The 62,312-nt window shown below is 32.2% G+C and overlaps 2 protein-coding genes and 1 long non-coding RNA gene across 11 annotated transcripts; 1 reads left to right on the forward strand and 2 right to left on the reverse strand.

The window, feature by feature from the left end:
• Positions 1–208: 208 nt before the first annotated feature.
• Positions 209–4,591, reverse strand: LOC148617481 (uncharacterized). 4 transcript variants are annotated; one of them, XM_088585194.1, is made up of 4 exons: positions 4,439–4,584; positions 3,608–3,787; positions 1,250–1,302; positions 209–1,040 (listed from the first exon to the last, which is right to left on the reverse strand). In XM_088585194.1, exons 2-4 carry the CDS (start codon positions 3,730–3,732, stop codon positions 433–435), a joined length of 786 nt encoding a protein of 261 aa, XP_088441320.1. In that variant the 5' UTR covers positions 3,733–3,787; positions 4,439–4,584; the 3' UTR covers positions 209–432. The 4 variants fall into 4 exon arrangements, 3 of the variants coding, with proteins under 3 accessions (XP_088441320.1, XP_088441318.1, XP_088441319.1); XM_088585192.1 differs by having other exon boundaries at positions 1,250–1,305; XM_088585193.1 differs by lacking the exon at positions 4,439–4,584 and having other exon boundaries at positions 1,250–1,305; positions 3,608–3,826.
• Positions 2,941–36,985, forward strand: LOC148617482 (sodium- and chloride-dependent glycine transporter 1-like). Of its 6 annotated transcripts, none has more exons than XM_088585187.1 (16): positions 8,609–8,717; positions 14,152–14,183; positions 19,713–19,945; positions 20,545–20,676; positions 21,459–21,599; positions 23,584–23,764; positions 24,373–24,505; positions 25,093–25,227; positions 26,707–26,810; positions 28,656–28,780; positions 30,441–30,553; positions 30,961–31,101; positions 32,229–32,328; positions 32,881–32,981; positions 33,446–33,625; positions 35,160–36,985. In XM_088585187.1, exons 3-16 carry the CDS (start codon positions 19,738–19,740, stop codon positions 35,313–35,315), a joined length of 1,950 nt encoding a protein of 649 aa, XP_088441313.1. In that variant the 5' UTR covers positions 8,609–8,717; positions 14,152–14,183; positions 19,713–19,737; the 3' UTR covers positions 35,316–36,985. The 6 variants fall into 6 exon arrangements, with proteins under 6 accessions (XP_088441312.1, XP_088441313.1, XP_088441314.1 ...); XM_088585188.1 differs by lacking the exon at positions 14,152–14,183 and adding an exon at positions 17,774–17,809 and having other exon boundaries at positions 8,630–8,717; XM_088585186.1 differs by lacking the exons at positions 8,609–8,717; positions 14,152–14,183 and adding an exon at positions 2,941–3,039.
• Positions 36,986–53,516: 16,531 nt separating this feature from the next.
• On the reverse strand, positions 53,517–55,602 carry LOC148617483 (uncharacterized). The gene is made up of 2 exons (XR_015921932.1): positions 55,377–55,602; positions 53,517–53,878 (listed from the first exon to the last, which is right to left on the reverse strand). It is a non-coding gene; the product is annotated as an uncharacterized LOC148617483 (long non-coding RNA).
• Positions 55,603–62,312: the final 6,710 nt, after the last annotated feature.

A 62,312-nucleotide genomic window follows, 5' to 3' on the forward strand; every position in this document is an offset into this window, starting at 1 on the left:
ATTTGTGGTCAAATTTTCGTAAAATTCTGTTGAGCCATGTCGGAGTTATTGCCATTCATGGAAGTTTGTGAATGCAAGGATATTTATCTAAGACAAATAAATATGGTTGCTGTTACAAAAAAATTAAATGTGGCTCATTAAACCACTCAGGTTCTTTAGAGTAGTTAGACATTAATTACAAGTTATTTTATTTCAAAATAATGCACTTTTTCAGTAATCATGATAAGTGAAGTTTAGCTTGTCATTATTTTTCATGATTTTTACTTATCTAATTTGGATAATTATCAAGAAGTGTGGTCAATTGTAGCTGTTATATACCCGGTCTGCTGTAATACTGTAGTAAGATAGAGTTCTGTGCGAGAACTCTATAGTATATTATTTAAATTTCTGGTGACGTCAACAAGTTTAATTTGAACATTTCCAATTTTACTCCTAAAAACGCACTTTTTTATCATCATCCCAAAAACTGTTTTCATCTCTGTCAGAAACATCATCGCTCCGTTTGAAGGTTTTCTTATTTTCACTGTCGCTTTCCCACGACTCGCTCCAACTGTCCGAGCTACTGCTTTCCGATTCATCTCCTGGAAAAATAGGACTGTCACTTTCGAAAGAATTTTCAAATGAACTTTCGGTATCAAAAAAATTATCAACGACTAACGCTTTACTCTTTTCTGATTTTTTCTTGCTTTTGCCTTTTTTGTTAAATTTATCCTTTGTTGATGACTCCCATGACTCACTAGAACTCCATGATTCCCAACTCTCTGTATCATCTTGTAAATCCCGGTGTCGTCTACTCAAATTGTTTCCCAATGTGGCGTCTAATTCATCACTGCCAAAGAGTGTGAATCGCTTCTCTGGGTGCCATTCGGAATTCTCGCTACTTTTCCAGTCAAGTTCAACATCTGAAATTTTGTATTTTTTTCCATTGAATTTCCAATTCAATTTGGAACTATCGCTTTCCCAAGACTCGCTTGACCAATCGTCAGAACTACTCCAGCTGTCTTCATATAAATCGTCTTGAGCAATTTTGGCAGTAGGTACTAGAAAAAATAGACATTTCAGTATAGTTTCGTTCTGTGGATTTGTTACATTCAAATATTAACCACATATCTTCCTTCGAGTAATAAAAATATTCTTTATATCGGCTATATCCGATCTCTATTGATACTACGCGAAAGAACCTATGCACAAAATAATACGTACAACCCAAGAATTCGAACATGATTATATAAGACAATAAACAACATACCCGAGTATCCCAGGGATAGGAGCTGGTACAGACATATTGTGATCAAAAGTATTCTACTAGAAAATATAACCATTTTAAATAATAGTTGAAAAAATATACACACAGTCTATTCTATCTGGACTAATATAAGAGTTCTTTAATTAATTATTCGGTTTTTGACAGTACAGAGGTCTATGACCACCGGTTTTTGTTCGCTAACCAAGAATCTTATTTCTACAGCAAAATGAGTTAACGTTTACATTCAGTTTGAAGAATTAGTGTTTGCATGGTTGTTATTATATAAACTCCGTAATATTAAATTATTGTTGTGCTTTTACCCATTTCCATACTGTTATTTTGGTTATCAAAATCGGCTCATCGATTTGCTTGATGTATATGGTGAAAGGTCGTGGTCGTTCATCCATGTTCAGTTGTCTTCTCAATAAATAACTATATTTATCATTGTACATATAAATATACGATGTAAGATAGGATAGGCCGTTCGGATCACATATGACCCCAATCTGTTCATCGTGTAGTTACCAAAAATATTATCTTTCCATTTACAATTTTTCCATATGCAATATGCGATTTGAAGAAACTTAAATTACCCGCCAAACATTTGGAATATTATGTTTTACTATTATAAATGTTACAATAATTCTTTTTCACACCATACCCAGTGTTTCAAAAACACATACGTACGAAAGAAAATGCAAATAAAATGACAAATGAAGGAATAAATATGCAGGAAAAATAGAACTAAGATAATACATATAGAAACCGATAATTTCATTTTTTATTCTATTTTATTTTTATTTATTTATTTATATATATTTTTTTTATTTCCTTTTTTTGTTCATCTGGTGTCTCTATTCCCTATATCCAATATTATATTTTCTGTGTGGATGCTAGATTGTGATTAATGTATTTGATAACTGAATTAATACAAACACTCGTAAATCCTTTTATACATCCATTTCCTACTGTTTGTGTTACATCTGACCTTTTCCGCCACAGCACATGTTCTTGGTATTGCAAATAAACATATATGCATTCAAAAGGCCAACTATTTGGACAAAGACACGGAAATTCCAAATTCCCCCTTTATGTTAAATTTTGCAGTGGCGGATCGAGGCGGTCCAGAGTTTGGACCCCCCTCCCCCTTTTTGTATATCCTTCTACTATTTTACAAAATTTTGGCAAAGACGAGCTAGGATCCGCATCTTTTCTCTCCGCCTTTCTTGTCAAAGATTATTCCTTGATAACTTTCTCATAAATCCCGTTCCTACTCATCCCGGGTTTCCCACAGCCTTGTTCACATTCTTGCATCGTAAGATACATGTACGTGTTAGACTAAATTTTAAAAACTTATAAAAGGTGCACGTGATGTAGAACTACAACCTAGGTAGATTTAAAATAAATTAATATGTATTAGTGTATGCATATGTATTTAACAGTAAATTTTCCTGAGAGTATAATATAATTGACAATCACTACTCATAGACACATCGGTAACCTCAGTACTACTTTTTAATCGATAATATACGATATATTCAGTTATCAAAACTCGGTCGTGAAAGTCGAGCAGAATGGTGCAATTTTAGGTGCATTTATATGTATACTGCTAGTTCGGTAATTTTCCATGATGTAAAGTGTATTTGTCGTCTAGCTCCCCTGTTACTAATTACCACTGAATGCGATTTTTTTTTGTCTCCTGCAAGTTATGTAAGATTGTAGAGTAGCTTTTTATGTTGAATTTTAAATTCTGATTCGGATTCATAGCTGTCTTGTAGGCTGATCGATTTGTGGTAAGTCTTCGGGTATAAATATGGGGGAACCAGTTACATGACTTCGCAAAAGCATTTTCTTTTTATTCAATATTTTTGAACTGTCATCACAAGCAAATATCGGTAATGGGTCATTCAGAGGTGTTTTCTATGATCTACCAGTGAAATGAGACTTTAAGGCATAGAAGGGCTATGTTACGTGAGGGAGGCTCTACCTGTCGTTTAAAGTCGAATTATACTAGGTACTTTCACGAGAATAATGTGCAAGGTTGTCCTTGTTTCGGTCATGTGACTAACGAGAATTCCTGTGAAATTCATAGATCAACGGCAACTGCCTATAATTCGAGCGAATTAGCTAGATAAAAAAAATCTCTCACGATTTTTTTATTGGTCAATATATACTTTAAAACAGTCAATATATGAATGATATGGAACAGGAGTAATCAAGAGTTGTAAGCCAGAGAATCCAAATTAAAAGCAATGGCGTTTAATCCTCTCACTTATTTAAATTAATACATTTTTTGTTTCAATGTCACGGGTCATTTTGTTCGATTTTTTAAATGCAAAAAAAATCTAACTAAATCCTTACCCCATTATACTTATTACCGCTTTTTTCATTGTCTGTAGTCTGAATTGCATCTGATCCTGCAAAATCTGGATATTGATGTGTAAAAAAGAGAATTGTTGCAGGATCTGAGGAAATTCGATCAACATTGTCTACTTCTTACTCTCGTTAGCTAAACACAAATTGCACGGTGTGATCAGTGACCTGCAGAATACCATTTTGAGCTGAAAGTTCACTATAATTATACAGTTATTTACAGTTATACATTTCATTGGTCGCAGAGTAACTCTTTAAAAGAAATGAAAAAACAACATGCGCATTATTACAAATACATTTATGTGGCTTATATAGAAGTCTACGTATGCGGGAATTTCAAAAATTTCGTGAATAGACGTCGTTTTGATATAATATCGGATATAGTAAAATTTCGGTCACCGCGTCATTTGACCACTATTGAGGTCAGTATTTTTAACTGTACGAGTTGTTTTCCATTTCGTTGACAGAGAATTTCTGAAAATCAAAATCAATAAATGTATATAATAAGTCAATGGTCACAGTAGCCTTTAATCCGGTTTCCCTGGCGAAAGACTCTTATTATCCTCTTACAATTAAAAAGAATACTAAAAGTAAGAAGAGGATCGATGCCACACGTTGAGCCAGGCCTTTTGTGTTCATTGTACAAAAAAGGAAGTATATATTAATTTAATCAACTTGAACACTATGACATCATTTTTTGTTGAATTATCATCAATGAATTTGGTACAAAGCTGACAAATTATAAAGATAACATATAGATTCTTTTCAATTGCTTTTCAATGTTTTTCATCATACTTTCTTTATTAACGTTCTACATACCATTTTAGTTGGCCTTGGCAGTTTGGAGAACTTATTTGTGCATATATACACGTGTAGGCTGGCTCTTAGTATATCATTAACCAACTTCTAGGGATTGTCATTTGGTATAGCATGCCAAACCTCGAACTATAATACCTCCCTCTTCACATTCTGGTGAATGAATATCTTGGCAAGTTAAGAACTATACGAATTAGTTTGATGATTATATAACTGGTGTATGTAATCTAAATACAGCTCTACACTAATTGCTGATTCTCGGCCGATATAGTACGGAGTATATAGCAAACGTGTAAATTTGCTCTCCATTTTTTTCTAGTTGTCAGTTTCTCCCTTTTTCATGTTTTGTATAGTATTTAGTTGAAAAGTAGATCATTTTTTTCCTAAGTGTGATATACAGTCACGTCCTCTTATGATATTAAAGCATTGTTAACTTGATTTTGAAATCAAAGGTTTATATTTCATCATATCAATGTAGTCAGACATGTAATCGAAGATTATTGCGGCATAAAAAACGTGAGGAGCAAAGAAAGCAGGGACGGAAACAAAAACAGCTGAATAAATGTTATGAAATTTTGCTATTGAATTATTAATAAGTAGACTTCCTTTCGGTCGATCCCCTGTAATACTTCTAGTGCTAAGTTGCTCAGTTGCTAGTCTACGATTTTTCACAGTAAATTAGTATTAGGTAGAGAAAAGGCTTATTTAAAATGTTGGAATTTCTGGTTGATAACATTTTTGTCGAATTTTGGGGACATGTGTTTCAGCAAACCATTGGAATACCTATGAGAACAAATGGTACGCGCGCCACTCTTGGTGGATCTGTTCCTACATTCGTATGAAGCCAGAATTTTACTAGGCGTAGTACAGAAAAAAAGAGAACTAAGCGAGTAGCCCATTCTTTCAATTTCAGTTTCCGTCATATAGATGATGCATTATCTCTGAATAATCTGAATAATAGTTTCAAGGATAACCTACATCTAATCTACCCAAATGAACTTGAAGTGAAAGAGACAACTGATATACATTATTCTGCCTCATACCTATACCTACTAACTTGTACATAAATGAAATAGGGCGATGATATAGAAATGATGATTTTGACTTCCCAATTGTAAACTTCAACATTTGGTTAACCGATGTGAAGTTGTTTTCTTTCTCACAAGATATATTCGGTTAGATTCCACGCCTTGTCGGATTGAACACCTAACTAACTTGACACTAACAGCAGCAATGGGGCTTCTATTACATTCTGTATCATGGCAATTCAAAGGAGCTAGAGTATATGACTCGCTATATATGGTATTTTCTTAATTCCAGTTTTTAATCACACTACCATTATGTGAGAGAGTAATCAAGGGAACCAAGGTTATAGCGGTAATCAAAAGAATGTAATCCAGGGACAAAGACGAGACATGGAAAACAGACATACACAACAAAGAACATAAAATAACTAAAATCATACATACAAAGTAACAAAAGTAAATGAGCAACTCGGACTCCACTAAGAACTGGGAGCATGGACCAGGTGCACCGGTAGGGTAAGCGTCCTCTGCTTTTCTAGAAACACCCGCCGAGTTGCTCATAAAAAGTCAATTCCGGGGTAGACAAACGAGGAAAGGAAAACTATGACCCGTTGAATAAATCAATTTTCATGGTGCTGATGGATACACCATAACGATCCACGAGTTCATGATGACGACCATAAAACTTCTGTAGTGATGACTTCAATCTTGTAGCAACATAACCCTGTTCCAGAAGCCTATTTGGTAGAGTTCTAGCGCGATACAAAAAGTCTGCGTAGTTTCGGCAAGCTCTGGCATAACGTATGAGTTGTGATGAGAACGTTGAAATGACACAGAGATAAATTTCATTTCATTTGAAATCTTCAAGTGAATTCTTGACACGGTGTCAGTTTTCGCATGATTTATTGTTCAAGGTCAAGTGCTCTAGCGTTTGTACAAATAAAGTTGTTGTTGTCCATGTGTAATGGGGATTTTCAAAGTATTATCTGACGGGTGCCACTGACGGAGAAGAACATTTTTACCCCTCTGGAGCACCTTATGTCGATCCTGGTTTTTGTGGGAGAGCTTTGGGTTTTTTTTGTGTTACTTCTTGTTTTCCTTATCTTCAGTTGTCATGTTCGGCCATGTATATATGGAATTGATGTATTTGCATTGTTTCATTTTTTATGCTTCGATATTTCTTTTTTTTTATCACAAGAGGAAAAATTTTGCATGTTAAGCGAAAATCGAGTTTGGACGGAATGGAATTTGATTTTAAATGCAATACTAGAGTTTATACATGTAGTATGCTTTTGAAAAGATCTAATCGTCATGATGGTACATGTAACTATCCGCGTATAAATACTTACTAAAATTAACTAAACATTAAAATTATGATTATGTTAATCTCAATAATCAGGAAAAAAATGTATGTAAAATATATGCAACATTTGGTTTATTTTGTACTACCTGTTTCGATGTACCAAATTGACATTGTTGGCACATATTTGATCCAGTGTTAGACCAACGTTGATTTTTGTATTTTAAAAAAATAAAGAACATAAATCATAATTGATCACGAGATTACAATATTTTGATATTGAAAGTGCAGATAAAATATAGATTATTATATATATAAGTTGTTTTCAAGTAAAAAAAATGATTAAACTGAAAATGATAGGAATTTCGATCAAACAAGCAGGGGCGTAGCTCCTTATAGGCAAAAACGCACCTGCGTACACATCGAAAAAATCAGCAAAAAATAAAAAGAACGTCTTTTGGTGTAAAATACCAGTCTAAGGTGGAAACTTTTGATTTTAAATACTAATTCATCTAGGTTGGGTTGTTATTTCTTTGACATAATGATATTTTCTATGCCAGTAATTTCCATTCATGTTATATTACAAAAACTCTCATAAGTTCAAAATGGCAAAAGAAAAAAAAAGGTTTTTCTCCACCATATCCTACTATATATATAAGTCTGAATTTTTTTAGTGAATGTGAAAAAGTACAGTGTAATGGCAGTAAAATGGGGAAAAGTTCACAATCATAATTAACCTACCATGCATGGATCAATCTAATAAAAATGTAATGCACGTTTACCCCATTCCATTGATTCATGCATTAATTTGCTTGTGAGACCGATAATCGCAAAACAATGGATCATTGTCCAATACAGATATAATCAGTGAGATAAAGATATTTATTACATGAAAAATGTATGTTTGGTTCATATGACCTTCGAGTCACGTTCTCGGTTTCTCTGGCGTATGTCCATCTGCCTGTTGCTTTTAATTTTTTACGCATGTCCCAAGTCAGGATTGTCTGGTCCCTCTGTTATTCTTTTTTCTACTTCAGTCTTCTTTCGTGTTGCCAATACAGTCTGAAAATGCATGTACTAGTATTTCGCTGGGCCTGCGTGCAATGTTATACTTTGTCGTGAGGTTTGCCTTGGCGGAGCTGCCGTTCATTGAAGACACGTTATGATTCTTGCCGTGGATTATTATTTTTCAACCTGGTTTTGTTTGCAGCTACAGGCTACCAATCGGATCGATAAAAATGGAAAAAACGCTCATTGGAGCCTTGTGATAAAGGTAGACAAAGTTATTGAAAGTATGCGTATCGACAAGACAATATTTAGTTCAGTCAGAGCCTTGATATACTCATATATCAGTCAAAATTCAAACTGAATCTCATGAAATATGTTTTTTTTCTAACAGCATTTGAAGAAAGTGGTAAGAAAGTGAGATTTTACGACTTTTTTCAGAGCTTCCCCCTGTCGTAATGCCACCTCTCGGAGATGGGCGTAACCCTAATGATTTTGGCCTAGCTACGCCCCTGACAACAATCGGAACACCTCAGCCTTTCTAGTTACACGAAAGAAAAATATTTTCAGTGTATTGGAAGTGGCCGAGTAGTTGCGATTATCCATTACAAGTATCTGTATGTGAAGGGTAATAACAAAATATCGAATTGATAAACTTAATGCAATTAATATTTAAAAGGAACTGTCCAAATGGAAAGTTTTCTTTTACCCAAGTTTTTATTAAAAACTGATGCAGAAATATTGAAGACAAACTTTGATCGTGTAAACAGACCTTATCATTGGAAACCGGGCATTTCATTATCATTAGTGGTACGAAAGATTAATGTTCCAAAATGTCCCAGCGTTACTCAATACTGGTTTCTCATTTTAAATGGTTACCAGATAGTTGCTTGTGGAAATGTCATCTGCTACTTCTTCTTGCAGGAATAAGTGAAATACGCTTTATTTACAGGTAAAATGCCACTTATAAGGTCGATGTCTGTAATACAAATTATGGTATTAATATTTCTAGCTTAATTGAACTATCATCATTGTTCTATAAGACAAGATGTCGAATGATGAAATCTTATGCTTCTGCAAAAAAAAAGCTTAGCGCGTCAGATCGTGAGAAAAATTTCCCTTACAGTTATTATATTCAGATTAAAAAAGAATATCATTCTTAGTATTCATTTTTGAAAATTTCATTTTTATTATATTTGTGTGTTCTTCTTGAAATTCTTGAGTTTTAACTTCTTTGTGAAAATAAAAAGGGGTTATATATATGGTCTGCATTTTAACTAAGCAGTAATCCTGGTTGGGATTCAATGTCTAAACCACCTGAACTAATTTTTGCAATGTTATTTGCTATTTGTCATCAACCAGTCAAAGTCTCAAATCGGTCAATTACTCATTGATCTATAGACAATTGTTTGGGAAAAATTCTTCAATTATATCGAAGTCAACATGGATCAACATGCATAAGATGGGGAGACATTGCGATGGGAGCCAAGGGAACAGAAACATGACTCGATTACTGTAATTAATTTTTAAAGGGTACATATAATATACTATAGAAACATTTCAGATATTTTTATGTTCAAGAGTAATCAAGGGAACCAAGGTTATAGCGGTAATCAAAAGAATGTAATCCAGGGACTAAGACCAGATATGGAAAACAGACATACACAACAAAGAACATAAAGTAACTAAAATCATACATACAAAGTAACAAAAGCAAATGCAAAAAACAAATCAAAACATATTTCCATATTATACTGGGGTACCTACATTCTGTTGGTCAAAATGATATTCTTCCAATCAAGTGACTGATCTGACCAGACAACACTAATGTTATTTATAAAAATAAAATTTGGACATTGCATGAGCCCAGGGCTCCAGTGATCAAATTTAAGGGGAAATACTTGCTAAATTTAGTAGAAATCATTTCCACTTGCTAATATTTGTTAGTGAAATTCTTTTTGTCAAATAGATAGGTAAAGTCCAGAAATAACCCAAAAAGCATGAATTTTCAGTACTTGCTATATTTAGCTGGTGAATCAAATTCTGATATTCAATTACTGGGCTCCTTAAGAAAACACAGGAAACTAAGTGATTTTACCATGTATTGTCAGATAAATTGTACATCTGGTCAACTCCATAAAAATTCTGCATTTACTATAAGATTAACTTGGGTCAAATGACCTAAGGTCAGATTGCTATATGTGAATCAAGGGAACAGAAATTTCAACTGAATATTATTGAGAAGTTCTGAATGAGATATTGTAATGTATCAAAATATGCCAGTAGTGTGAGAGATGGGCAGAGTTTGTCTTGCATGCTACATGTGCATTTATGTCAAAGTCTGTATTTTATATCTTTAGTTATAGATTAGATTTGATAGCCAAAACAATGTGTTTAGTACCCAGGCCATAAAATAACACCAATACAATATGACAGACATCAAAATACTAAAGTTGTCTTTCAAGTTTTGGAGATGTACTTTTAATATACTTTAAATCTTGAATTTTAAATTCCTCCTTTTGTACAAAACTGTAAACCAGCTTCCAGTAAATTCAGGGTAGTTAGCTATTAAAAATTAAAAACTTTTATATCACTGACTACACATGACATAGTAGTATTGGATTTTCATTTTCCCATTTTCTATATCACTATATGTAACACATTTTAAAAAAAAATCTAAAATCATTGTAAATTAAAGTAGTACAGTCTTCCTGAACTACACAGAATCACTTGACAAAATTTTCGTCAGACAGGAATTTTTTTTCTTTTCATCTGCCCAAACGGCAGATTAATTATATTTTAGGCATTTCAGATCAGTAGTCATTTTTAATGTGCCTGAGCATGCATAGACTAAAAGTCAAATGTTTTTGATTGTTGAAATATCTCCTAAAAGTCTTACTTGCATTGTAATTTCTTTAATAATTTCATACGAAACCAACATTTTTTCTTTTTTTTTTGTGTGATGCAACTAATGGTTTGACAGTCGATCAACCTTAATGACTATAAATTCTTGAACCCTCACAAGAATAAACAATATATATTGTAAAATTTTTCTTTGTGTTGACCACTCATGATTGGATAAAACCATTCATCCAAATAGTTGAAGCAGCAATGTGCATATGAAGAAAAATCCATCCTCCATTGATGAAAATATTTGAATGAACAATTTGCATAAGACAATAAAAGGAAAATCCATCTACCAATGATAACAATCGTTGCAGAATGACGTTGAGACTAATATAGATCTATCAATGAAACAATGCATGTTAAGTGCACACTTTAAACAATTTTACCTAAACAGTTCATTCATGCCACTGGTCAAAATGACCTGGACACCGAGACAAAAATAGATTTCCCCTAGTAACCACTGAATGATATCCAAAAAAAAAAGAAAATTGAAGAAATAAAGTTTGATACAAAGATTATTTTTTTCTCCATAATATTGATAAGCAAAATCATTAAAAAAAATGTTATAAGCTCTTGTAACCTGTAATGGATCAACCTCTTACGGAATCTACTGACTGTCTAAATAATCATAGATGGTCACCTCATAGCTTGTACCGTATAAACAGCAATAAAATGTTCTTTTAAGTACCAGTCCATATAAAATTCAGACATTGCTTATGGTAAGGTGATTCATGGTGTAGAAAAACCCATGGATCAGACGATGCTATATTTTTAAGAAACAATAGTCCTTTCTGTATTTAGATCTGTACTTTAAACTCCCACTAAAATCAACCAAATTAAACCAAATTAAGAATGATAACTCTTGCAAAGTGTTAATTTCTTGTACATTGTACAATCTATGTAAATCTTATCTCAAAAGTGCAAACCCTGGATGAAAAACTAAGACTGGTTATTTGATTTATAATGGTTTTTGAACCAAAAATAAAACTGAATTCAGTGGGTTTTTGACATGCATGAATCACCTCCTGTCTGATTTTTATAAAGACAGCTACTTAAAATCTGAAAATTTACTTCAGTATATGATTGTAGTAGGAAGTAACCTGTCTTTGAAATTTTAATCAAATTCACTGCTAGTAAGAATCTACCTTTTCTATCAGCAGTACATTCAACTGTCATTGTGAGTTAGTAATGGCAGACACTTGTAAAATTGTGAAAAAAAAACATAAAACAGACCTTCATGACATTAAATGTCAAGGTTACATTTTCATTACCAAATAAAGAAATGAAAAAAAAACACATTTCTCATTATTTGTACTGGCTATTAGAATGATGTTGAAAATATTATTAATAGTATCATAACTTTCTTTAAAAAGCTAAAAAAAATGGTCTTAGAATTAACTAAGAAATTTACTTTGAATGGGTCAAGACAGACATCATGCCAGAACCCATTTGCATTATACTTTTCATTTATCTATATGCAGAACTCTAGTTTTTTAAGAAACATGTGATTATAGATTATGCCTATTTCTGGTTTAAGTATTCATATTCTATAGAATGGGGAATTATGGGAGTCCAAAGAGGAAACCACCTTAAAACTGTGAAAAAAGAAGCTTTTCATTTTTGGTGGCCCCGTGCGGGTCCGGGTGTCAAAAGAATTGGCCAACAGCAGCACTAAGCTTGTCGTAAAAGGCAACTAAATAGTGCTCAGAACCATGGCTGGGGGCTTTGGCACTCTACCCACAGAGCAACTGGGTTGTGTGCCCCAGGTGGTGGAATAGGGTACCCCTAGCATGTTACATGCTGGGGTCGTCAGGCTAAAATATGGAAAATCTGACTGCAAACCATAGTGTTGCTCCATGTTGGGAAAGACACCACATTCCTCACACGTTAAAGAACTCTGCTGTGGTATTTGACAGAGTAGGAACCTTCGCACTCTGCCACAGGAGACTTAATTGCCTGACCCTACCCATCCCTCCCTATTTCTAGAGGCAATCAAAATTTGTTGACCCTATTATCCTTTTGCCCCATTTTTTCATTTCATCATCATCATCATTATTTCATCTTCATTTTATCACCCATTTCATGTTCATCGCCTGAATATAGCTGAAATATTGCTGCTTAGACGTTAAATCCCAACAATCAATCAATCAATCATGTTTGGTGAGGATATTCCTACTCTTGAAGTCTACCAACATATAAAACTGAACTCAAATAACAAATACAGCAAAACCTGTCTAAACTGAACCCTGAATAATCCAATAACCTGTATAAACTGAACCCTGAATTAATCCAAAACCTGTCTGAACTGAACCCTGAATTAACCCAAAACCTGTCTAAACTGAACCCTGAATTAACACAAAGCCTGTTTAATCTGAACACTGAATTAACCCAAAACCTGTCTAAACTGAACCCTGAATTAACACAAAACCTGTATAAACTGAACCTAGAATTAACACATAACCTGTCTAAACTGAATCCTGAATTAACCCATAACCTATCTAAACTGAACTTTGAATTAACCCATAACCTGTCTAAACTGAACCCTGAATTAACCTAAAATCTGTCTAAACTGAACCCTGAATTTACACAAAACCTGTCTAATCTGAACCCTGAATTAACCCAAAACCTGTCTAAACTGAATCCAGAATTCACACATAACCTGTCTAAACTGAACCCTGAATTAACCCATAACCTGTCTAAACTGAACCTTGAATTAACCCATAATCTGTCTAAACTGAACCCTGAATTTACCCAAAACCTGTCAAAACTGAGCCCTGATTAATCCAAAACCTGTCTAAACTGGACCCTGAATAATCCAGAAACATGTTTTAACCAGACAATTTTGGAAGTCCCTAAATATGTCAATTTAAATGTATGTGTACCCTTGGTAAACCAAACTCTTGTCTAAACCAAACAGATCTGAAAGTTGAAAAGGGTTTCAGTTTAGACAGGTTTCACTGTATATGGGCATTATACTAGACATAGGAAAGATGAAAAAAAGGTAGAGTTTCTTGATTGGAATAAAAAGATGGGGAATTGTTGACCTACAATTTTGATGGGCCCAATAACCCCTATTTTTAGCACTTAATGCTGAAAACAAAAGATGCAGTTATATACAAATAAACTCAATATTCAACAGAAGTCTGAGGCAAATTCTAAAAAAATAGGGAAGATAAAAAGATCTGAGTTGTTTAAACTTGAACGATTTTCAGGATGTATATTGTGTTTATACTACAGTTAGACTAACATAATCAAACACTTCTCAGATTATATTCTGTAAATAAACGAAATTAAATGGAATTTAATTTGAAAAAATAAACATGAATGGAAGTTTTCACAGCTAGATTAGTTATGTGATGTTGTTAGAGTATTGGGTTATATATTATCCTTGCCCTGTGTTAATGTTTTTTTCCATTTGAAGCTGATATTTGTTTGTACATGAAATGTTTAACATGGAACCAATGTTCTCTTATTTTTAGGCTTGTAGACTTTTATCAAAGCTTTAATTTTGGTAAGGTCATTTTTTTTTTCATTTTACGATAAGTTCTTCTTTTACATGTTATAGCAACTAACTGATTTTAAGAGAATACTTGCTTAACCAAATCACCAGTCAATTTTGTTTAAGTTTGTTGAACTATAGTTGCTGTCAGCTTTTTTTCTTAGATTTAACCGCTGTTTAACAGATTATTTTTGCAGATACCTATTTCTCCTGTTTAGTATGTCAATCCAAGTTCTAACACTCTCTATGCATTCTAGTGTAAAGTCTATTCTTACTAATGCAGTCATTGATTTTTTTTTTTTTTCTTGCTCCCAAAATTATTGAAAATTATTCATTTGAGAAAATTAGTTGGTCTACAGTATTAAGGTTTGTAAGGATCATGCAAAGTTTTAATTGAGTGACTCATTAAAAAAAATGCTACATTTTATCACAGATTTAAATATAATTTTACAGATAATGCTATCTTGAATCAAGTACATCTGACATTTTTTAATCTGTGATGACTAGTTAATATTTGTGAAATTTATCTCCATTGGAAATTTTTTTCTTTAATTTATCTGGTAAGAGCTCTCAAATAAACAAGCTCTCAATGCATTCTGTTGATTTTTTTTAGCCACATGAAGATTATAGAAAAAAAACTTTTCTGAATTGTAATACTCTGAAACATTCTATACAGTGTATCAAAATTTGCTTATTTACCTGTTATTCTTTCGCTGCATTTCTCTTAAATGGACAGTTACTTAATTATACTCCCACCTAACATGTGGCCTTCTTCTGTCCATTATTCTGTTCATCAGAGTTTTGTAACAGTTATCTGGCCTCCCAATGAAAGGATTGACTTCAAATTTGGTGTGTGGCTTCATATTGCTGGGACATATCTTGTAAATGGTTTTTGATGTGTCTGATTTCAATTCGTTGTTTTGTGAGGCTGCCATTTTTCACTATATGAAATGATGGAAAACATTTTTTGTCACAAAGTTCTCAGCTCCTAAAGAATGAATTGGTCACAAATTTGGTGTGTAATAGCCAGTGTAAAAAAAAAACCTGAATATTTGGCAACGCTGATGAATGTTGTTTAACATGAAACTGGATATATGAAACAGTTTCCGAGCTTTGTTAAAGTCCATCATTAAAATTGAAGTGTACTAATTTGGTATCAGATAACATTTTTATTGAATTCAAAAGTCATTGAACTTATTCTTTAGAATAGTTTATAATTATGTCTGTTGAACTGCATTTTAAATCACTCTAATTAAAATTTTTTGTGATTTGTAAATCTTTGGGATTTTATCAGGTCATCCACACAAACTTAACTTGGTCAAAGGTTTAGATGTCTATTTTGATAGACCCTAAAGCATAGATTTAGTGTACAGATTAGGCCAAAATTAAGATATTTTTTTTGTTTCCAACACCCAGCCAACTCATTTAAAACACAACCCCATCTAGTATTTTTCACCATGCTTTAAGAAGTTAGTAATATAAGGTTATATCATATATTTAGCTTAAATATACCTTTATAGCTCACTTATCGTCATTGTAAACAATTTTTCAAAACTCTTTTCCTCTTACACTACTTGACCAATTAAAACCAAACTTGGTATAATTGTTCATTAGGGTATCCAGCATAGACCTTTTATTGGGATTTTTGATCCGTCGAAAAACAGAGCTGCCGTTACTAAAACTAGTACATAGGGGTCAGACAGTATTTTTTTGCATATATCTCCAAAATCATTGGGTTAAGCCAAATTCTAGATAATTTAAGGTGTTCAGCATGATTAGATCTATCTGTGGTCAAATATTTGTTTTAATCCATTAAACCATGTTGGTGTTATGGCCCTTTTTCAATGTTTTTTTGCTATTTTTGATGTAATTTATTGAAAAATCTTCTCCTCTGACTCTACTTGACCAATTGGAACCAAACTTGATATGAATGTACCTTGGGATATCCTGCATAGAAGAATTGATTTGGGGTTTTTTGATCCATCGAAAAACAGGGCAGCTGTAACTAAAAATAGAACATAAGGCTCAGACAGTAGTTCTTCACATATATCTTCAAAACCATTAGGTTTAGATAAATTCTTTCAGTTGCTGAAATGATCCTTATTATAAGGCCTACAAAAGTCTCTGGGGATAAAAGTTGTCAGACGACTCCTGGCAAGGGTTATTACCCTTGAAAGGGAAGAATTACTTCTTTTTTTTTTACAGTTTTTAGCCAATATCTTCAAAACCATGATAGATAGATAGAAACTTTCAATTACTGAAATGATCCTTATGATAAGTCCTACCAAAGTCTTCTTGAGTCAAAATTGTTGGACAATTTCTTGTTATATTTATTGCCCTTGAAATGCAAAATTCAACCAGATGAGCAATTCAGGCTCCTGGGAGCCTCTTGTTTACTGTAAAGGTTGGTGCAGGAAGCAAGAATATTTTTAAGTTTGGCCTTATTTTGAACTCATTAAGCTTATAGATTAAAGAGACTGTTTTAAACAGGTAAACTTCAAGTTGTAAATTTTCAGAAGGGAGTCAATCATTCATTAAGTTGACATTACAATATTGAAAGGGTAAGAACTTTTGTCTGTTTTATATATTTACATTTCATTATAATGAGGATTTTTCTAATTTTCACATCGTAATAGTTGCCTGAATGGATTGAGTATATCTGAAATCATGTCAAGGGAAGAAATTTGTGTTGTTTATATACCTCGCCACATGAAGTGGCGACATATTATGTGATATCTGCCAAAAAGTATGACATGCTCTGTAGGTATAATTAACTTTAGAAGATGTTGAAAGATTTTTTTTTAAATCTTAGTATATTTATTTAGTATTATGAAATGCAGTTCAAGTTCCAATTCCAGTTCGATCAGATTATTGATACGAAAGTTACCGCCATTTATTTTAAGTTTTTTTAACCACTAAAACTTTTTTTGCAACAGGGTTGGGTATCATTAAATGTCCAGTAAGATGCTCTACTTTCTTTCTTGATTGGTCTTTTTTAAATCTTAAAAGCTGAAAAAAAATTCTTGTCATTTTTTTTTTTTTTTCTGCAGCAGGGTATCATTAAATGTCTTCTAAGTATTCTTAAAACTATCACCTATCAAAAAATTTTTAAGAGAATTGTGTCCATTTTTTATTTTAAAGGTCATATTCATATATTGTAATTTGCAGTGTGCTACAATTGACCCTGTCTAATTTTTGGGGTACACATATTTAATTTTAATTTTGGCTAAAATAGGGTCAGCGGTCCCATAAAACAGATTTTTAAAAAATGTTGGCCTTATTATTATAAGTAAAGAAAAAAAAAGAGTTTGATGACATGATTTAGGGGTTGCATCTTTGAATATAATTTTGCTATTCAGGTATTGGATTTGTTAACATTCACACAAGTTCTTGAGTTTTTCCCTATTATTGTCTGATATAATAAACATTGTCTATTTGTGAAAAAGCAAACAGTGTAGGAAGGTAAATGAATAGTACCAATCAAAATATATACAAAAAAACGTGTGTTACTGTAGATGCCTAGAGACAGATACTTCAAGACAAGAATTTAAATTACAGTCATTTTTCATTTTAAAAATAACTTCATGTTGTCTCTTTTGAAGTTCACCGTAATGGTTATCTTCAGAACAGTTGGCTGGGTAACAATTTACACTGTAATGTGTTTTGTTTTTATTGAATGTGGAAAATTTGTTGTCTTTTGTTTTGTTTGTTTGTTTTGAACTAATCGTTACACTTCATTTTCGTGTTTAAACAACACTTTTTATATCCTTGTGTTTGAGGAAGAGTATTACGTTTGTTCCATTGTCTTTCTGTCTATCCTTCACAATTATTTTTGTTACAGGTTGTTTCTACTTGTTACAATCACATGATGTTTTGACACAAGCTTTGTAAAGGTGTGTGGTATCGACAGATTTGATATTAGACTTGTGCTACCACAACTTCCTATTAGCAGAGTTTTAATACCCTGTCACACAATGTGGCAAGGTATTATATGATACCTCCAAACTGTTGTGTGTCCATTTGTCTGTCCCCCAAGGATTTTTTGATAATAACTTGAGAATGGTTCAATGAATAATTTTTTTATCCTTGGACATTTGTTTAGTCCCATAAATTACTATTAAAGTTCAGTGTTCAGCAAAATCAAGAATGTAATGTTCAAGTTTAGCCATTTTGAACTTTTTTCCATTCCCCTTTTTTACCATTACATGGCAAGGTATCACTTAATGTTCCATCAATGCCCTGTTGTTGTTTTTTTTTTTACCATTATACGTTTAAGTTTAAGTGGGCTCTAAGATATCTTGTTCAGTGCTGTTAAGTTGAATTATTTGAAGTAGATACCTTTTTTTCATATCACAGCTTAATTTATTATTCAGTTCACCTGGCAAGGTAAATTTTGCTGGTTATTAAAATCACTGTGGTTCAAAAGTGGCAATTATGCATGCACTCAGTTAAATGGGTGAATATTGTTAGTTGTTATAGAAATATTATTGCTAATGTGTTTTCTTTCCATTTATGGAATGTGAATTCGATTTTAGAAATTTTTTTTTTTTTAAATCAACAATTTGAAATCTCAATCCATGTGAATGGAATATTTTGAAAACTTGATCAGGCAATGAAATATTACTTAATGATGAAAAAATTATCTCTATGAATAAGAGTTTGTATGTAGTACCTGTCTTATAAAGGAGTTATATCTTAAAGTTTTCCCATTGATGTGTTAACTGAAAACCTAAATCTACGAATTCAAGAATCCACAAACTTGTGTATCTTCCATAATCCACGAAAATTGTTATCCACGAATCAAAGTACCATTACATTAAGCTGTTAAATTTGTACATGTATTAGTCAATATTTTCTTCAAAAAATATGAATAGAATTTGTTCACATAATTAAGCCTTTGCATGATACCAGGACTTGCTATTAAGAAATGATAACTGAAGAATAGATGTGTTTTCCAACCATTATGTTGGGACCAAATTTCTGCAGCATTTCCAAAGAGAAAATTTTCCAAATAGAAAATTTTCCAAATTTCATCTGTAAAATTGAGACTTGAAACTTTATTTTAACATTATTACCTGACCCAAAATATATGGATTGTAAGCTTGTGTTATTATCAAAAAGTAATCAAAAAGAGGCTGATAAATGTAAAGTAATTTAAATCATACTTGTCATTCATGCAGAATGTATGAATATTATTTATATGCCTAATACTAAATGTAAAAATGTGGATTTCAGTAAAATTTATTCCAGTCAATTTTGTGAAAATTTCTTCAATCAGTGTAATATCATACATTGATTTAAAAAGATGTGATGTTAAAATCTGTCAACTCTATTTGTTATTTTAACTAGCACTGCCTACTTAATATATGTCTTACTGTAGATTAGAACTTCAGAATTATATCTTAGATCTAAATGGTTCAAATGGTTCAAGTTTGAATGCTGTGTCTGTAATTGTTCCAACTTTTTGTGGTTTGAACTTGGTTGTTGTATTAAGCTGCTTTTAGCACATCAATTGATTGTTTACCACTTTATTTATTGTAGAAGGGTACTAGCCAAGATAAGAAGTATGTCTGATACAGTGAAAGCTTTTTTGAAACAAGCTGATGCTGCTGATTTAGAAAAGATGTCGAACAGTTCATCAGATACAGAAGAAGAGAATCCTGACCGAGGAAATTGGGGTAACAAGATGGAATTTCTTCTCTCTTGTCTGAGTTACGCGGTGGGTCTTGGAAATGTTTGGCGTTTTCCCTATGTTTGTTACAGAAACGGTGCTGGTAAGTGTTGAATTAACAAACACCTTTTAGACAAGTTTTGTTTTGTTTAGACTTTTGTTTGTTTTACAGCCCTGAGCTCCAAAATGAAATAAAACTGACATTTCAGGACTTAATAAGATGTCTGTTTTTTTCCAGAGTTTTGTTTAGACAAATTTCACTGTACATCTAACAGAGGTGTTAGTTCTGTTGCTACATGTATGTATGAAGCTTAAAAAGATATGCAATGTTACTTCAAAACTAGCTCTGTTGAAGTTAAGAAACTATTCACAGTAAAATCTGTCTTTACCAAACCACTTTGACTTTGAGACTAAATGAATTGTTCTGTCTATACAGGTTCATATACATTTGTTAAAAGGGACTTTAAAAGAACTCTAGTTTTAATTGACAGGTCATCAGTTTATTTGGGGTTTGGTTTAGACAGGTTTTGGTGTATTTTCAAAATTATTATATAAATTTTATTTGATGATACTAAATCTCTTGGTAAGATCTAAAACTATATAGATCGGAAAACTTTAATCAGAAATATCATGAAAACTTGTATATATATACTGCCATGATGATTAATGATACAAATGTATTGTCATGATTTTATTGTTTAGGTGCATTTTTGATTCCCTTTATTATAATGTTGTTTGTAACTGGTATACCACTTGTATTCATGGAGCTATCAATGGGCCAGTACTGCAGTTCTGGTATAGTAACACTGTGGAAAGCCTCACCTATATTTCAAGGTAAAGTCAATTTTTTAGTTCCTTGTATGTTAATTGTACATCTATCCTGCAATTAAAATGCCTTGTGTGACCTAATGTTGACACAAAGGTTATGAAATACTATGACCAAAAAATATTACAAAGTGAATTGTTGCATTATTGTCATCTAAAATCTTGCAGTTTATAAGAAATAAAGAAAATTAGACATTTGAGTCTATTACAGCAAGTAATGTAGTTGTCTTCAGGAAAATAGAGTTGGTCTCTCCTTGATTGAATGATCATTACATGATGACTTACATTGACAGTTAACTAGACAATTGACAAGGAGGTTTTAACTCTCAATTATTTCAAAGGTAAGTTTGATAGTAAGTTTATATCTTTTTTTCAATTGTCAAATATTTCATCAGATAATGATCATTCAATCAGGAGATGGCCAACTCTGCTTCCTGAAGTTAACTATATTACTTTCTATAAAATGTGAAAGAACTTTAAATAATAACCAAGGAACCAAGTAAAAAGAATGCAATAAAATGGACAAGAAATATCCATGTATTCCAGTGTTGAAGAATTCAAAATACCCAAAACAAAACATTATGTTCTTGTTTCTTTGTCTGCTCATAGTATTAAAAAAAATTCTGATATTTTTGAAGATATTTATATTTCTGCTAGACATTTTGATATATATGTAAGTTAGCAGTTAAACAGTTTATTTTATACAAAAGACTACATGTACCTTCCTGTTGCTTTCAAGTAATGTATAGTTTAATACATGTAACAGAACCAGTTTTCAAATTTATTTCCAGGTGTTGGTTGGGCCATGTTTGTAGTTTCTGTTTTGATATCTGTCTACTATAATATGATCATTGCCTACACCCTGTACTTCCTGTTTGCATCATTTTCCTCAATGTTACCGTGGAATGATTGTGGAGGTTGGTCAACAGAAGGTAAATACATGTATTATTTTGATGCAACTTAAATAAGGATGAAATGATTCAACAGGATATTGATGTATCACAATACGATACATCTAACTAAGGTTTTTATACGATACGATACAGGTTAAAATACAGCTTTTTTTTTCAAACAGTTGATGAAATTTCTATGCAAATAGTTATATGGGACATGCCTTGTGAGGAAAAATTCATTAATCTTTGTTAAGATCAAAGTAATAGACTCAAAAATGGGAACCTGACTTCAAAAATATTCATCAACTTTAAATCTGTTGAATACTCAGGGTTTGACACTAACTTCATTTGTTTGGTGGTCAACAGGACTACTTCAGAGGGAAAACAGGTAGTTCTTTCATGGTTATGACAGTTCTGTTCTGAGATCTTATGAAAAATAAGATAAAATTTAGATAGCCCAATGGACTACCATGAAATTTTTTCAAGTGGTCCTCTCCAAAATTGGGATGGCACAGGAATACCGGACTACTGTTAATGTAGATCCCTGAATACTTATTTTCCAAATAGAAGAAAATATATAGGACAACATGCTGTTGCATATCATATCATAATGTATCCTATTGTCACCCTTGTACCCTTGTATCATGATATTTATTGTATCTTGAATTAGATGTATCGTTACGGCCCTTAACATAAGATAGTTGGTTTTAGTTGGTGTAGGGGACATCAAGTTTTTTTGGAGTTCATTCACTTTACATGATTTATAACTTCCCCCCATTGCACTTCTGGGCACTTAAGTTCTTACTTTAATAAAATACAGTTAAAGTGTGGAATTCAATGTGGTTAAAAGAATCAGTTTTATTTGTATGTTGAATGATATTAAACTTCATGCATACACGTTAACCTTCCCACATTTACATTATGAGAGAGACTCCAAAATTTGAGCTCTATCTCCCTTAAAAGTTTTATCTACTGCATGGGCTAAAACTCCCACTGTGAAAGATTTCTAATGCATTACATAGCTACCATGAAAATTTTTTACAATCCCCCACCAAAAGACCACTTAATGATAAACAAATGCACATACGTTCCCTTAAATGTGCATCTCTTTGAATAAAATTATTGTAACAATTTTTCACTTCTTTCTTTGCATGTTTTTTTTTAATATCTTATAGCTTTAGCACAAATCTCCCACATGCAATAGTTGAAAGAGTAATCAAGGGAACCAAGGTAATAGCGGCAATCAAAGAATGTAATCCAGGGACAAAGACCAGACATGGAAAACAGACATACACAACAAAGAACATGAAGTAACTAATATCATATATACAAAGTAAGAAAAGTGAATGAGCAACTCAGACTCCATTAAAAAGTGGGAGCATTGACCAGGTGCACTGGTAGGGTAAGCATCCTCTGCTTTTCTAGAAACACCCTCCGAGTTGCTCATAAAAAGTCAACTTCGGGGTAGATGAAAGAGGAAAGGAAAACTATGACACGTTGAACAAATCAGTTTTCATGGCGCAGATGGATACACAGCAATCCATGAGTTTATGATGACGACCATAAAACTTCTGTAGTGATGACTTCAATCTTATAGCAACATAACCCTCTTCCAGGAGCCTGTTTGTTAGAATTCTAGAGCGATACAAAAAGTCAGCGTAGTTTTGGCAAGCTCTGGCATAATGTATAAGCTGTGATATGAACACTCCATATGCAGGTGCTGGAGGGATGTTGCTACAAATGAAAGGAAAGTTGACAATTCTGAATGAAAAGTCATCACGTTTGTTGTAAAGTTTGGTCAATAGTTTTCCTTTACCATTGATTTCTAAGTATAGACCAAGGTACAAGGGAGATCTTTCACATTCCTGCTCTTTGAGGTTAACTGGTATATGTTAAGGAATTACCCATCCATTGTTCCCCATTTCACCTTACTTTATTAAAAGAGAAGGTTAACAAGGAGAATTGAATGATTGTTCTAATGCCCCTCCACATGATAACATACATTAAGTTATTCTATTTACAGCATGCAATGATGGAGAATTACGACACCAGATTAAAGCCTGTACCAAGGAAGATGGACAATGGTGTGGAGGTTCTTGTGTTATGAACATGTCAGCCTTAAATGAGACATACAGAGCAGCCATTGCCCCGAATTGTTCAAATTTTACTGGTGATATCAAGTCTCCTAGTGATGAATACTTTCAGTAAGTATATTCATATCAGTCCAAAAGAGTAGCCATTGCTTCTAATTGTTCTGATTCTACCAGTAATGGATGCTTTCATTAAGTATACTCATATCTGTCCAAAAGAACTTTCATTGCCCCAACTTGTTCAGTTTTTACCAGTGATATCAAGTTTTCTAGTGATGAACACTTTTAGTGAGTATATTTGTTTCACCAAAATAGTAGCCGCTGTCCTCATTTTGTTTTATGAAAGGACAATCAACATTGTATTTTATTTCAATACATCTAGATAACAGTTCACCTTTCATTTTAAGTTAATGAATATCAATTTTTGCAAGGAAGATAAAGCTGAACAGTTGCACAAAAAATAAATATCATTCCCTATTTGGTTGGCTCTATTTAAGCTTATTTTCTTTTATGCTGTTTTATACCATTCCATATGCCTTGAAGTGCTTAGCAGGACATCTGAGAACACATTTTTATTTAAATTTTTGAAGATGATTTCACATACTTTAAGAAGAATACCCCTCAATATGTGCAGTTATTAAAAAACAATCTCAAATATAATAGATAAAAAATCACCAAGTCCACCCTTGAATTTATTTATATATTTTTAAATCTTATTTTAGTGAGTATGTACTTGGAATAACTGATGGAGTCCATGAAATGGGAAGTATAAGATGGGAACTGGTGGGTTGTCTAGCTTTAGCCTGGGTTCTTGTTGGAATCTGTCTTGCTAAAGGCATAAAAACATCAGGAAAGGTGAGTGATCTTTAAAATTAGAACTTGTGATCAGACTTAATCTTAAAATATGATGTCAAAATCCATAGATATGGCGGTGCTGAAAAAATTTCTTATGGTACTTATTACAGTGATTAATTGTACAACCATAAATGCATAGAGATCCTGGGAATTCTTTTTTTTTTTTTAATTTTGCTAATTTTTAATTTGTTGATCTCTCCACACTTGGTCTATAATTTGCTTGCATTGAATTTATAGTCTTCCTCATTATACAACTCTACTTTGGTTGTTGATCATGGTTGGACATTTGGCACGTAACAATTTTAATTTTCTTTTTTAACCATATTAAAATTGTCATAAGCTTATTGTGGCTTATAATACCAGTTTGTTTTAGTATAGTCTTATGTTAGGTCCTATTTATCTCTGAGACATGAAACTCATCATAGGAAATATAATGAAAAGTTACGGCTTGAATTCTTAAGTACAGTATAAGCTTAAATATGGCATATTTTCTCTAGGTTTTTTGAAGAGTTATGTCCCTTGAAATAAGTAAATGGATGTGGACAATAAATGTTTTGTGGATACATTTCTTCCACTCTTACTTTCAGGCTGTGTATTTTACTGCCTTTTTCCCATACATTGTATTGTTGGTCTTACTGATACGAGGCCTAACTTTAGATGGATCTGTAGATGGCATACTTTACTTTTTAACCCCACAGTGGGACCAGCTGACTAAAGCACAGGTAGGCTATTTTTAGTAAAAAGTTATGTCGTTTATTTTTACTCTTCTTGAAATTCTTATATTACAAACTTTTAATGTCCTGCTAAAATGTTTTAAAATTAAGGGATTGTTTGATGTAAGTACATTTTTGTAGATCGTAACCTTTTTCTTTCAACATTTGAAATATTTGCATACATATGGAAAATTGATATTATTCAGCAGAAGAACAATTTATGTATGCAATTTTCTTTGTCTCTTTTTAATGTAACTAATGTAAAAAGTTTTATGTACATAGTGATTAAAGTTTTCATTATCATTTTTTGTGAAGAGAATTGAGCATTGTATAGTAAATTGGAAGATTTTACTGTAGCATACCTGTAAATAATTGGAACATTTAATGTGGGAGATTTTTAAAAGGAATTTTTTATATGTAAATATTCACTTTTTTAGTATTTTTCACAGAGAACATAGTAATTTTAACCAAAAACTTCTTCATTTTTATGTGGAGATTTTTATCTTTTTATTGATTTTTTGGAGTCTCCTTTCAGCCCCACCCCACCCGCAATGTGGAAGGTGGTTAACAGGTATGCTGTAGAACCACACTGATCTGCATATATACTGTTACTCAGGAAATTATTGCTTACATTTTCAGATAAGATCTTTGAGCTTTTAATGTGGTTTAAATTACAATGTCAGAACAATACACTTCTAAATATTCTACTTCTATAGTAATTGCAGTAGTTTTACATATACAGTATATGACAGAATGCATGCATGCCAATCACAGTTTAGGTTTTTCATCAAGGCCAAGAAAAAATATAAATATCTCTTGCATTCCAAACCATAACTTTATGTCAGTGTTCTAGGATTTTTCAGAAATTGAGGTTTCTCCTCTGGAAGAATCCTTATAAAATCAACTTTCCCACAGTCAGTGACTGCTTTCCTAACAAAACGAGTCCTTAAAGCATATGAAGTTTACAACTTGCCACGAGAAAGTATAACTAAGTACCTAACTTTCCCTGACCCAAATTTTACTTGCCCCGGGTAACGGGAAATAGGAATCCTAGAACACTGTTATGCTTCATGTAAAATTGAAATTTGGACAAGTATTTAAAGGACTTGAAAGCATACCAGTCAAACTTCATAATAAGTAAATATTTTTCATACCAACTGATGTGTTATTTTAGAAATTACGCTGTGTATTTTTCTTGGCCTGATGTATATGTTGTAGTACTTTAGACCCTGGTTTTAGAAACATCTTCTTTTTAATTGTCTAGAGTCTAGGTGAAGTATATAAGCTACAACAACCTGTGTATCCATGTGTACTTCTCTACCCCCTACCTTTCTATTTTTTACACAATGAGTAAACATTTTAAACAAAATACATGCTATGATCATGCTGAAATAAAAGAGGTAGTACAGGATAAAAAAATAAATTTAAAAATGCTTTCATTGGCTGGGAAATTTTTAAAGGTTTGATTTGATTGGTCATCATTGACAGGTTTGGGCAGATGCTGCAGTACAGATATTTTTCTCTCTTTCTCCTTGTTGGGGAGGTCTGATTACTTTAGCCAGCTATAACAAGTTCCATAATAACTGTTTCCTGTAAGTATTGTGCTTTTGGATGGTTTCAACCAGTTTGTATTTTGTCAGATCTGCATTTTCATACCTTGCATATATATTCTTGAACAGTACATGTTCATATTTATTAAGATAGCATTATTTTCTTCTTGCCAATAAGTTATGATGGTATGTGCCATTTAATGTGGTAAGGCTGACATTCATATGTCGATATGTTACAATCTTGTGAACCTTCTACAACCAAAATACTTTCAATTGATTTTGTCAAAATTGAGTTGTACAGAAGAAGATGCCATATTTGGTATTGTTCTATATTTATATATATTACTTATGCAATCCTTTTCTAACATCATTTCCATTAAAAAAGTCTCACCATGCATTTTCTAATTCATTTGGTGTCCTGTCTGTTTTTCAGTGCAAAGATTTTATTTATCATTTCACTGAATTGAATGATGAAAATCAATAAACCCCTTTAGTGGTTTACACTGCTCACCTCATGTACAAGAGTTTCTCGTTTTCATTATCTGAATTTACATAGGAAAAAAGATGCTTCTTCAAAGACAGCCCAGTCTCATAAAGAAATTTAATTGAAAATCCTCAAATCCATCCTCATCACAAATTTCGACAATCAAATCACTAGCAATTGAAGGTTTGAGGAAATTAACTCTATATTTGAGATTTGTTTATGATATCCTGACCATCATAGCAGTAGATAGCATTAATAGGTCCAAATGGGATATGGTATTTGGCCGGCAGGTATGAATTGTATGTGGGAGAACTGTAGACTGTTAGGCATACAAATCATTGTGGTGTTCTAGGTTGGGTCATATTAACTAAATTTAAAACTCCATACAATGTTAAACTGTTATACAGAACTACTGTAACATATTAATTTTAGTGGTTACTACTTTTTGCAGATTCTGTCAAGTGACCGTATTCGCAGGTATCAGTTTTCGCCATTACACAGTTTTAAAAATCAATTTCCCTGGTACCATTTTTCACACATTTCAGTCCGCCGTTAAAATAGCGCAAAAAATTACATTAACATTATATGAAATTTTGACAAACAAGTACAAACCTTACACATAAATGGAAGTTTTCTTACACTATATAAAGAGTAATCAAGGGAACCAAGGTTATACAGTAAATAAAAGAATATAATCCAGGGACAAAGACCAGACAGGGAAAACAGACATACACAACATGGAACATAAAGTAACTAAAATCATACATACTAAGTATCAAAAACAAATGAGCAACTCCGACTCCACTAAAAACTGGGAGCATGGACATTTAACAAGTAAATGCATGTTATTTAGTATTTTCTATACTTGGATCATCATTTGTTCGCATTTAAAACCATTCATATTGTATTCTTTTCTGTGAAAAATGTAGCCCATGCAAGAGTATTACAGTTTTAAAATTTTAATTTACCTTTTCAGTAATCATAGTACTTTACATATTTATACCGATAACTTAATCATATTTTATACATTGACCAAACTTTTATGTATAGTTAGAAGACTTTTGATTCTTATATAAATCAAAGTTTATCACATCAATACATTCTAAACAGAAGTGTAAGGTGTGCATTAATACTTAGCTGATTAACATTGAAGTATATAGTACTACATATATTAAAGTCATAAAGTAATTGTCTTGGAGAAAACATATTTTAGATTCCCCCTGCATAGAACAATGGCTAATAACAATAAAAAGTAATATTGTAAATTAAGGTGAATTGTCAACTTACATGTATTTTTTTTTTGGCAAACCAATGTGCAATTTTGCTTGAGAATTGGTATTTTTCTCTTTTATGGTAGATGTACTTTAGGAGTTATTATAATCTTCCGTTTTTTTTTATTGTAGTGATGCTGTTGTAGTCTCCATCATGGATTGTGTTACAAGTGTGTTTGCAGGAATGGTAATTTTTGCAATCATTGGGTACATGGCACATGAACTAGATGTTAAGTTTGATGAGGTGGCAAGTGAAGGTAAAGTGTATTGTTATTAATGCTTAAATCTTAAGCAATAACAATGTAGTGCTGTCTTCACAATAAACATCAGTAATCCAAACCAAACTAGCTAGAGCTGGTAAAAAACTGGTGGGCCTGTAATACGTCCACTTAAAAGTCTCAACAAATTTCTCTAACTAAAATTTGGTTTGAGCTTGTATGTCAGCAGCGAAAGAGATGATTTATGGAGGCATATCATCAATGTCAACCCTATCCACTTTAGTGTATTCTTTAATCTTTCTTTGCTTTACTTTGCATGCACAATATTTTCATGTATCACCTCATTTAAACTCAGAAGTGATGACCTGAACTTTTTTTCAAAATTATGTGTACTGCACGTCTTAAAAGTATGGGAGAGTTTCAAAAGTTAGAATTTGGACAGATCTGTGAACACTTTATCTGTATAATCAAGCTCTTGTAACTTTCCCTTCATTTCACTCTTATTTATTTATTTTTTCAACAACACTGCATTTATTTTATTTTGCTTTGTACATTTTGACTTTTATTTGTTACTAAGAGGAAATAAATATGTATATATATACGTATCCTACATAATAACACCTAGATGAGCTATCCAGTACTACCATACATTGTGTACTAAGTTACAGCCCTAGATTAATCCTACGAGGAGGAATGACTCAGCTAGCAATAGCTATATTTTTATAAAGCTTAGTTGGCTGAGTGGTCTAGGGTGCTGGACATAGTGCAGGCGGTGTTGCCATAGATGTCACAGTGGTATGAGTTAGTTTGTTTGTTTTGTTTGTTGGGGTTTAACGTCCAAGCAGCAATATTTCAGCTATATTCAGATGATGAACATGAAATTGATGATAAAATGAACATGAAATGATGATGAAATGAAAAAGGGATGGGACACAAGGACAATGGGGTCGACACATTTTGATTTCCACTGGAAATAGGGAGAGATGGGTAGGGTCAGGCAATTTAGCCTCCTGTGGCGGAGCCCTATGGTTCCTACTGCGGAAGAATACCACATTAGGGTTCTTTAACGTGCGAGGAATGTGGCATCTTTCCCAACACGGTGCACCAGTATGGTTTGCGGTCAAGTTTTCTGTATTATAGCCTGACAACTCCAGCATGTAACACGCCAGGGGTACCACATTCTCCCACCTGGGGGCACACATCCCAGTTGCTCTGTGGGCAGAGCGCCCTAGCAAGGGTTCTGAGCACTATTTAGTCGCCTTTTACGACAAGCTTAGCACTGCTGCAGGCCTATTCTTTTAACACCCGGACCTGCACGGGGCAGTATGAGTTAGAGTCCCACGGAGGGAACGACCAAAAATTTGCTTTGCAAATTTGACATCTGACATTTCAAACATCGTTGGAAGTTTTTCAGACCCTTCTATATGCTTACATTATCTCCCTTGTATCAATATGATCTGATGGAGCAGTGTAGCAAATAGAGTGATCACATTCTGAGACATTTATATATATATAATGTTTTATTTTAGTATCACAGGAGTAGAGCTTTAGATGAAAAAAAATGAATGAATGAAAGCAAGATTTTATAACGAAAAATGTGATGAAACGAAACCAATTCAGTTTTTTAAAACTTTTATTAGTTGTCTTGTACAGATTCTTCAACTTTAAACGTTCACATATTTTTTTTTCAATATAACAGGTGCAGGGTTGGCTTTTGTTGTGTATCCAGAGGTTGTGACTAAATTACCTATATCCCAGTTGTGGTCCGTCCTTTTCTTTGCCATGTTAATAACACTGGGTTTAGGTACACAGGTGTGTAGTACTATACAGAGCATGACAAATAATATTGACTTTAAAAATTTTATGAGATGAGATAACATACAAAGAATATAATGGTAAAAAGGATTTTTCTTATGACAACTAACTTTCTGCTTCCTTTTAATAGATAACTTCTATGCAGTTATTCACTCTAAAAACAGTCTTTATAGAATGAATGTTCATACAATTATCTACTCTTCCTTTGATAACTAGTGCATAGTTCTTGCTTCTTTTCAAAGCTGATCTACCAGGCAGACAAATAAAATTGGTATTTAATAAATTTTGGTAAACTATGCAAAATGGAAGGCTGCATAAAGAAAGTTGTTTAGTTTGTTTGTTTTTAATGTCTTATTGTCCCATACAGATCTGTTTCTTTAATGAATTGTAAATTTGATTTGCAGATTGCCACTGTAACAACAGTACATACAACTTTACTGGATTACTGGCCACATTTATTTCGAGCTAACGAGAGACGTAGAATATTTCTTCTAGTCTTGATTGCTTTTGGTTGTTTTTTACTTGGATTGGCATTCTGTACTCAGGTATTGCACTGATTTCAGCAGAATTTACTTTGTTAATTTAAACTTGTACTTATGAACCGAAAATTATTACAAACTACAGCTTTCTTCTTCATCTTCCTTTCTAGTAAAAATATGGATGGTCCTTTGATTTTTTGTTAGATCAATTGAAAATGTGTTTAAGCCAAAATAAAAATAGCCTCCTCCCAACCAAGTTTTTTCACCCTTTCATGAAAAATCTTATTTTGATTTTTTTTATCCAATTTTGGTCAATTTGCATTTATCACTTAAATTGATAGAAAATAAAAAAAAATAAAATTTGACCGTCCGTCTGTAACTTTGAAAAATGTTGGATGAGAATCTGGCCATTTTTTTATGATGGCCAAAAAATAATGTTTTGGGAGTTAATCAATTAGCTCCAAATTAACTGAAACAAATCACCATTAATATTTTAACTGCATAGTTACTTGGTAAAGTCACTTGTATTTAACAAAAGCAGTCTAATATACAGAATTTATATTTTTTACTTCCGAGAGGTATGTTACACATATTTTGTATTGTTAATGCATGGAGGAATGTTATGTAAAGAATTTGTATTGTTTATTTCAGGAAGGAATATGTGAAATATATGTATAGTTTGTCTTCAAGTTGTTTATTTTAAAGAGGTTGTATTCTTTATTTCAGGGAGGAACATCATATAAAGAGGTTATGTTATTTATTTCAGGGAGGAATGTTTTATGAAAATGTTTATGCACAAATTGTTTATTGTTATTTTAGAGAGGAATGTAATATTGAGAGTTTGTATTGTTTATTTCAGTGTGGAATGTTTATCCTACAGCGGTTTGTATTGTTATTTCAGTGAGGAATGTTATACTTAGAATTTGTATTGTTTATTTCAAAAGGAATGTTATAGTGTTTATTTCAGGGAGGAATGTTATATATAGAATTTTTTTTTTTTTTTTTTTTTTTTTTTTTTTTTTTTTTTTTTTTTTTTTTTTTCAGGGAGAAATGTTTATCCTACAGTGGTTTGTATTATTTATTTCAGTGAGGAATGTTATATGTAGAGTTAGTTCTGTTTATTTCAGGAAGGAATGTTATATATAGAATTTGTATTGTTTATTTCAAACAGAATGTTATATTGTTTATTTCAGGGAGGAATGTTTATCCTACAGCTGTTTGATAACTATGCTGCTACCTACTCTCTTTTGTTTATTGGAATGATTGAATGTGTTGGTGTTGCCTGGGTGTATGGTAAGTAAAATATTACCCTTTGAAAAAAAATGGATTCATCTGGTTTTGTTGTTTTTGAAGTCTCTGTATTCATATAACTACTAAAAATACTAATGATTCTAAAACATTTAGGGGATATATAGGAAAACAATAGCAGTCTGTCTATATACATTTTCTTCTTTTAAGCACATTTTCACCTAACTATGTAGTTATGTATTACTGTGTATGAAGATCCTTATTAGTTGATATGTGCTTGGGGATATATTCTTATTTTTTAGAGCCAGTTAACTGAATTTACTAATTCATTTCACCAATTTTTAAGAAACTACCAATTAGACCACACCATATTTCCAAGAATTTTTGGAACTAGTAAAAAATGGTAAAACCTGAGGATACTGTAAGTCCACACTCTATATACTTGGTCACAAAAGTTTACGGTTTTATTTTGTATTTTTTATATATGTCCTTATAATTAGACTACTAGGAGGCATTCCAGTCTTTTCAAATTTTGTACTCCTTGTTACAAACAGACAAGACATGTATATACAATAGTTAGTGATTGTTTCTATTTAGGTGCTGATAGATTTTTGGGAGATATAGAGTTGATGTTAGGTAAAAGACCACATATTATCTGGAAATACAGCTGGAGATTTATTGCTCCTTTAGCTCTTTTGGTAAGAAATGCTTACTTAAACTTCTTAGATTTCCATGTTTTCCAAGATTAAAGGAGAACATATGGTTGAAGAAAGTACGTCTGTAGAGGTTTGTATAAAGCACCTAAGATTTGTTTTTAAAAAGTCTGTTTTGGAGCATTTGTGAAAGTCAGAAAAAGTAGTAAGTGTAGCAGTTACAAGGACTTTAACTGACTTAATGACACTCAAGATTTTTTGTGAAACCGACCAGATTTTCTTGGAAAGCCAAATAATTCTTTTTCAAATACAAATTCCATGCTGTTTTAACTATATATTTTATTCAGATTTTGCCATCAACTGCTTTGCTTTGTTGATTTTGAGTAATCAGGTCTTTAGAATCATTTATTCAGCATAGTTTAAAGTCTCAAGTTACAATATATCTTTTGAAAAGTTTCTTAAATTTAGTTTGCATAGCATTTTCCTAAAATTCTAAATATTATTTGCAGGCAATCCTGATATTTTCCTGGGTAGACTTCAAGCCATCTAAATATGACAAATATATTTTCCCAATGTGGGCTGATGGTTTAGGATTCATCATAACATTAGCATCTATATTGCTGATACCTGCTGTTGCTGTATATAAAGTAGTAGATTCCAAGTGCCAGTCTGAAGATACTCTCCCAAATGTAAGTGAAAGGCAAGATCAAAACTTAAAGGAAGAAATGAAACTGTTTAGATTTATTTTGTCATCTACATGTATCTCTGTTTCCTGTAGCTTTTAAATGATCATTGTGATACAGATCAAGAAGAACACTTTAGTACATTAGAGGCAAACTTGAAAGCAGATCATTTAAGCATTAACTTTTATTCAGGGATAATTGACAGAAAATGACAGGGTGATTATAAAACCCATTAAAAAAGGCAGGATGGCCCATAAACCCAAAGTAAAACAGTCTGTAGTGAACACTAAAGGGGGTAGTCTGTTCATCTCCCTGAGCTACTTAGTTCACAGCCACATTTTAGAAGCTGGGTTCATACTGTGTTTTTTTCAATGCATACCTTTTGGTTTTTTTCTGGTGTACAGTTTGTTCTTCTAGTGTTGTCCTGTTGGTGTTTATACTTGTGTTTTCTTGGTTATTTGTGTGCACCATCAGTATTTCTACTTCTTCTTAGTCTATATTGTGAAAGAGCTTTAATTTTTTTTGGTTTCCACTTTGGTTGTTTGTTGAGAATTTGCAGATTCAGGAATTATGAATTTGAGAGTATCATTGAAGAATCTAAGTTTTTAATGGAAATTTTACATTTCTTTTAGAATTTGAATGGTTTGACAAAGCAGAAAAACCTTGAAAACTAGTACCACATTAACAATTATTCTTCCTATGTATTTCAGTAATAACAATACTTTGAGAATTCATTCACGTCACTTTTCATTTTTAATAAAGAATTACTGTCCACCAAACATTACATATTACAGTGAAATTCCATAAGAAGCCTGTGTGACAAAGAAATTGCTGTTTGACTAATGAGAGGAGAGATAATTCAAAATTTCAGTTTCTTACCTGTAAAGCTGAAGGTCACTAAAGTTTTACTAGGCACCACCGCCACAAAACTTGAAAAATTACCTAAGACTGAGAAAATTCTTAACTGTTTGTGACATCATCAATTTCAAAGACTTTGATTGTAGTTACCATGGAAGTCAAGAATTTTTCAGACTTAAGTACAATTTGTATTTTTTTTTCAATTTTATGGTGATGGAGTCTACTCCAGTCAGTCTGTTAATTTGGACCATTTGTTTGTGTGGACTTTTTTGTTTACCTTTTCAGGTCTTTTACACACATTAATGAATACCACATGACCTTTTTAACTTATAAAACTATCTTACTCTTTTCTGCACCATGAAAACTGATTAGTTCAATATGTCAGTTTTTCTTTCCTCTTTCGTCTACCTTGGACTTGACTGTTTATGAGCAACTCAGTGGGTGTTTCCAGAAAAGCAGAGGATGTTCACCCTACCAGTGCATCCAGTCCATGTTTACATTTTTTAGTGGTGACCTAGTTGCTCATTTACTTTTGTTACTTTGTATTATTTTGGTTTTTTTATGTTCTTTGTTGTGTTTGTCTGATTTTTATCCCTGGATTACATTCTTTTGATTTCCGCTAGTATCTTGGTTCCCTTGATTACTCTTTCTTATATGACATATAGACTACTAATCTTTTCAGATTGTAAAGAAATTATCACAACCAACAGAAGATTGGGGACCAGTATTAAAGGAGCATAGGACAGAGAGAAGGGTGTTGGAAGAAAACATGATGGAACCATTTGATTCACAGATACCACTCAAAAACAATGCTCAGGAACAGGATACTAAAGTCTGATTGGATGATTAAATCTTTAATGGGATAAAGTATATAGAACTGATTTGCTGGAAAATTACTGAATCTCAGATGTTTTCTACATATGACAAAAAAAGTAGATTATTTTTGGAAGGTTGTTCTCTCTTTGTGATATTTAATTTAATTTCACCAAATATGAAGTGCCTGTGCATGACAGTTTAATTACTTTAAACGTGCAAAGTAATTGAATATGTGGCATGTTCTTCAGAATATGATTATGTTTGGTTTATAATCAGGTTTATTCCATGCCCAAATTTATAAATGTACTTGTATGAAATATAACAATAAAGGAATTACCATGCTTACCCGTCCACTCATCAGTCTATCCAAATACTTGTAAATGCAACTCCTTATTAACAGCTATATCAATGAGTGCTTATGAAACTTTCTGAAACTTATTAGTATATAGATATGCCTAAAGAGGGATAAGTATTGTTGAATGCTACTTAATAAGGGGAGGTAATCTTACTGAGAGATTTTTTAGTGGAAACAAGGTATGGTTTTATAATTTCGCTGTTCTGGTTTTTGTTGTGAATGATTTTGTTTTATTTTGTTAGCAACCATATTATATAAATAGAAAAGTTAAGATTTAAGTACAGTATGTTCAAGTTAATTATTGGGGAAGGTGGTTCTAGCTTCTAGGTTCTTGTATAATGTTTTGTATTGTGTGATATTTCATACCTCATTTTCTTCTGCTATTAAGCAAGATTATGCCTTTTTAACATAATTTGTTTCTTCAAATTTTACTTTTATGATTTGTTTTACTTTATACTTACTTCAGATTTTGCCATTTTCTGCTTAGTTGACCTCATTAAATCAGGTCAGATAATTGTTGTTTTTTTTAATTTGTGCCATAGTGTTTTTTATTTTAATTTAATGTAAGACAGACAGCTTCTAAACTTGGCTTTTTTTTTTTATAACAGTTATATATACATATTTGTAGATGTCTCTTAGTATCACAAGAAAATGATAATCAATGTACACTTATACTTGTTTTTAAAGAGTTATAATTCTTTATTTTACATTTAAATAATCTTTTCATGTATCGTTAACTTTAAAAAAAAAAAAAAAAACTACATAGACAAAGTGTATTCTTTCTCACCTATTTAAACATGTGATTCCAGGTAAATTCAGTTTATTTGTAAATTAAATGCCTGCCTCATGAACACATATTTACATTTTTATCATTGTTTTTTCTTTTTTTTCTTTTTTTTTTTGTTTTATATTGCTTTTGTGTAAGTATTTTTTTTTCTTCCTTTAAAACTACTGGTAGTGGAGTTTTAATTGTAAGAAATTTTGAATCAGATTATTTGGTAAAAAATGTTACAAGAAATGTTTCATTTTGTTTTGTTTTTTGTTTGTGTATATTTATTTGTTTTTTTATTATTATTTAATGGTTTCATAATTAAGTGACTCGTATATATGTCTCTCACTTTAAACTTTATGAATCATTTGCTTACTGAGATGTTACCAGTAATTTGAATGTCATATATTTATATTTCTAGCCTTTTGTTATAAGTTTGGTGTAGATGTGTCGGTTACATGTTTGTATCTACTGACATAGAATTTATTTATCTGTTTATATTACACTTGAAGTATCAATGGATTGTAAATTTAATCATTTATCAGGAAGTAATTAAAAATCAAAATAATTCTGTTTGTTACTATTTTTTTCTGTTTAAGGTTATACTGTATCATTACGGTGGTGTACTATTTAGGGTCACTGTGTATTTTCATGCTGGATGAAAAAAGCGAGGAGAAAAATATTGGTGACACAAGAAAACATCTCAAAGATCCTGGCAATTGGAAATGTTTGTATTTGACAGTATAACCAGAATTGGTCAATTTGGTGAAGGGCGTGAAATATAAAAGGTCAAACCAATCACTGTAATCTTCTACTACATACGGAATAATGACATTTTTTCATATTTAGATATCACAGTAAAAGCTAAAGTGGAAGGTTAATGTTCTGTCCAGCTGTGAAAAACTGATGTTGCAGTATAATTTTTTTATAGGAACTAAGTCAGAATCAGAATTTTTATTGGTTTAAAGTCAGATTCATAATTTTTATCGGTTTAAAGTCAGATTCAGAATTTTTATTGGTTTAAAGTCTTAATCATAATTTTTATCGATTTAAAATCAATACATCTGGATTTTGACAAAAGACAATACAAGTTATAATACAACCTACCTGGTATATTCTCAAATTATTTTGATAGGCGTTGAATAGGTGACATGACAGCAGTTTGACACTATGTTGATGTTGGTAATGCTGCTGTATATGATCACAACAGAAGCCCTAGATAGGAAATATAAGGCAGTAAGAACTATGAAAAGAGTAATCAAGGGAACCAAGGTTATAGCAGTAATCAAAAGAATGTAATCCAGGGACAAAGACCAGACAATACACAACAAAGAACATAAAGTAACTAAAATCATACATACAAAGTAACAAAAGCAAATGAGCAACTCGGACTCCACTAAAAACTGGGAGCATGGACCAGGTGCACCGGTAGGGTAAGTGTCCCCTGCTTCTCTAGAAATGCCCACTGAGTTGCTCATAAAAAGACAAGTATGGGGTAGATAAACAACTTCATAAAAAGTTGAAGTTGCAGATAAATCATTGAATCATGTGGTAATGAATGTGGAATCAATGTTGGGGGTAGAAGTTAATCCCACCAGAATGTCAAAGGATTAGAAGACAACTTCAATAAAACATTAACAGGTTTGTCTCAGTTTTTCATTCGGTTGTTGCACTTATGAGGTAAAATTATATACATTGTACATGGAATTAGTGTTTTGTAAGAGTAATCTTTCTTGATTTGGTTGATTTAAGTTTGTGATGAAAACACGGTTTTCTAAAAAAAAATTGAAAAAATACAGACACTAGCATGTATGCAGAAAGGACCATATGTAGTACATAAAATATAGTGTGTGTAGAATATATGGTGTGCACTTGTTCATGCATCACTTCTACCATTTTGGTTAGGGCTTCGTTTTGAGTGTGTTAAAAGCATATCTAGTGCCTATCTTCTATTAATTTATTATCAAAAATTTCAGTAATTATGTATAATAACTGGCATGTTCCGAAATAATATATTATTACTGAAATTCAAGAATGTTGTGTTTTTACTAAAATATCAAGCAGGAATTATGTAAAATAACTGAAGGACTATAGTGCTATCAAGAAATCACAGTTAAAGATGGGGCATTACAGGACGTATATATACCAGTCGACCCCCATAACTCAGAAAACTTCATATGGATAGTACATTGTACAAGTGCAATATTTGCCGTTAACACTTAATTTCGTATTTTTCTTCTTTTGTAACAAAGAAAACAACGATGTTAGAACTGGAACTCGTAACGCGATGACATCTATGGCAATACCTCCTGCACCAATCCCAGCGCCCTCATTATGTAAACCACTCGGCCAGCTAGGCTATTAAAAATATATATATATATCTTTCGCTGGCCCTGTCATTCCTCCTCGTAGGATTAATCTAGGGCTGTAACTATGTACACGATGTATGGTAGTACGGGACAGCTCATTTAAGTGTTATTATGTATGATAGAGGATCAAATTAATAATACACGTCACAACTTAAAAATCAATATTATACAAACGTCTCAGACTGTGACGACTCTTCGCTACACTGCTTCATAGGATCAAATTGATACATCTTCCCTGGATCTGCCTTTGAACTAAAATGAATATAAAGTTAAAGAAGACTCTGTCCTCGCTAGCTGACAGGTATATGAAATACATGTATGAGATGTGCGATACATGTATTTCACTAAAAACTAAATCGCCACTGTGGCGTATGAATGTGGTTATCTCCCTTGTTATATCTATTTTGTTCAAGTCACAATAATTTTGGTACATAATTGCGTGAATTACTTATTAACATATAAGGTAATTATAAAACAACAAAATTTTGTAATAAAATTTCCAAATTACATGTTCGTAAAACAAAATTGCAATTACAGTACAATTTTTACACCGATATCAGACTGCCAGTAAGATTTTATAAGTCCAAAAAACTGCTACAAGTTTGTTGAATCTTGGTTCCCTATGATTAATTATGTTGCGTATAACATAAAAATGATATTTGGGTCAGTCTCCAGTGATTAGGAGACTTTACAAATAATGTTTACGTTGTCTATACTTCTCTACTACGAAGAATGGGGTCTAGAGCGACATTGCCCACCCTTTATTACAATTCATCTTGATCAAGTATCTAAAATGAGCTTCAAGTTAAAGTCACTACAGACACACTTTCACTCAACGCAACGACTTCGATTCTGTTCATTCCTATATAGCAACAATCCAGCTGCGAGGGAGGATCCAGAAATTTTTTTTATTTAAGAGGGGGTTCTTTTCCAAAAAATAGTATATAAAGGCCTCCTTTAATAGCATAAATGTGATGAATTTATTTGACAAAAATCCAAGACGGGAATGGAGTCATAGCCATCGCCACTATACGTCACCTAAGTTACATGATGTCTCCAAAGATAGTCTCCTTCATTTCATACAAAAACCTCTTGGACTTCATCACATAAGAACCAAACTCTATTGTATACCTCTCACTCTACTACACTCCCTTTCCAAAACAAGTTGTGACACTCCTGTTTCTGAACCTACTTCATCATTATACAGATTTGTTGCATCATTTTGGATATTGGTTTCCACAGACTCTTAAAACCAGTTTGTGTGAAAAGTCAAGATGAAGAAAAACGATCATTTCTTCCACTACCGTTTGTCAATAAAGGTATAGATGCAATTAATTAGGCTAACATTCTCCATCACAAAAACGTTACGAACAATTATTTCATATTTCTATACTTCACTCATTGCATCCAAAAATTTCAATCATGAAAGGTTATTGCAGAACCTCGAGATTGAGGATTTCAAGGCTAAACAACCTAACTGTTATTGCAAAAGATCTGCATTCAAATATAGTCCTTCCGGTCACCTCATTACGGGAGGTACCAGTATCGTATTGCATATCCCTGAGCAGGTGTACGTCAAAACATGGATGCTATGAAAATATAGTGCATTTTCTTTTTGCCTCTCTACAAACTAATATTTTGTCAAAAGATATGAACAATGACTTATAAAATAGAGCAAACATCACACTGTAAGATGAAGAACTTTTTTAAAAGAAAATCTAACATAATATCATAAAAATGGTCCACTGAAAAGGTTGGTTTGGTGAGTGCAAAGCGAAAGTGAAAGTAGGGAAAATGGCTATTTATAGTTCGAGACTACTTTTCTGTCCGATCTTCGTGGACTCACCCTATTTTCTTTGCGGGAAATTATTTTTTCACATGTCCTTAGAAATGCTACATAAGTGAAAGTTTTATTGAATCAATTTACATATTTTTTTAAAAATCCTAAAAATATGTACTTCACTATAGAAGTCTATGGGAAAATTAATACGATACTGAGACCGGGAGATTTAACCATTATCGAAAACGAATCTCTGCGTAATATTCTTTCTAAAGGTACCAAGTACCGTGAACCACACTCCATAAATTGGAATTATAATTTTAAAGTTCTCATGGATGCCGTGGAGGACTACGCAAGAAAATGGATAAAACGAGAACAAAAAACATTGATTCCCTGACAGAGTGTCTAAAGGCCGTCTTTAATTTTGAAATGAATGAAAGTTTTAAGTAGGTTAATGAGTACCAATGCTACATCACTTTTCAAAGACCCCGATGTAGCAAAAACATTTTCTACTATACATGAAAAATATGTTGTCATACCAGCAGACAAATCCCAAAACAACATTGTTTTTGTCTTCAAAACGTTTTACGTCCATAGTTTATTATCAGAGGTAGATGTAGAAATAATAGCAGATATAAGACATATACTGCTACCACACTCTCCAAAGAAGAGATTGTGGAAAACCGTAAATCTGTGCTATTCTCTTTTGGTCTCTCTACCAAAGACGATAATTGTGATTTACCGTCCATGTACTGGATTCCTCAACTCCACAAGAATCCATACAAACAACGTTACATAGCTGGATCTACAAAATACACCACCAAACCTCTTTAAAAACTTTTAACTTCTATACTCACAGCTGTCAAAGAGGGTCTGCAGTCCTACCATAACACTTGTTACTCCCGTAGTGGTATAAATTCAATGTGGATCCTGAAGAATTCGAAAAAAAATCTTTTGGAGACAATCAGTTAAAGACTATTATAATATTCAGAATATAATAGCATTAAAACCTATGATTTTTCAACACTGTATACTTTTAAAGTCCCGACTTAAAAACATTATACATCGTTGTTTTTTCCAAAAAAGATGGTACACCTAAATACAAATATATAGTTCTTGGTAGAGATTCCTCATACTTTGTAAAAAAATAATTCCAAATCATCTTCAAAATATACAGAAGATGTTTACAAAATGCTGGAATTTTTAATCGACAACATATTTGTCCAGTGTGGTGGATGTGTTTTTCAACAAATGGTCGGCATTCCAGTGGGAATAAATTGTGCTCCTCTACTGGCTGACCTATTCCTTCACTCCTATAAGGCTGACTTTATAGCTGATCTGGTCCGAAAGAAAAAAAATATCGTTTAGCTAGATCCTTTAATCTCAGTTTCCGCTATATAAATGACGTATTATATTTAAACAATCCTTATTTCGGGGATTAAATACATCGCATCTACCCGCAAAGAATAAAGGATACGACAGACAATGTGAGGTCAATCGCATATCTTGACCTACACTTATAGAAATCGATTGTAAAGGAAACTATTGACCAAACTTTACGACAAACGTGATGACTTTTCATTCAGAATGTCAACTTTCCTTGGTCAAACCTCCTGTTCATGCCTATGTTATGATTAATTTATCATGTTTATTTCCCCACTTTTAATGTGTCATTAATAATACCCTCTGTATTTGAACCTGTACAATCACATTTTTCCTCATGTACCCTTGTCATCTTAATGGTTGTATTCTTGTTTGTATACAGATATGTCATATGTACATGTAACACCTTTTTGATTTGTACAAGTATGTGGTTATAATTTGTTTTATTATCTGTTGTCCACATTTGAATTTCATTATGTATTGGGAATTATTCTGTACCTGTTCTCGTGTTTTGTATAGTTGTTTTACCCCTTATACATATTGATTTAATCAAACGTTCACATAATAAAATATCAGTTATAAAGTCTCAAAATGTCCATACACTCTTCTCCTCTCCTCAAAGACTAACATCATTTAATCAAGAATGTCTAACCACTGTTCTATCGCATTTGGCTTTTGGAACAGGGTTATGTTGCTACAACATTGAAGTCATCACTACAGAAGTTTTATGGTCGTCATCATGAACTCGTGGATCGCTACGGTGTATCCATCTGCGCCATGAAACTGATTTGTTCAACATGTCATAGTTTTCCTTTCCTCTACCCCGGACTTGACTTTTTATGAGCAACTCGGCTGGTGTTTCTAGAAAAGCAGAGGACGCTTACCCTACCGGTGCACCTGGTCCATGCTCCCAGTTTTTAGTTGAGTCCGAGTTGTTGCTCATTTGCTTTTGTTACTTTGTGTGTATGATTTTAGTTACTTTATGTTCTTTGTTGTGTATGTCTGTTTTCCATGTCTGCTTTGTCCCTGGATTGCATTCTTTTGATTGCCGCTACTCTTTCCCTTAAAACTTCTGTTGAACCATAAGGATGACATGGCCTGCCTAATACAAATCAAAGCACTCAATTCATGAATCAATGTATGTCGATTGTTTTAATTTTTCAGTCTCAGATAATCGTCAAATTGCAAAATTTGGAATGCATTGAGATAAAAGGAAAGAACCGGAATTTACATCAAACGTATCTGAAAACAAGCTTCTTGTTGAAAATTGTTGAAATTAAACTCTTTAATTTAAATTAACCTTCTGGTTACAACCGAATGACAACCGATTAATTTACATGTGTCTTTAAAATATCACACAAAAAGATACGTGGCATCTTCTCAAATTATGAGCTAAAACTCAATTGCCACAAACTGTCGCATATACATCTGATATAGTAGGTTATTACAAATAAGCGGATCTAAAAGGGACGGGGCGCCTCCTCTATGAATTTGAAAATTTATGAAAATAGCGTTTTTTGTGTGCGAATATACACGGCTAAAAAGTGTTTTAAAAATATTTTTGAGCCCCCCCCCTTTTAGGTGATTGTCTGGATCCGCCAATTTTACAAATAACAATTACACCAGACTGTAGACTGTATACCTGCTTCCAACCCATAGAAATCAAGCACAAATTTTATTGGATTGTTTTTCCGATGAATATTTAGGGAACTTTTGAAAACAGAATGCTTATGTTTCTTCTGGCTTTTATAACTGATTCAAAATCAGTGTTATTACACATGTCCACAAATAACTGTGTGTGTCTCAACTATGTCTGACCAAGCCTTTCTGTACTGTAATGATGGTAAACCTAGATAGATCTGGCTTTCTCCATAGCTCATGTGTTGGATGCCTTTTAATAATCTAGTTGCTCTTCTTTGCACGTTTTCAATTAGGATTACTTCCTTTTTATTTATAACAGACCATACTGAACTACCATACTCAAAATGTGGACGTTCTAGAATTTTATATCGTGCCAGGAACATTCTTTGTCTAAATATCTGAAAGTTTATCAAACCTAATTTTTTATTTGCCTTTCCAACTTGGATGTTGATATGTTCTTGGAAATCCAGTTTGTTATCTATGATGATTCCGAGATCTGTGTCTTTGTCTCTGTTATTATCTCATTATTCATGGTATATTTAGCACCTGTTTCTTGACCTATGTACCAGTGTTTACATTTGGTTTTGTTAAATTATAGTAACCAATCATCTGACCAGTTTATTAGAGCATCTAAGTCCCTTTGTAGACTAATATTTTCTTCATTGTTTACATTGGCATATATTGATTTTTGTGTCGTAAGCAAATAGTTTGAGCAGGTTTTCAATAGCATCAGGGAGGTCATTTATTTATACTATACCACCTTCTCAGCTAAGTTATACTTTAATTTATTATCTCCTTCGAGTTATTAAGGTATACATAAAATGTAATTGGACTGAACTGTTTGACTGCGACGTCAGATTTCAACGACCAATGACATACCGTGATTTCTTGTATTGGAGGTAATATTAAGAACGCTGTGTAGTAGGTATATACTGGCATTATATATTTAAACTGTAATAAAACACAACTATTTGTGTTTCAGGGGACTATCACTTATTTATTTATTCATTTATTGATTTTTTTTTTTTGGGGGGGGGCGGGGGCTTAATTTTTTATCTATAATTAACTCATCATAATCACTCTGATCCTATCACAATGCTTTCACGGAATGAAAATAAATAATTTGATAAGAGTTTTGTCCTCTACAGTGGTAAAAAATTAGAACAAAAAGCACTTTTATGATGGTAAGTTTAAAGAATGACTTTTTCTTACTGGATTGTTTTTATCCCCCTTATATGTAATTCAATCTACATGGTTTACAATTACATGTACGTTTATCTATTCTGGACCAAAGACGATTCTAAGAGGGTGTAGGACCAGAAGCTAAACACTTTTGGGATTAGACCAGAAGCCTCCCCCCTTTTAGTTTATTCGCAAGAAGTTGGATTAATTATGAAGTAAATACTGAAAATCACTAGAGTATCCCTTCTCTTATTTCAAAAATCTTGATCTGACCGCCACTGTGGATAATACTGGTACATGTATTTGGTAACATAAGCATTTTTTTAAATAATAACTGCAAGTGCAAATTCAAGGTCACAAATTCTAATTATCTAAGGCAAGCCTAAATGGACAAAACTGCCTATTTATTCATATTTATAAAAAGTATAAATATTTATAAATCATTTAATAATATTTATAATTCAATTATGAATAATAATAATTCAATTATGAATATTTACAATTCAATTATAATTGAAATCCTGGGCTGATCCAGGATTTTAGGTTGGACTGTATACTATGGTAAGCAACTTTCATATTAATTCAATATTTTAGATACATCATACATGTATAATAAATCAGATATCTATTACATGTATAACTTATATCTCATATACTATACAAGATATCTCTTATAATATATGAGATATCTTATTTAGTATAATTAAATATTCTAAAATATGGAATTGATATGAAAACAGCTTGCTGTACATTGTTCACAAATTATGTGAAATTTAGTTTATATCTCATATATGTTAATTTATAAAAAAATCTCTTGTATTATTTAAGATATCTTATATGATATAAAAGATCTCTGATGTATAAAATATGGAATAAATATGAAGACAACTTGAAACTACACCTGAATTCTATAAATATATCAGTAGATATTTGTACCCTCAGGTTAATATTATGTAGAGGTTAGAGACATGAATCCCTAATGTAGATTTTGATTTTCTTTCCATGATTTTAGCACTGTTAATCTGTATTAACTGATAATTATGAGTAAATTTGTAAATTAAAATGTACATGTAGCTCATTTGTATATTCATAGTATATTTTATGTTGGCTTTCTATGATAATTTTTTTCTCTATTTTTTAGTTTAAATTTTGTTCCATCAGCGGACATATACTGAGAATTTTAGGCTGAGGAATTCTGTATTATAACACACTTCAAACCTGCCAAATTAGAAAATGCAACAGGAAAGTGACAGATGGACAATAACAGGGGTTAAAGTTTGACTCTCTGATTATGTGCAGTACAGAAACATTACTACAGACCTAACATTATGCTAACTAAATTACATGCATACAAAGACAAGAAGAATTAGTTTTTAAAAATGAGATTGAAGATTTTTTCGCATCATTTTAGAGATACATAAGCATACTCACTTGCTCTGTTCTTCAGAAGATGGATTGATACTTTTTATTTGTTGTTTTCAATAAATAGAACTTGCTTTTCTTGATTTTAATTTGTTGGACTGAAAACATTTTATCAAAGATTATTTAAGGCACAAAAACAATTAACATTTTTGTTTTCTGCTACCACCAAAAACAAACTGGGTACTCAAGTGAGTAAGAGGGCCAAGGTAATCAAGGAAACCAAGATTTGAGCAGAAATCAGAAGAATATAATCCAGGGATAAAGACTTAAACATGGGAACAGACACACAATACAAAGAACATGAAATAACAAACACATTTTAAGCAAATAGTCAACTTAGACTTCACCAAAAACTGGAAGCATAGACTAGGTGCATCGGTAGGGTAAGCATCCTCTGCTTTACTAGAAACACCTGCCACTTTATTTTCGAAAACATTTTACATTCACGAAATGTACATTTTGAATGTGAAAAGGCTTCTGTGTGGGATTAGATATTTCAAAACAAAATGCTGTTTAGTTTTACTTCTTACTACTTTAGGACACACAGAGAACAGTAATATCAATGGGACAGATATAATATAGGTGTAGACAAATCACTAGTCCAACAGGTACATTACATGATCATTGGACTGATCTGTCACAAAGGACCATTATAATAAAGGAACAGATATGATATAGGTGTGGACCAACCACCAGTCCAACAGGAACATTGTATGATTGTTGGACTAATCTGTTGCAGAAGGCAGTCATACAAACGGAACAGTTATGATATAGGTGTAAACCAGTCATCAGTACAAGATGTACATTATATGATTGTTGGACTGAACTGTTACAGAGGACAGTTATACAAAATAGGTGTAAACCAGTCATCAGTCCAAGATGTACATTATATGATTGTTGGACTGAACTGTTACAGAGGACAGTCATACAAACGGAACAGTTATGATATATGTAGACCAGTGGTCAGTCTAACATGTACATTATATGATTGTTGGACTGATCTGCTTCAGAGGACAGTTATACAAATTTATTTATAGACGAATTTAGTTTTTAAAAATCATCTATAGGTCGGATTTCGGGTATTAAGATGAAAACATTTAGATGAAAGGGTACTTAGATAAAATCTGAAATTATTAAGACGAAATCGGGAAACGCTATGATCTTTATCCTTTTAGTTTTTACCATTATACTTTTAAACTTTTAAAATGTTTTTCCCCAGACGGATGAAGAAATTTCAAAAAGCATTTTGTTGAAAGTACCTAGATGACTAAATGATACCGACATCCGGATACATGCACCGTATCATCGATGTGTACTGATATATCGAACTAAAACTTGATGCTGCTAGAATCGTTACATGGTTAACGATATTTACAATTTTTTGTACTCTGTAACAGGCTGGGAGCCACTCTCGGAAAGAAGAAAGCGTACAAAACTGCATTTATTTTACATTGTAAATAATAAAGCACCCAACTATCACAATAACCTTGTACCCAGTGAAGGTTAACTTCGTATCCCTTGAGAAACAGCAAGGAATTAACTACCATTTTATCATTAACATCGGAATCTTTCCTTCCTTCTGTTATTGAAGCATGGAATAAACTCGACCCATCCGATCTCGATCTAGGCTCTCTTTCAAAATTCCAGGCAGCACTAAAAGATAAATCCTCAAAAATAACTAGGCCTTCATATAATTATTATGGCCCACGAAAACTTAACATAATACTCTCGCAACTCCGTTGTTCGGCTTCGTTTCTAAATAAAGATCTTGCTAAAACAAACATTGTGTCTAACCCAGCTTGTAAATGTGGTGCTAAAATGAGAATGTAAATCATTTCTTCTTTGTCTGTCCTTTCTACAATGATATCTGAAACGATCTTATTCTTAAACTGAATTGGCTATCCATAGAAATAAAAAGTAGTATTCTCTTAAGTGACCATCAGCATCTTACAAATGAAATGAATGTAGCAATCGTAGAAGTCCTAAAATTGATCAAGAAATCGAAACGTTTCCTAAAATACTTGGAGGCGTCGGGTCCACGTACAAGCTATATATGTATTTGTTAATTTTTTGTTTTGGTATTTTATTTACCCAATTGATATTAGTTGTTTTCTTCTTTTTTCTCTTGCGCACGTCATTACTGTATATCCTTGTAGTATGCTGTGTGTAATTTTGTAAGAAACATAATTCACGGGAGAAGATTTCGTGAGTTAGACTAATTTGTGTCCTATCCCATTTGTTCTAGTTGAGCAAATAAATTGTCATAAAATACTGATCACAAGTTCATTTTACAAAAAATGAACTTCTTTAAGCTGATAGGAAAACATTTTTTATTGACTGTTCATTGCATAGGTAAAACCTTTTTTTTTTTAAAGTGAACAGTGCATAAGTATAGCGGTATAACAACATTGATATTGAAGAATCACATTTAATACCACACTAATACAGTAACTTAGAATTGAAATATAATTATGTTGGAAAAAAATTAAGTAGACAATGTCAGTGTTAAGGTGCGAATAATTGGATTTTGGGAGCATACTGCTTAAGAATCTCCTTTTGCGCAACATCTCATTTGCGACAATAACCCCTTTGCGCCAGTTTATTAAAAAAAAAGAGGAATCCTTTTGCGCCAAAAATACCAAAAATACAGAAAAATTACAACTTAATATTATGAAGATTTCTCGTTAAAATGAGTATGAAAGACCTTGGGTCTATTGTTTGTTTTGTGATTAATTGAAGGAACCTCTGCCCAAATTGACGGAGGAAAATAGCATTTATAATCCTCAATGTATCTGAAAACTACTCAACTGCACGGTTACGTAGCGTCATCTATAAAAAAAGAACTGTAACTGACATTTTCAGGGTCAAGAACAGCTAAATTAAAGAAATGTATCAGCCATTTGGCTGATCTCACCACTGCAACACTGTGAATTACATCTTTTATGCATTTTTAGATAATTATATTCTTAACTTATATTATGGATGGGTACTTAGCCCTACATAGGACCATCGATAGAGGAAAATAATAATGGAAATCCCGTCTTTTTTTAATTTTTGTAAATTATATTAGGCAAAAAAAGTCTGCATCAAATATTGCTGCAAGAGCCGAACTAGGTTGTCTGTCTACCTATTGAACATTTTATTCTGTCTCAGTCTCTTGTATATTTGGCAAGACTCCACACTGAAAACATTAATCCTCTCCTGAAAGAAACCTTCCTATTGACAAAATCCCTAGACAGTTCGGGAACTGATTCCTGGTATACATATATAAAAAAAAACATATTTTAGGAAGATAATATCTTGCAAGAAATGGAAAGCTGTAAAAACTTTACAATCTAATTAAAATAGACCTTTTTGTGGTAAGCTGGTGGGCATGCTTAATATACACTTCCTCGAGGTAGGGCTTGGGTAGAACAAAAGAATTTTCCTCGCGGAAGTGTATATTGAGCATGCTCTACACATGCTCATCAACTATCCAAATGTTAGCACAAAAGGGTCTATTAAATCTTTATTTACGCTACAGTCCACTTGGCACATGTCAGATCGTGTATTTTAAGCAGATTGAAAAACTTTAAAGATGTCAATCTTGTAAAGATCCATATAAAAAGATCTGCAGAAAACAAACATAGATTACTAATGGAAAATAAATTAAAAAGATATGATGAAAATAGCAAACATTCACTATATAAAAATATAAAATTAAGTCATGACTTCTACATAAGAAAATGTTTTACAAAATTACGACAAAGCCATCACAATCTTGAAATAGATCAAGGAAGGAGATATTTTAAAATTCCTAGGTAAAACCGACTATGTAAGCATTGCAATGTTATTGAAACTGAAGAACACTTCCTTATACAATGTAATTTATATGAAAAGCTAAGACATAAACTTCTGAAAGATTTGAATTGGAAATTTGAAAACATGACTGTATTTAAACTACTTAATCCCTCCTCTAAGGCACATGTAAAATTTATCGGTTCCTTTTTGGAACAGTCATTAGAACTGAGGGTAGAAGAGGCATAACTTTTTTTATCTTCTACTTTCCCTCGTTTGTCTACCCCGGACTTGACTTTTTATGAGCAACACGGTGTGTGTTTCGAAAAAAAGCAGAGGACGCTTACCCTACCGGTGCACCTGGTCCATGCTTCCAGTTTTTAGTGGAGTCCGAGTTGCTCATTTACTTTTGTTACTTTGTATGTATGATTTTAGTTACTTTATGTTCTTTGTTGTGTATGTCTGTTTTCCATGTCTGGTCTTTGTCCCTGGATTACATTATTTTGATTACCGCTATAACCTTGGTTCCCTTGATTACTCTTTAAATAGTCTCATATTTGCATTTGTCATTATTGTATGATTTGTGATTAATTTGGTTGTTGGCTTTTGTTTGCACAAACATTAATATGTTCACACGACAATAAAGTATTTGATATTTGATATACATGTATTCTATTTTCATATATTTTGTGAAATATTTGACATCACTAGCTCTAAAGAATTTTTACGGGCGAACTCTCGCAATTGGCAATCTTTTTTTCACACAATTCATTTTCGAGAATATCATTTTGCACAATCAAACTATAAGTTGTCGCTAATGGGCGCACAAGGATAATGCCCAAATAATGTACCTATGTGAAATATCTGGAACTGATTTAGACGCATGACCGACTCTTCGTCAGACCAGCAATAATACAGCGTAATGGATAGCTGTATCATAAAATTGTAGCTTTTGAATGAATCAAAAGGTATCAGATGTTGAAACAGTTTTTCATAATTGGGCAATATCTTATATATCTAATATATTTCATCATATATAAAAATAAAATTTATATGAAACCTTATATATTTAAAAGATATCTTATAAAAAAATAGAAGATAATTATCTACAAATTGCAATAATAATAAAATCGGCAGGTCGTAAATATTTGCTCAATTATTGATTTCGTTAAGATTGAGCATTATTATTGATCATATTACGAAAATGGTTGATAATGTAAAAGATCGACGTAATAATCATATAATGTACCTGTTGTACTGATGATTGGTCTACATCTATTTCATAACTGTTCCGTTTGTATAACTGTCCTCTGTAACAGTTCAATCCAACAATCATATAATGTACATACTGGACTGGTGACTGGTCTACACCTATATCATAACTGTCCCGTTTGTATAACTGTCCTCTGTAACAGTTCAGTCCAACAATCATATAATGTACATCTTGTACTGGTGACTGGTCTACACCTATATTATAACTGTTCCATTTGTATATCTGTCCTCTGTAACAGTTCAGTCCAACAATCATATAATGTACATCTTGGACTGACGACTGGTTTACACCTATTTCATAACTGTCCCGTTTGTATAACTGTCCTCTGTAACAGTTCAGTCCAACAATCATATAATGTACATCTTGGACTGATGACTGGTCTACACCTATATAATAACTGTTCCATTTGTATATCTGTCCTCTGTAACAGTTCAGTCCAACAATCATATAATGTACATCTTGGACTGATGACTGGTCTACACCTATATCATAACTGTCCCGTTTGTATAACTGTCCTCTGTAACAGTTCAGTCCAACAATCATATAATGTACATCTTGTACTGATGACTGGTTTACACCTATTTCATAACTGTTCCGTTTGTATAACTGTCCTCTGTTCAGTCCAACAATCATATAATGTACATCTTGGACTGATGACTGGTCTACACCTATATAATAACTGTTCCATTTGTATATCTGTCCTCTGTAACAGTTCAGTCCAACATTCATATAATGTACATCTTGGACTGACGACTGGTTTACACCTATATCATAACTGTTCCGTTTGTATAACTGTCCTCTGTAACAGTTCAGTCCACAATCATATAATGCACATATTGGACTGATGACTGGTCTACACCTATATTATAACTGTTCCATTTGTATATCTGTCCTCTGTAACAGTTCAGTCCAACAATCATATAATGTACATCTTGGACTGATGACTGGTCTACACCTATATCATAACTGTCCCGTTTGTATAACTGTCCTCTGTAACAGTTCGGTCCAACAATCATATAATGTACATCTAGTACTGATGACTGGTCTACACCTATATCATAACTGTTCCGTTTGTATAACTGTGCTCTGTAACAGTTCAGTCCAACAATCATATAATGTACATCTTGGACTGATGACTGGTCTACACCTATTTCATAACTGTTCCGTTTGTATAACTGTCCTCTGTAACAGTTCAGTCCACAATCATATAATGCACATATTGGACTGATGACTGGTCTACACCTATATAATAACTGTTCCATTTGTATATCTGTCCTCTGTAACAGTTCAGTCCACAATCATATAATGCACATATTGGACTGATGACTGGTCTACACCTATATAATAACTGTTCCATTTGTATATCTGTCCTCTGTAACAGTTCAGTCCAACAATCATATAATGTACCTGTTGGACTGATGACTGCTCTACACCAATCTATATCGTAACTGTCCCTGGACTGGTGATTTATGTACATTTTTATCATATCTGTCCCACTGATATAACTGTTCTCTGTGTGTCATAAAGTAAACAGCATTCTGTTTTTTAAATATCCAATGCCACACAGAAACCTTTTCACATTTCAAATGTACAGTTCATGCTACCTTATATTTGTGCATACCCTTAACATTTTGGCTTAGACATTGTTGAATTAACTTATTGAATGTAAAATGTTCTTGAAAATAAAATGGCAGGTGTTTCTTGAAAAGCAGAGGATGCCTACCCTACCGATGCATCTAGTCTATGCTCCCAGAGGATGCCTACCCTACCAATGCATCTAGTCTATGCTCCCAAAGGATGCCTACCCTACCGATGCATCTTGTCTATGCTCCCAGAGGATGCCTACCCTACCGATGCACCTAGTCTATGCTCCCAGAGGATGCCTACCCTACCGATGCATCTAGTCTATGCTCCCAGAGGATGCCTACCCTACCGACGCATCTAGTCTATGCTCCCAGAGGATGCCTACCCTACTGATGCACCTAGTCTATGTTCCCAGCATTTGGTCAAGTCTGAGTTGACTATTTGCTTAAATTGTTTCTTTGTAGGTGCAGTTTGTTATTTGATACTCTCTGTATTGTGTGTCTGTTTCCATGTTTAGTCTTTATCCCTGGATTATATTCTTCAAATTTCTGCTCAAATCTTTGTTCCCTTGATTAACTTGGCCCTCTTTCTCTTAACTACCTAGTTTCATTTGATGGTAACAGAACACAAGACTGTTTTTGTGCCTTAAATAAGCTTTGAAAAAATGTTTTTCAGCCCAACAAATAAAGAAAGAGCAAGTTCTATTTATTGAAAACAATACATAAAATGTATCAATCCATCTTCTGAAGAACAAATCATGTGAGAGTGCTGTTGTGTTTCTAGATTGATGCAAACAAATTCTCAATCTCGTCTTGAAAAACTCAATCTTCTTGTCTTTGTATGCATGTAATTTAGTTAGCTTTATGTAAGGTCTGTGGTAATATTTCTGTACTGCACATAATCAGAGAGTCAAACTTTAACCCATGTTATTGTCTATCTGTCACCTTCCTGTTGCAATTTTTTATTTGACAGGTTCAAAGTGAGTAATAATGCAGAATTCCTAAGTCAAAAATTTTCAATATACGTCCGCTGACATATCCAATATTTGAACTACAAATTAGAAATAAAAATTATCTTAATAAACAAGCATAAAATATACTATGAATGTAAAAATGAACTATATTTCAATTTACAAAATTTACTCATAATAATCAATTAATACAGCCTAACATTCCCAATATCACGGAAAGAAAATCACAATTTAAACTAGGGATTCATGTATCTAACCTCTACACAATACAAACCTTAGGGTACAAATATTAACCGATATATTGATAGTAGGCAGGTGCAGTTTCATCAGAGGCAGACAGCCCCCAATAAATTGGGAAATTTTTTTTCTATCAAATTTTGATTTTTCACAAATTCTACTGCCAATATTTGTCTTGCCTGTTTTGCCCAGCCTTAATTCTCTTTACTATAGCACGTTGTCGTCATATTTATTCTGTATTTAAGATATCGTAGATCTTGTATATCATATCTTATATATATTAACATATATGAGATATCTTATACATAGTATATCTTATATAATTTGTGAACAATGTATGGCAAGCAAGCCGTTTCCATATTTATTCCATATTTTAGAATATTATTGTATTATATAAGATATCTTATATAGTATATGAGACATATGATATGTTAAACATTTATAATATACCTGATTTATTATACATGTATGAGGTATCTAAAATATGGAATAAATATGAAAGCGACTTGCCATACTTTACACCCCTACCTGAATTCCTGGATCCGCCCCTGATATTGCAGCAGAGAATATGTTAATTACATGTAATACAATATGTAGTATAAACAACAGCAGCAAAGTGTATTTATAAATATTTATATTTATTATAATATTAATAGTTATCTCAAAACATTTATCAATAAGCATTTTAATCCATTTTGGCTTGAATTACAAATTAATATATAAATTATTAATACTTATTATTTGAATTATAAATATCATTAAATGATTTATAAATATTTACAATTGAATTATGAATATCATTTTTTTATAAATATTTATAATAGATTGACAAATATTTATAATTATTTATAAATTTATAAACAAGGTTCCGGTAGACTATAAAAGGAAGGTTTTGGATTGATTTTAGGGTTTGGTGATTGAACCTTTCGGGAATTAGGGGCAAACAGAGCCTAAAAATAAATATATATATAACAACTTTATAACTTAATAACAGAATATCTATTAAATTGTACCATAAGTTTCAATTCCAAAATGTTCAGGCTGATTTTGACTTTTGAAATTATTACCATAACCAGTTTTTCACTACTTTAACAGATACAATTCTTATTGAATTATTTATTTTTCAGTCCGTTATAGCATTATGATAGGATCAGAGTGACTTCAAAAGATGATTATTTATCTCCTAATATTTCAACAGGGCCAGGCAATAGGCAATTTTAAAAAAAAAATAAGACCCCCTCCCCCCCCCCAAAAAAAAAGTGATCGTTCCTTGACCCTGAATATTTGTATTTTTATAACGATTTAAATATTATTTATTATTTATTATGCTAGTATACATACTAAGTGCCGTTCTTTATATTAACCTCAGTAAACTTCATTACCTCCAATACAAGAGATCATCATTTGAAACACGATATTTCGTTGAAATCTGACGTTGCAGTCCAACAGTTCAGTCCAACAACGTATTTTATGTGATTAAATGGCTCCTCCTTCCGAAATTACGATGCGATAATCTGTTAGGAATAGAATCACTACATAGTTTGTTTTCAACCAACCAGTCAGTTATTAGTTCGTTTGAATCGTTTAGTAAGAAATGGGGAAAGAATGGGTTCTGTGTCATGAATAATAGTACCCATTCGGTATAACGGTCTTATAATGAAAAGACAGGTTCCATCTTTATAAATGTTGCTGTTCTGTTGGGTTCACCTTTTGTTTATCAGCTTGTGTAGAACTTGGCCAAAAGTGAATAAATAATAGCCCAATATTATTAACTAATATCAATTCGTGAGACTGTAACAATGGCAACTAAGCAAGTCATTTTTTCGTGCTATGAAAAAATAAACGTATCATAATGTTCGATTCCTGTAGCATGCAGGGTCATAATGATGAATGAGTCCTGTTAACCTTTTATTGTTATACTATATTTTATCTATGACAAATACTCGGCTTTTCAATTTATACATTTTACATATTTGTAGACGTCTCTTAGTATCAAACCAAAATGATAGTCAAGGTACACTTACACTTGTTTTTAAAGAGTTATAGTTCTTCATTTAGCATTTAAATCATCTCATCTTTTCATGTATCGTTAACTTTTAAAAAAACTACCGATACAAAATGTATTCTTTCTCGATCACATTGTAAACATCAGATTCCAGATAAATTAAGTTCATGCTTAAATTAAGTGTCTGTCTTGTGAACAGATTTTATACATTGTTGTGTTTTGTTCTGTTTGATTAATACTTGCTTTTGTGTTTTTAATATTATAGTTATACTGTTCCTTTAAAACTTCTATGTAAAGTAAATTTTGAATCAGATTGTTTGGTAGAAAATATTTCAAGAATGTTTTTTTCTTATTTTATTTTATTTCTTTATTTCTTTATTTTGTTTTGTTTATGTTTACGTATGATTATTATTATTATTATTATTATTATTATTATTTAATGGTTTCATAACTGGGCAGGCGCGTAGCTGCCTTTAGGCAAAAAAAGCTTTTGCCTGCACTTAATTTTGCCAATTTTTTTTCTTTTTTATTTAATTTTTTAATTATTTATTTATTATTTATTTTTTTTTTTTTTTTGCGGGTGATAAAATACATCCTGGAGAAGCATAAATGGTGCTCTAAAACGCTATCTCCGCAGAGCTTCGGGGGGGGGTGCTTTTCAATTTATACAGTTATATACGTTCATATATATATGTAAATGTCTCAGAATGTGGCGACTCTATTCACTACACTGCTCCATCGGATCAAATTGATACAGGGAAGATATATAAACGTATTGAAAGGTCTGAAAAATTCCCAACGATGTTAGAACTGTCAAATTTGCGATGCAAATTTTTGGTCGTTCCCTCCGCGGGACTCTAACTCGTACCGCTGTGACATCTATGGCAACACCGCCTGCACTAAGTCCAGCGCCCTAGACCACTCGGCCAGCTAAGTGTTGCCATAGATGTCTTGCTGAGATTTTACCAGTTATTTGAATTTCTTTCGTTATAAGTTTGGTGTAGGTGTGTCGGTTACATGTTTGTATCTACTGACATAGAATTTATTTATCTGTTTATATTACACTTGAAGTATCAATGGGTTGTAAATTTAGTCATTTATCAGGAAGTAATTAAAAATCAAAATAATTCTGTTTCTTACTATTTTTTTCTGTTTAAGGTTATACTGTATCATTACGGTGGTGTACTATTTATTGTCGCTGTGTATTTTCATACTGGATAAAAAAAAACGAAAAAAATATGTGTGACACAACAAAATACTCGAAGTTCCTGGCAACTGTAAATGTTTGTTTTTGACAGTATAATCAGTATTGGCTAATTTGGTGAAACGTGGGAAGTACAAAAGGTCAAACTGATCTTCGTAATCTTCTACTAATGATTTAGTTATCATTGTGAAATCTAAAGTGGAAGATTAATGTTCTGTCTTTCCGTTAAAAACTGATGTTGCTGTATCATTCTGTTTATAGGAACAAAGGTCTGAATCGTAATTTTTATTGGTTTAAAATTAATAATATGGATTTTTACCCTAAAAATTATAATACGACTTACCCAGTATATTCATACAATTAATTTTATGCATAAATTTAAAACATAAAATTTGGCATTTAATAGTTGACATGACAGCAATTTGACACAATGTTGTTAATTGGAAATGCTGCTGTGCATTATCGTCACAGCAGAAATATTAGGCAATAATAATTATGAAAAGACATCGAAGCAACAGATAAATCATTGATTTATGTATTCATTGATGAATGTAAAATCAATGTTGGGAATAGAAGTTGATCCCACCAGAATGCGAAAGGACTAGAAGACAATTTCAATAAAACTTTGACAGAATTGTCTATTTTTTTCATTTGGTTGTTGCACTGTGATATGAGGTAAAAATTATATGCATTGTACATGGAATTCGTGTTTTGTAAGAGTAATCTTTCTTGATTTGGTTGAATTAAGTGTGAGATAAAAACAGTTTTCTAAAAAAAAATACAGACACTTGTATGTATGCAGAAAGAACTATATGTACGTACATAAAAAATATAATGTGTAGAGATTAAAAAAAAAACATGGTGTGTTAGGAGAGTTTTTCTGCATGATGAATCACTTCTACCATATTGTTTAGGGCTTCGTTTTTTTAAACTGTGTTAAAAGCATATTCAGTGCCTATGAACATTTATATATGTTACAGTAAAAGTGTATAAATAAGAATTATATCGCATGCTAAAGTGGACAAAAATCAATATTATGTAGTATAAGGAAATATTTTTTTAATATTACAAAATCATTTTTATAACAGAAAATATTTTTTAATATAAGAAATTCATTTTGTAATATTAAAAATTCATTTTCTAATATTACAAATTCCTGATTTAGTAATATTACAACATATCACACGTTTAGTAATATTACAAATTGATTTTGTAATATTAGAAAATGAATTTGTAATATTAAAAAATCACTTTGCAATATTGCAAAATCAGTCATATCTTTTAATATTAAAAAAGGGTTTGGTGATATTAGATATCAAATTTGTAATATTAAAAAATGAATTTGTTATATTAGAAAATAAATTTGTAATATAAAAAAAATAAATCATTTTTTAATATTAGAAAACACTTATTTTGTAAAATTAGAAGACATACTTTTTTGATATTACAAAATCATTTCTAATATCATTAATTTATTTTATATTATTACAAATTCTTGATTTAGTAATATTACAAAATATGACACATTTAGTAATATTAGAAAATGACTTTGTAATATTAGATATGAATTTCTAATATTGCAAAATCAGTCACATTTTTTTTAATATTACAAAATGATTTTCTAATACTAAAGTATTGTAATTGAATACAACAAATCCATTTTCTCATATTAGAAAATCAATTTCTAATATTGAAAAATCATTCTTTAATATCGATAAATGATATTTTAATATTAAGAAAGGGTTTTGTAATATTAGAAATCAAATTTGTATTATTAAAAAATCATTTTTTTTTACACTAGAAAACACTCTTTTTTCACTTTGGCTTGCTATAATATTTGCTGTTATAGCACTTATGCATAATTCTGTCGTCTTTTTTCCTTTTTTTTTTCTTTTTAAAGAACGAAGAAAAAAATTCCCGATCCCAAGTTCCTGTGGCTGTGCTTGTGAGCTGACATTTTCATTCCATTCTCGTTTTATTTTCACTTTTTGCAAATTGATAAGAGGCCCAGCTCCTGACGTCCTGTTATCAATTTGCAAAAAATAAAAATGGAAATATAACGGATCTGCCTTTGAATTAAAATGAATATTCAGTTACAGACGGCTGGATCCTCTTTAGAAGACAGACTATATGAGACACATGTATGAGATATGCGATATTTTATTATTTCACTAAAATCCAGTTTGTGGATGGTGAATGTAGTTATCTCCCTTGTTATATCCACATTGTTCAAATCACAATAATTTGGGTATATAAATGCGTTAATTACTTAAAAGTATTTAAGTTAATTATAACACAACAAAAATATGTCGTAAAATATCAAAATTAACATTATTGGTTTTTTTTAATTGCAGCTAAAGTATATTTTTTACACCGACATCAGACCTCTAATTAGATTTTATATATCTGAAAAAATAAAATGAAGTATTCGAATCTTGGTTTCCTATGATTACTTAAGTTACTTATAACTTAAATTGATATTTGGGTCAATCTCCTGTAAAACGGAGATTAATTAAACTAATGCAGCTCAAAGTCCTTTCCTACCTGGAACGATTGATGGAGTCTATGGTGGCCAAGCCCACCGCTGGCAGAAAGGATTTTACGAATTATTAGTTCCTGTCAATTGTCTCAAGGTCGGCACTTTAGTAGTATAAAATGTTTTATCACTGAATAATCCTTTGATTTGGTTGACCATCTTAATTCATTTTGATTAAGTACCTTTAAGAGCTTCAAGTTTAAGTCAGGCGTGTAGGAGGCGGTCTTGGTTGCACTACAAAGAAGTAATCATCGATCTATTGATTAATGTTCTGATAATCTTGAAATATCAAAAGTTTCAATTCCTATTTCACCTAGGGTCATGATGATAAATGATTTCTGTTGACTTTTCATTGTTATGATACCTTTTATCTGTAACAGATAAAAATAAACATTTGTAGCCTTCAACAAATTTTTGTTCACTCTAGTGAATTTTTTTCATATTGTTTTTTTATTCCTTCGAATAAGTTTCGGTTTTTATCACTTGTTGCAATAAAACACACAAATTGTGCACCTATATAAGGAAATAAAGATAACTCAAATAGTAACTATTTGTTTCTCATGATTTCCGATGTTAACGTTACGAGAAAAAAAAGGGATAAATTTGGCTTATCAGCCACATTTTAGACTTATCCTTTATCAAAGAGTGACTTTGATGAACTTCAGCAAATCAAAAATTCATACCGGACAGCTCCTATCGACATTTGTTCCAGAAGGGCAAGGTTTAGGTCAAACTCAGCTTGCTACTATGGATCCACATGGATTTCGTCAATACTTGGTGCCCCGTGCAGCGCTAAGCTTGTCATAAAAGGCGACTAAATAGTGCTCAGAAACCTAGCCCGGAGCTAGGCGCTTTGCCCACAGAGCAACTGGGATGTGTGCCCCAGGTGGTGGAATTGGGTACCCCTGGCGTGTTATATGCTGGGGTTGTCAGGCTATAATACGGAAAACCTGACCGCAAACCATAGTGGTGCACCGTGTTGGGAAAGATGTCACGTTCCTCCCACGTTAAAGAACCCTGCTGTGGTATTCGATAGGAGTAGGAACCTTTTCGCTCCGCCACAGAAGCTAAATTGTCCAACCCTACCCATCCCTTCGTTTTATGTTGTGGCAATAAAAATTTGTCGATCCCATTATCCTTGTGTCCCATCCCATTTTTCATTTCATCATCATTTCATGTTCATTTTATCATCCACTTCATGTTCATCGCCTGAATATAGCTGAAATATTGCTGCTCGGGCGTTAAACCCAACAAACAAACACAATCAATACTTGGCGACATAAAAAAGTAATTACATACGTTGTAAACAGGACAGAAATAAAATTAGCTATATATTTGTAGCAAGAGACTTGGAGGATTTTCTTCATTGATTTGTATGCATGGATCTAAACGTAATCTAACATTTTTTGCCTGACTATAGATACGTCTTTGACAAGTACGTATTTGTATGCTCTTTTATGAAACGCCTGTCTGATGAGAAACACATTTATTTAAGAGTTGTCAGTTTAATATTACTTGCTGTGAATTAATAATTACATGTGGTTATTTTGTATTTACGTTATGTAGGAACATCTTTACATTATGTCGTTTTGTCTTTACGTTTTGTCATTTCGTCTTTACGTTCTGTAAAGGAGAAAGTACGTTTTTGACGAAAATCGGCCCTTATCTTAAATTTTCAAAAAATATGTTTTTGAGTAAAATGGGGTTCAGACGTCATTATTAAATATAGAAATTTAGAAGTTGTATACCTGGGGGATCTTATATGGTGCCGTAAAATAAGGAACCAATATTTTGATGTTACCTAAAAAACAACGTTTTGAGGGAGTCATTTCAAATAGGGTGGTCGTACATGAAGTATTACGCCACTACATTACTATCTCCTTTAAAAAAATAATAATAATTAAGAACAGCGGTTTACTTAAAATCACAATAATTAACATTCGCTTTATTGAATTCAAATATACGTTTACAATATGTTTTGTATGGGATATTTCTCAAAATCGTATTTTTGAAATAACTGAAAAAATCAAAATCACTAATACAGACATTTATTTCTAAATGCGCAGTTCGATCAAATAGAATATGAAGTTAAACATTTTGTAAGTTATTCTTCCGTGAATTCGCCCTCACTGTCATTGGCATCCACAGCATCTGGAATTTGTGAAGCATCGTCAATATATTCTAACCACTTTTTACTACAATCAAGTCTGAGAATTACGATAAGGCCGCAGCTTTCGACCACGGTTTAACAGCTTTATTTTCGAAGACAAATACATTTAAAAATAAATTCACAAAATTAAATTATGGTCCTTGCATGCGACCACATTGAATTTTAATAAAATAAAACCTTTTTTAATCTAAAATGCGCACTTTTCCGTTACTGACGTTGATTCGGGCAATATAATAACCGTCTTTAACTTCTTGGCATATTTGAAGACTATGATATATTGTGTTCATAATTATTGAGTTATCTTTTCTATTGGTAAGGGCGTAAAATTCAGGAAAATTTTTAAATTTTCTTAAAAAGCGTTT

Source organism: Perna viridis, chromosome 5, assembly GCF_037379345.1.
Source record: "Perna viridis isolate PV_CMFRI_1.1 ecotype Kerala chromosome 5, ASM3737934v1, whole genome shotgun sequence".
NCBI lineage: Eukaryota > Metazoa > Mollusca > Bivalvia > Mytilida > Mytilidae > Perna > Perna viridis.

Bases quoted from the DNA above. Each gene is read 5' to 3' on its own strand.
- LOC148617481 (XM_088585192.1), bottom strand. From the start codon at position 3,732: ATGTTGATCGAATTTCCTCAGATCCTGCAACAATTCTCTTTTTTACAC. The intron at 1,306-3,607 runs GTAAGGATTTAG...TATATTTTCTAG, and splicing joins GCGGTAATAAGTATAATGGG to TAGAATACTTTTGATCACAA. The intron at 1,041-1,249 runs GTATGTTGTTTA...TATTTTTTCTAG, and splicing joins CCTATCCCTGGGATACTCGG to TACCTACTGCCAAAATTGCT.
- LOC148617482 (XM_088585186.1), top strand. From the start codon at position 19,738: ATGTCTGATACAGTGAAAGCTTTTTTGAAACAAGCTGATGCTGCTGAT. The intron at 28,781-30,440 runs GTAAAGTGTATT...TCAATATAACAG, and splicing joins TGATGAGGTGGCAAGTGAAG to GTGCAGGGTTGGCTTTTGTT. The intron at 32,329-32,880 runs GTAAGTAAAATA...GTTTCTATTTAG, and splicing joins TGGTGTTGCCTGGGTGTATG to GTGCTGATAGATTTTTGGGA.